This window comes from Elephas maximus, chromosome 7 (genome assembly GCF_024166365.1).
Source record: "Elephas maximus indicus isolate mEleMax1 chromosome 7, mEleMax1 primary haplotype, whole genome shotgun sequence".
Classification (NCBI taxonomy): domain Eukaryota; kingdom Metazoa; phylum Chordata; class Mammalia; order Proboscidea; family Elephantidae; genus Elephas; species Elephas maximus.
The window spans coordinates 123,565,958-123,638,046 of record NC_064825.1 but is presented as its reverse complement, the minus strand read 5'-3'; the positions used below and the strand labels follow the sequence as shown (position 1 = coordinate 123,638,046).

The 72,089-nt window shown below is 39.1% G+C and overlaps 2 protein-coding genes across 2 annotated transcripts; both read right to left on the bottom strand.

The window, feature by feature from the left end:
- Nucleotides 1-16,206: 16,206 nt before the first annotated feature.
- Nucleotides 16,207-31,920, bottom strand: MS4A1 (membrane spanning 4-domains A1). Its single transcript, XM_049892115.1, has 7 exons — nt 31,680-31,920; nt 24,465-24,636; nt 23,861-23,980; nt 22,637-22,693; nt 20,704-20,940; nt 19,664-19,765; nt 16,207-18,517 (listed from the first exon to the last, which is right to left on the bottom strand). Exons 2-7 carry the CDS (start codon nt 24,621-24,623, stop codon nt 18,299-18,301), a joined length of 894 nt encoding a protein of 297 aa, XP_049748072.1. The 5' UTR covers nt 24,624-24,636; nt 31,680-31,920; the 3' UTR covers nt 16,207-18,298.
- Nucleotides 31,921-33,371: 1,451 nt separating this feature from the next.
- MS4A5 (membrane spanning 4-domains A5) lies at nt 33,372-57,605 on the bottom strand. The gene is made up of 5 exons (XM_049891838.1): nt 57,462-57,605; nt 48,612-48,740; nt 40,240-40,296; nt 38,891-39,043; nt 33,372-33,452 (listed from the first exon to the last, which is right to left on the bottom strand). The coding sequence occupies exons 1-5, from the start codon at nt 57,603-57,605 to the stop codon at nt 33,372-33,374; spliced, it is 564 nt and encodes a 187-aa protein (XP_049747795.1).
- Nucleotides 57,606-72,089: the final 14,484 nt, after the last annotated feature.

Sequence of the window (72,089 nt, the reverse complement as noted above, 5' to 3'; positions counted from 1 at the left end):
AAAATTAAAGCTCTTAGAAATGGCCAACCCCACCCTGAGTGTTGGACCAATGGGCTTTCTTCTGACTCTTGTTTTATAATGGATAACAAATTAACATCATCTTTCCAATATTTTTTTAGCATCATTACTGTGAATATCTGAAGGTAATCCTAAAGTTCCCAAAGTGCATTGCCCACGCATTCCCCAGGAATCCAAACAAGAGATTGTCCATGTAAGTTCACTGTCATTTGGAAAGGGATCATCTAAATTAGTATAGTTGGATTTACCACATAAAAACATGTATCTATAAGGAGCACACAAAGTTTGTCTGGAGAAAACAGAAAATATAGAAAAACTTATATGTGACAACCAAGTTTCCATTAGAGAATTCATGAGTAGCAAGATAATACAGACCTCTCCTGTGGGAGGTCTTCAGTTAATCTATCTAAAACATACTAAGTGTTCTCCGTGAGGGCAAGCTGCCCCTCCTTGGTTTTACCTAATAACAGTCATGGGTCACTTTCTCAGAAGCAGAACTGGAACCTAAGAAGAAGTGGAGTTTGAGCCATGAGGTTGATCTCTTCTGAGAACTTGGTTTCCTTAAGATATATAAATTTCTGCATAGTAAGGGGGTGACAGTTTGATTACAAGCATCAGACAAGCATTTCATACAACAATGTCTTGAAGACTGATTAAACCTATTACTGATTTACCCTAAGCAAACTCTTAGTCTGATCTTTGGAGTCAGTTTCACAAAACAGACTGAATTATTCAAAAACAAACAAACAAACAAAAACAAAAAGAAAAAACACAATGCCCAGAGCAAAATGGTCTTACTAGCTTATCTGGACCATTTTTTGACTCAAAGTGGCTTCAGGAAACAGTTTTTTTCTCAAAACTTGAGGTTCAAAAGGACACCCAAAGGCGATGACCTGTGTGGGTTACCCTAACCTCCATGAAATCCAGAAATCTGGATTCCAGGAGAATATGACTGTTTAATCATTCCCTTCTTTGAATCATGATCTTGCTATAGAATATTTGATCGAAAATGCTCAATAAATGGTAATTGGGCACCATCTGGTTTTTAAGATTCCAGGCACCATACAGTGAACTAGGAGGTAGAATAACAGAACCACTAATAATATTAGGCCAATGGACTTAAATAGCCAGTGAAACCATGTCCCTAAGGTTTTGAACCAGGAAACAAACCTCATGAGGTGTTTGTTTATGCATAAGCAGCATCAGTAACTTCTTTTCATGTGCCTCAGCAGCAACTACCTTCAGCAAAACCTCGGCTTGTGTATTAATATAAATACAGCAACATTTATCTCGTAAGGCACAAAGCTGTTCATTGAGAGAGCTAATAGGAAATCTAATTTGTAAAATCATGGCTTGAACTTCAGACACTTACCTGGTTATGATATTTACAACCTTGCTAAGTTTACCAACAAGAACTTCTGATTCAAGAGTTACAATATTTAAACCCATTAGATAATTTGGGAAAAAGGAAAATGATTTCTTATATCCAGAAAGTAAACCTTTAAAACCTCAGCAGCATTCCTACATAAAAATCCATAGTAATCCTTTAGTTTACTCAATCTTATGTAGTTAATTTCTGTTCCATGTGATTCCGGATCAGCAGCAGTCTGTGAACCCATCAGCTTCTGCATAAGTGTCCTGGAAATCTCGACTGAGTCTAGTCACAGTCCTTTTCATAAGTCCAATATAGTCCATCTTTCTTGTTGAGATATTCTGGCCAAACTTTTTCCAAAAATCAGTGAAGTAAAAAGTTATCTGCAGATGACAAAACTTAATATGGCCATGATTAATTCATAAACATAACTGTTAAGAGGGAAACACCTGAAAAATTAATTACCAGCACAACATAAAGGTCAAATAAAATCAGTTAAAAAAAAACTGTAGATAAAAATATTTCTAAATATAACTATTAACCGTATTTTTAAAGAGCTCCAGATATAATACATAATAATCTTGAGACTAATACCATATTGTCAGGATATACTAAGAATATACCAAGATTTTCAAGTCTCTAAATACCTGAATAGTAATAAAAAATAACTTCATAGGTAAATGATGTGAATTCCCCAATCAAACCATTGGCTTTGATGATGTTAGATTAAAAAAAAAGTTGCAACCAAGTTAGAAATTAAAAAAATAAAATTATAACATAATATTATGCATTTGTTGTCTAACATTAGGCAAAAACATAAGAGGAAATATTAACATATAAATTTTAACCCAAAGAGAATCAGGCGTTTTTCTTGATTTTGACATCACTTTCCATGTAATTTACTAAATGAAACTTTTTAGCATTTTTCCTTTATTAAAAAAAAAAAATTGTGGCTTTCCATGAAGTTTCAAACTTGTCACTGTGTTTGTAGGTCACCGTGAAACAATATTTAACCAAAGATCTTAGAGTAAAAACCTGAATTTTTTTTTTCTTTTTTTTTTTACTAAAGCCATGTGGCTTGGTTTTCAGCTCAGGAATCTTACTTCAATGAGAGGCCAAACCTCTGTCTTCAAGGCAGGTTACACAAAGAATAGACTAATTCTTTAACTCAGTAATCAAAGAAAATTTTGTTATTTTGACAACAAGAAACTCCAGTTCTTTGTTTTCTATGCTATTTGTTAAAGCTCCTAAAAATCTCATAAATTAAACCATTAAACTTCAGTCAGACAGATAAAACTTTTAATCATTATCAAATAAATTTATTTTTCAATAAACCTCTTAAATGTTCTCTTTGTTCTATATCTCTTATAGTGTACCCTTTTAATGGCAAAAATGAACACACTCATTAGCAGCCCCAAATACACACATGCACACAGACACACACACACACACACACACACAAACACACACACACACATCCTTTCTCTTGTGGCATAAGAAGCGAAAGTATATAAACTTAAATGATAAATATCTATTAACTCAATGTAACATCAGTAAGTTGCCTGAAAGTTCTTAGAAATATTTTTAAGCCTGTGTACCATAAAACATAACTGTAATTTAAAGAAAGTCTGTTTAAACATTCTAAGTTTTCATTCAACTTTTACTGTTTTTCCCAATCTGATTTTAGCCCTTACAGATTTTATCAACTGGCTTTGGAAATCACAGTCTCTGCTCAACTGACCAATTCATTGATATGGATGTAACCTTAAGTCTCTGGCTACTGTTGGAAATGTTTTTCCAGGCCATTTCAGGTGTGTCTCATTGTGATTTCTATTTTTTGGCTTCTTAAAGTTCCCCTACAATAGTGAGAACTTGTTTATAGTTATTTTATGATTGGGATCCACCCAATTTCTGATAACTATAGCAAAGCAGCAATTTTTCTTATCTTTTGTCTTAAAAGGGTCTACATCTAGTTAGAAAGGGTCTTTCAAAAACTTCCCTGGAGCTATATGACCTTGGAGACTGGGACTGGGCACTGAGGAAACCTCATCTTGCCCCACCCTACCCATCTTCTAACTCCTGGTAGAAGACAAGATTAAAGTCATACCAATTCATTTATGTATGTTTAAGCTGACCTGGACATTTTGCAAGGCAAAAGATAACTCATTTCTTTGACTTTTGTTGTTCTGGAACTGCTCCTTTTACTTTAAGATAAAACTATCCTTTTTCTTTAAATAAAACACATTTCATATAATATCTAGCTTAAGTTATTTAGAAACGTTTTGCTTTTAAGAATGACGTACAGGGCATAAAAATCTTAGTGTACTTTTCAAATAGATTAATTTATATAAGAGTTTCTCTAAGTTGCTACTAAAAATCTGAATCATAAGACAGACAGAAGATGCAGTTTTTCTGGAGGAGTAAGGAACTGAAGTTCTAAGACAGCCTTAAAAAACCAACAATTGTCAGCCATAGCCTCTAACCTGAAACAAGACAGAAACTTAAACACAAAGCTCAAGACCAGAAGCAAGCTCTTAGTACAAAAGGAGACAGGAAGATCCCATGAACTCACCAGACAATACCACACAAAACAAGGATATGGGGATTCTAGCTTCTTAAAGTGTATATAGCAATTTTTGGTAAGATTGACTCAATTCAAAGGAAAAAAACAGGCTCTAGATAAAACTTATTAGCTTGCCAGAGCTTCAGATGGAGGAATATTAGACATTTTGACAGAACCTTGGCATCAAGCACAAGTTCCCTAAAGAGGAAAAGAGCACAAATCAAAGTTCGTTTTTCCGAAGTGGTCGCTAAAATCCTAAATTACTTCTGGTGTATTCAGTTTACAGCATTTTTAAGTATGAACCCCAAACCAGTGTCCTGGTAGTAGGGGGAAATCCAGCCTCATTTATCAAAGATGTTAAGCTCTAAGGTTTGAGCTTTTGGTTGCTTTCTATTTGAAGTTAATTCATTCTGCTGGCTAGAGACCTAGTCTCTTATTTCAGATGTTATAAATATACTGGTTCCTCCAATTCAGAAAGTACTTTAAAGTAGCTACTGATGATTTTAATTTTAACATTGTGATTCTTTATTGAGAAACTGTGTCATAAAACAGGTACAGAACTACCACTTCTCCCTCAAATTTCATGGCATAGATCAGGAGCTGGCACCTCTCCTTAAGAATTTGGCAAAACAGAGCACTATTTTCCAGGTTTTCTCTGAGCCACAAAAGAAACAATGAGGAATACCCGTGGGGTTTGGGCAGTATTTCGCTTAGACCAGTGTGTACCTTCATTGTGTGAGAGTTTGGCTTGTGTGTGTCAGGCAGCGTAATGCTCTAGCCTGTCTCAAGACACCTCATTCTGTCACAGGAGACTTCAGCGCTTGTGACGAGTGCTGGCAACTGCCCTAATAGCTTTTACTGGTCAACCCGTGCCTGAATTTTTGCGGCTTATAGTGACTTAAATCTCTTTGAAAACAGAGTTTCCTCTTTAATGTTTCAAATGTCTGAACCTGGACTTAAACTGCAGTTCACCAAAAGAGTTTCTAAATGTTACTCTTAACCAAATGATCAAGAAAAATCTAAGAAAGATTCTCCTTAATCAACCAACAGGTTTTCAAACAAATATGCCAAACAAAACTTAAGAAAACATAAGGAAAAAAAAAAAAAGAATAAGCAAAGGCTCTTTTTCTGATAGTACTCAGCTCGTCAATGTTGAAGGTACATGGAGTGGGAACAAGTGGGTCTAGAAGATAGGATCTCTTTTTTGACGCCTTCTGCTCTGTAGTCCAGGCCTCTTCAAGTTCGGCTGGATTCGTGGCTTCAGAAATCCCTCGACGACTATGCCATTAACTGTTGTAGGGTAAAAACATCAAAAAGTTTAGTAAAGCAAAAAGAAAGTTTTATTTGGCAAAAGCAGGAAAGTGGGCAAGCATGCTGCCACAGCCATGCCTGCCCGAGTCCAAGGGAGTCACAGAATAAGCAAGAATGGGAAAACCGACAAGCGTGCTGCCACAGCCATGTCTGTCTGAGTCCAGAGAATATTACAGAACAAGCAAGAATAGGAAAACGGACAAGCATGGTGCCACAGCCATGTCTGCCCGAGTCCTCCTTCAAAATTTTTGAAATACTGTCTTTACCATTAAAAATGTATTTCAGAATCTATTTGAAGTGAAACTAGTTACCTAAATTATTTTATCTTAATTATTGGGATTCCATAGAATGAATTTAGAATAATGGTTCTCAAAATGATGAGCATAGGGAAATAATAATAATAAAAAAAAGCCCCGATCCCCAGGCTGAGCCCAGAACAATATTAGAATCTCTGGGGTTGGCAACAAGATTTAAAAAGAAATTCGGCGATTCCAATGTATACCAATTAATAACCAGTGGTTTAAAATGTGTCATGTGTCCATGCTTTATTGAATGCTAAAATACCTGCACAAAAATTCAGCTTAAATCTGCTCCTTTTCCCCCCATTCACTGACATGTCTTTCTCAGAGCTTCCTGGATTTTAAAATTTTCAAGAGGGCTCAGGAAAGAGAATGTGTTTAAAAGAATCGCCCTTCCCATTCCATATTGGCAAATAATGGATCTGTCAATCGCACATCTTAGATACAGCTTATCTTATTATATGGACAAGCACCTTATTCAAGCTTATTTAAAAGAAAAAAAAAAACCTTTTGGGTCTATTTTCTGAAGTCAGTTTTAATAAAGTTTTCTACTGTCTCGTGACTTGGATTGTTCCTATAGTAAACTCAGTTCACTGCAGCTGTTTCCTGCAAATGCAGAAGCATAACTTTACCAAGTTTCATTTCCTGTAAAGATAAAGCATGAGGACCTGTGGAAAGATCTCTGGTTACTGAGAAGGGGATGAAAAGTGGTGCCAGCGTGATTTACACAACAAAAGCTTTCTGACACTTCAGGGCCAGGAATTTCTCTCTCCCTCCACCTCAGCGGAATAATATTCCTCTTGTCATTGATCCTGCAGCCCATAAATTTGTTTCTACTGCACTGGTTGTTGTGGTTGCTGCTATTGAAGCTGAGTAAATATTGTTGTGAAGAGCAAGAACGTCATAAAAGCACATAAAATTGTTAATTGGAACATCAATAATTTTGAAATGATGTGACCGAACCCTAGCTCTTCAGTGAACTTTGCAACCTCCTGTTGAGGACTCATTAGTCAGATGCAGATGAACGCCTCCGAATGATGTAAGCTCCAGAAAAGCAAGGATTTGTGGCTGTGTTGTTCACTGATGTCTCCCTAGCCCTTAGAACAGTACCAAGTACATAGTAGGTGCTCAATAAATATTTGTTGCATTTGTTGAATGAACGTAGCCTTGGACCTACCTGTGCATGCAGGCTTTAGACCATCCACAATTCAGAAGCATTTTATTTCCCTGATTTTCACTCAAACTCTAAATCATCTCTCCCCTTCCCTGTACAACCGGGCACCCCAAAAGCAGAGTCTGATCTCACGGCTTAAATATTTTCATGCCACATTCATCTTTAGTAGATTATAGCCTATCTTCTGTCCTTAATACTTTTCTAAAATTGTTTCCCTTAATGTTATTAATGCTGAGCTGCTGAATCCAGGGCCTCTACTCAATCCTTACGCTTTAAGATTTCTCAACAACACTGCTCTGCTGTGTCCTTATCCTTTGAGATTCTTTCCTTTCCTTGTCTTCTAAGATAGGACACAAGGAGCCCTGGTGGTATAACAGTTAAGTGTTCGGCTGCTAAATCCTCTTGCCAAGAAATTTGAAAGACAGCTACTTGGCCAACTGACTGGAAGCCATCCATATTTGTGTCCGTTCCAAAGAAAGATTATCAACAGAATGTGGATTTTATCAAACAATATAGTTAATATCACATGCAAGTAAAATTTTGCTGAAGATAAGTAAAAAATTGTTGCAGCAGCACATTGACAGGAAACTGCCAGAAATTGAAGCCGGATTCAGAAGAGGATGTGAACAAGGGACATCATTGCTTATGTCAGATGGATCTTGGTTGAAAGCAGAGAATACCAGAAAGATGTTTACCTGTGTTTTAGTGACTATGCAAAGGCATTTGATTGTGTGGATCGTAACAAATTATGGATAACATTTCGAAGAATGGGAATTCAGAACACTTAATTGTGGTCGTGAGGAACCTGTACATAAACAAACAGTCACTGGAACAGAACAAGGGGATACTGTGTGGTTTACAATCAGGAAAAGAGTGCATCAGGGTTGTATCCTTTTACCATACTTATTCAATCTGTATGCTGAGCAAATAATCCTAGAAGCTGGATGATATGAAGAACGTGGCATCAGGATCGGAGGAAGACCCCTTAATAACCTGCAATATGCAGATTACACAATCTTGCTTGCTGAAAGTAAAGAGGACTTGAAGCACTTAACTGATGAAGATTCAAGGCTACAGTCTTCAGTATGGATTACACCTCAACATAGAGAAAACAAAAATCCTCACAACTGGACCAATAACCAACATCATGATAAATGGAGAAAAGATTGAAGTTGTCAGGGATTTCATTTACTTGGATCTACAATCAATGCCCATGGAAGCAGCAGTCAAGAAATCAAACTACACATTGCATTGGGAAATTCTGCTGCCAAAGACCTCTTTAAAGTGTTGAAAAGCAAAGATGTCACTTTGAGGACTAAGGTGGGCCTGACCCAAGCCTTGGTATTTTCAATTGCCTCATATGCATGTGAAAGCTTGACAATAAATAAAGAAAATCGAAGAAGAAGAATTATGGTGTGGCAAAGAATATTGAATATACCATGGACTGCCAGAAGAATGAACATGTTTGTCTTGGAAGAAGTACTCCTTGGAAGCATGCACTTTGGACATGTTATCAGAAGGGACCAGTACCTGGAGAAGGACATCATGATTGGTAACGTAGAGACTCAGCAAAAAAGAGGAAGACTCTCAATGAGATGGATTGACACAGTGGCTGAAACAATGGGCTCAAATGTAGCAATGACTGTGAGGATGGCACAGGACTGGGCAGTGTTTTTTCTGTAGTACATGGGGTCAATAATAGTTGGAAGTGATTCAACGGCACCTAACAACAACAAGTAGAGTGTTTCTGTTTTCATTTTGTATAGGTATTGTTTCCATCAGCTGGAATACTCTTCCCTCTTTTTCTCTTACTGTATAATTTCTACCTATTCTCTAAGATCCAACTCAAATCTCTCTTATTCCATGAGGATTTTTTGAGCCTTCATTGATATTGAGTATACCATGGACTGCCAAAACAAACAAATCTGTTTTGGAAGAAGTATAGCCAGAGTGGTCCTTGGAAGCAAGGATGGCGAGATTTTGTCTTATGTACCTTGGTCATGTTATTAGGAGGGACCACTTCCTGGGGGAGGACATTATACTTGGTAAAGTAGAGAGTCAGCAAGAAAGAGAAAGCCCCTGACAAGATGGATTGACACAGTGGCTACAATGATGTACATAAATGTAGCAAGATTTGTGAGGATGGCACATGACCTGGCCATGTTTCTTTCTGCGGTGCATTGGTTTGCTATGAGTCGGAATTGACTCCATTGTGCCTAACAACAACAACGACAATGATGTCAAACATCTTTTCTTGTGCTTATTGAATACTTTTTTTTTTTTTTTTGGAGAAATGTGTATTCAAATCTTTTGTCAATTTTAAATTGGGTTGTCTTTTTATGGTAGAGAAACCCTGGTGGCATAGTGGTTAAGAGCTTTGGCTGCTAACCAAAAGGTCAGTAGTTCGAATCCACCAGGTGCTCCTTGGAAACCCTACGGGACAGTTCTACTCTTTTCTATATGGTCTTTATGAGTCAGAATTGACCTGATGACAACGGGTTTGGTTTTTTGGTTTTTATTGTAGAATTTTATGATTTCTTTATAAATTCTGGATATTAGACCTTTATCAGATATATTATTTGAAAATATTTTCTCTCTTTTTGTGGATCATATACATATATTTTTTTTGCCATCGTTTTTCTGTTCTTTGTGTGTCTTGTGATTTTTTATTGGGGCATTGGACTCTTTTTTTTTAAATTGTGCTTTAAGTCAAAGTTTACAGAGCAAATTAGTTTCTCAAACAGTTAACACATAAATTATTTTGTGACATTGGTTGCCAACACTGGGATGTGTCAACACTCTCTGCTTCTCTACCCCAGTTTCCCTGTTTCTATTCATTCAGTTTTCCTATCCCTTCCTGCCTTCTCATCTTTGCTTTTGGGATAGTGTGTCCATCTAGTCTCTTATACACAATTTAACTATGAAGCACGTTTCTCAAGTGTGTTATTGTTTGCCCTATAAATCTGTCTAATCTTTGGCTGAAGGGTGAGCCTTGGGAGTGACTTCAGTACTGAGTTAAAACAATGTCCGGGGGCCATACTCTTGGAGTTTATCCAGTCTCTGACACAGCAGCAGGTCTGATTTTTTTGTGTGTGTGAATATGAATTTTGTTCTACATTTTTCTCCAACTGTATCTGGAATCCTCTATTGTGATCCTTGCTAGAGCAGTCGGTGGTGGTAGCCAGGCACCATCTAGTTGTTCTGGCTTAGCCTGGCAGAGGTTGTGATAGTTGTGGTCCATTAGTCCTTTGGACTAATCTTCCCTTGTGTCTTTGGTTTTCTTCATTCTTCTTTGCCGCAGCTGGGATGGGACCAGTAGATTTTTCTTAGACAACTGCTTGAAGGCTTTTAAGACCCCAGACACTACTCACCACAGTTGGATGCAGAACATTTTCCTTATAAAACTATGTTCTGTTAATTGAGCTAGATGTCCTCAGAGACTATCGTCCCCACTCCTCAGCCCAGTATCTCCATCCCTCAGGGGGTTTTGATGTGCGTGTGAAACTTCTATGGCTTTGCCTTGGTCAAGTTTTGCTGACTTACCAGTATGATGTACTGTCTTACCCTTCACCAAAGTTACCACTTATCTACATGTAGTTAGTGTTTTTCCCTCCCCCTTGGTATTTTTACTTTCTTTATAGTTTTCTTTGAAGCACAAAAGTTTGTTTTTAATTTGATGATGTCTAATTTATCTATTTTTTTATTTGGTTGCTTGTGCTATTGGTGTTATGTCTAAGAAATCATTGCCTAATCCAAGGTCATGAGGAGTACACCTATGTTTTCTTCTAAGAGTTTTATAATTTTAGCTCTTACATTTGGGTCTTTGGTCCATTTTGAGTGAATTTTTTTATATGGTATGAGGTTTGCTGTTGTGGACAAGTGCTATGAGTCGGCTCCAGCCCATAATGACCCTATGCACAACAGAATGAAACACTGTCTGGTCCTGAGCCATCCTCATGATCCTTGTTATGCTTGAGCCCATTGTTGCAGGCAGTGTGTCAGTCCATCTCGTTGAGGGTCTTCCTCTTTTTTGCTGACCTCCTACTTTACCAAGCATGATGTTCTTCTCCAAGGACTGGTTCCTCCTGATAGCATGTCCAAAGTATGTGAGATGAAGTCTCACCATCATTGCTTCTTAGGAGAATTCTGGCTGTATTTCTTCCAATACAGATTTGTTGGTTCTTTTGGCAGTCCATGCTATATTCTTTGCCAACACCATAATTCAAAGGCATTAATTCTCCTTCAGTCTTCCTTATTCATTATCCATCTTTCATATGGATATGAGATGATTGAAAACACCACGGCTTGAGTCAGGCCCACCTTAGTCCTCAAAGTGACGTCTTTGCTTTTCAACACTTTTAAGAGATCTTTTGCAGCAAATTTGTCCAGTGCAAAACATTATTTGATGTCTTGACTGCTGGTTCCATGGGCATTGATTGTGGATCCAAGTAAAATGAAATCGTTGACAACTTCATTCTTTTCTCCATTCATCATGATGTTGGTTATTGGTCCAGTTGTGAGGATTTTTGTTTTCTTTATGTTGAGGTGTAATCCATACTGAAGGTTGTAGTCTTTGATCTTCATCAGTAAGTGCTTCAAGTCCTCTTTACTTTCAGCAAACAAGGTTGTGGAGCCCAATTTCATTCTTTTGCCTGAGGCTATTCAGTTGTCACAGCACCATTTGTTGTAAAGACTGTTCCTTCCCCATTGTATTCTATTAGCCCTGTACTTGTTATGTTTTATCATCTTCAATCAGGCACTAGTTTTAAAAAAAAAAAAAGTTTTATTGTCTTAAAATATATAAATAAAATTTGACATTTCAGCTACTTTTAAATGTACAATTCAGTGGCACCAATTACATTCATTGTTGTACAAAGATCACCACTTTTTCCAGAATTTTTTGTCACCCCAAATAGAAATGTGTAAAGCAGTCCAAACTATGGGATGCTTGGCATAACTAAAATGTCTAATTTCAGACCTAAATGAAACTTCATTTTAAGTTAAAGGGCACCCTGACCAAAGTCTCTGCCTCTACTGTTCTGAAGAGGCAATTCAGCTTCTTGAAAAAGTTTAACTGCTTGTAACACAAAAGAAGTAAGGGTCAGAATGTTTTTTAGCTTTTACTAAAAATTGTTTATTAAAAGATATTTCTCAAGAATGTTTATGCAACTTGTCCTAGGGAAAAAGACTTTGGTCAACATGAGGTTAGAAAATAGAATTGGTAATGTTAAGTAAAGATGAAGCCCTGCAGTTGTCTAGTAACTCTGTAACCAAGATGGAATAAAAGCCAATTAACCAAGTCCTAATCTAATTTACTAACTCTCTCAAACCAGACTTTACCCACTCACTGGGTCCCATTTCTACTGGCTTTTTGTAAAATCTGTAATTAAGTAGGAGTATTTCTCTAAGAGGAGAAAGCAAACGTGCAGAAAGGTGACTCAGTTGTTCCCTGGAATGTTAACTAACAGACTTGCTGATGTTAAAAAGAAGGTCTTTGTCAAACAAATTCCAAAACATTAGAGATAAATGTTAAGTTGGAGATTGATGTAAAGAAAGGTTGTAGTTTAATGACCCACTTTGTAACTTTTTTGTCCTCCTTTCTGAAACCCCAGTGTCCGCTAAACTCAAAACCAAGCTCGATGCCGGAGAGTCCGTTCTGACTCATAAGGACCTTACAGGACAGAGTAGAACTGCCCCATAGGGTTCCCAAGGGGTGGCTGGTGGATTCAAACTGTCAGCCTTTTGGTTAGCAGCTGTGGTGCTTAACCACCTCACCACCAGGGCCTCCTAGCCAAAAACCAAACCAAACCCACTGCCATCGAGTCAATTCCAATTCATAGCGACCCTATACCTATAAAAACTTCACTGTTCTTCCTGCAATTTAGAACACTGCATATCATGCCTGGATACTTGTGTGTCTCCCAGTTTCGTGAAACCTTTTGTCCTTCAGTAAAACTTTTTATTTCTGGCAGAGTGTAAGTCTGGTGGCTCATTATGACAAAGCTCCATTAAGCAACAATTCCCCATTTTCTCCTCTCCCCAGCAGTCCCTGGTAATCTCTAATCTACTTTCTGTCTCTGTAGTCTTGCCAACTCTAGATATTTCATACAAATGGAGTCATGCAATATTGTCTTTGTGTGTCTGCCTTGTTTCATTTAACATAATATTTTCAGGAAGTAAGGATTTTTTTTAAAAATAATTTTTATTGAGCTTTAAGTGACGGTTTACAAATCAAGTCAGTCTGTCACATATAAACTTATATACACCTTACTCCATACTCCCACTTATTCTCCCCCTAATGAGTCAGCCCTTCCAGTCTCTCCTTTCATAACAGTTTTGCCAGTTTCTAACCCTCTCTACCCTCCTATCTCCCCTCCAGACAGGAGATGCCAACACAGTCTCAAGTGTCCACCTGTTGGAAGTAAGGATTTTTAGGGCAGGGACTTGTCTTATATTTCTGTACATCTGTGTGTACTTAGGATGCCTTACTCATAGTTGGTATGTGATGGATATTTACTAATGTCTCTCTCCCCAACAGAGTTGCAAGCTCTAAAAGGAGAGGGATGTGTTTCTTTTTGGAGGAATGTATTAATAATTTCCCAATGGTTATTTTGTGTCTTCCTTTGCAATTTTGTTGTCTCTGATAGCAGAATATTAAGGGTCATTTTCTTACTGTAAGTCACCAAGGGAAGAGATGAACAAGGGACAAACATAACTCCATAGGAGATTTCAAACTTAGCTTTGAATTTACCACCAGACAATTCTACCACATTCATTTTTTATTGCTTGGTTCTCCTTAGCACACAACACACAGCCAGGTTTTGAATTGAAAGGAAACACCGTGAAGGATCACAGACATCCTAGGAAGATTTCAGATTTAAACACCCATCATCAGTGTTTTGGAGCCTGTGTGGTACCAGCTGTTTGAGATTGGGTGCTAACCTAAAGGTTGGTGGTTTGAACATACCTGGTGGCTGTTTGAAAGAAAGGCGTGGTGAACTGTTTCTGTAAAGATGACAGCCAGGAAAATTCTATAGAGCAGCTCTTCTCTGTAGCACATGAGATGACCATGAGTTGGGGCAGACTCAGTGGCAGCTAACAACCATCAATATTTTAGGTTATATACAAAGAATTTAAAATAAATCAAATTTCATAAGTGAACTCATACTAAATCAATCGGAAGCCACCATTTCTGTGTGTTGGATCTTTGACTGGTTTCCTTTCAAAGTGAAATAAGAATTCATTGCCTGATTTTTAACTGGTGCCAGTACTTCCTACTGATAGACTTTGACAAAAGAAGTGTGAAGCCACATTTTGAATAATGAGAAGAGGAAATAAGTACCTTGGTCATGGTTTCTGTAACTCCAAAAGTGATTTGAAAAAAAAAAAAAAGTTGGAAATACCCTAAGTACCCAATTATAGAGGAATGTTGAATTAATTTATGTTGATTTCATGAAACGCTAAGTTGCAATTAAAAATTATGCTTATGAAAATTGTATATTAATCAGAAAAATATTTATCATCTAATGTTAAGCAAATTAAGTTATGCAGTAAGTATAACTAGGTAGAATTAGGTATTATTATGAATTAGGATGATCAAACATTCTGGTTTCCTTGGAATAATCCTAGCTTTAGCTCTGCAAGTCCCACATCTCAGGAAATCCCTCAGTCCCAGACAAATGGATGGTTGCTCACCCTACCTTGAGCAAGGATTATAAGAGCACAAGGAAAAATGGTAACAGGTGATGTCAACTTCCTAATAAGTGGGTAAATTGATTTTTTTTAAGTTCATTTCTTTCATAGTTATAAGATTGTTTTTACAAAAATAAGAACTGAGAGGAAAATAATAAAGACCAGAGGATGTATCTTCTACTTCAGTGCAAATCTTGTTTTCTATTGGCCATTGTTATTATGTACTTGATTCTATATTACAAAAAAGAAGCCCCAGTGGCAAAATGGTTAAGGACTCAGTTGCTAACCGAAAGGTTGGCAGTTTGAAGCCAACAGCTGCTCCATGGGAGAAAAGACCTGGTGATCTGGTCCCATAAAGATTTCAGCCTAAGAAATCCAATGGAAGGAGTTCTAATCTGTCCCATTAGGGTCTCTGTGAGTTGGAATCGATTTGAGGGCACACAGCAACAACAACATCTTACTGAAGGGGTATTTAGGGGAGAAGGTCATATCAAGGATTATCATTCTTCTTTCACAGTAGACATTAAAGATGTCTCATATAGCTGAATGGGTGTCCGGGTTCCATACTCTCAGGGTTTCTCCAGTCTCTGTCAGGCCAGCAACCTTCTTTATATTTCAGAAGTGGAGAAAATAAGGTAGAAATAAGATCTTATCTTTTTTGAAGTTTTCCTGGTTTTATTTTTTTTCCTCTTGGACTTACACTGTCACACTTTCTTCCCTCTCTTCAAGTTCAAGGCAGGGATGTGTGAAATGTATTTCAGTTGTGTCCTGGAATGCCGAGAGTGAGGAATGCATTATCGATGACCTATTTTATGAAATTTTCCTTGGGAATGTGTATGTGTAAGAATACACTGACATGAATATTTGATGACCTGGTGTCTCAGATTGGGGTTATGTGAATATGCACTCAAAGCTATAGCAGCCTCCCATGTTCTAGAGACACAAGAGTAAGGAAGACTGGAGGAACACCAATGTTGGAATCATTTGTTGCAGATAAGAACACATATATAGTTTTATTTGTTTAAAGCTTTTTTTTTTTAAAAAAAAATTTATTGTGCTTTAAGTGAAAGTTTACAAATCAAGTCAGTCTCTCATACAAAAACTTATACACACTTTTGCTATGTACTCCTAGCTGCTCTCCCCCTAATGAGACAGCACACTCCTCTCCACCCTGTATTCCCTGTGTCCATTCAACCAGCTCCTGTCTCCCTCTGCCTTCTCATCTCACCTCTAGACAGGAGCTGCCCACAGTCTCATGTGTCTACTTGAGCCAAGGAGCTCACTCCTCACTAGTATCATTTTCTGTCTTATAGTCTAGTCCAATTCCTGTTTGAAGATTTGGCTTGAGGAATGGTTCCAGTCTTGGGCTAACAGAGGGTCTGGGGACCATGACCTCCGGGGTCCCATCAGTCTCAGTCAGACCATTAAGTCTGGTCTTTTTACGAGACTTTGAGGTCTGCATCCCACTGTTCTCCTGCTCCATAAGGGATTCTCTGTTGTGTTCCCTGTCAGAGCAGTCATTGGTGGTAGCCGGGCACCAAATAGTTCTTCTGGTCTCAGGCTGATGCAGCTTCTGGTTTATGTGGCCGTTTCTGTCTCTTGGGCTCATATCTACCCTGTGTCTTTGGTGTTCTTCATTCTCCTTTGCTCCAAGTGGGTTGAGACCAATTGATGCATCTTAGATGGCCGCTTGCTAGCATTGAAGACCCCAGACACCACTCACCAAGGTGGGATGCAGAATGTTTTCTTAATAGATTATATTATGCCAATTGCCCTAGATGTCCCCTTAAACCATGGTCCCCAGACCCCCGTCCCTGCTACTCTGGCCTTGGACGCATTTGGTTGTAGTCAGGAAGCTTATTTGCTTTTTGTTTAGTCCAGTTGTGCTGACCTCCCCTGTATTGTGTGTTGTCTTTCCCTTCACCTAAAATAGTTGTTGTCTAGTATCTAATTAGTGAATACCCTTTTTCCTCCTTACCCACCCTAGTAACCATCAAAGAATATTTTCTTCTGTGTTTAAACTTTTTCTTGAGTTCTTATAATAGCAGTCTCATACAATGTTTGTCCTTTTGCAACTGACTGATTTCACTCAGCATAACGCCTTCCAGATTCTTCCATGTTATGAGCTGTTTCATGGATTCATCATTGTTCTTAATCATTGTGTAGTATTCCATTATGTGAATATACCATAATTTATCCATTCATCTGTTGATGGGCATCTTGGTTGGTTCCATCTTTTTGCTATTGTGAACACTGCTGCGATTGTTTAAAGCCATTTTTGAGGACTATCTATACACAGAGGAATGTTCTGCCTACTTATTTTTCTAATTGCAAGAACTATCTGCCATTGGTAGTCTACATTGTCTGTATGCTTGCCACAACCTGGCAGCACTCGACATGTAAAAAATGATCAAATGTAGTTGATAGATTATAGTGATAGCTTCTTAGGTTAACATTCTTTCTGCGTAAGTATCTCTTTGATACGAACAGGAATTGAGGAGAGGGTGGCTATTTCCCAAGACTTGGCATTTCAGCTAATTATGTTATTTCCAAGCATGATCTTTCTGAGAATGTCTACAGCATTTAGCATCTGCATTAGATCATCTAAAAGCTAATTATATATCGATGTAAGTAGCTTTCCAGATGTTCTAAGTGTCTAAGCCTTTTTATTCCCAAGGGGCAAAACCTAACTTCTGATTCTTCTGTGTCACTCTCCATACTGCTCAGTGCTGGTCAGAGAGTAAAGTGCTTGATAAGACCTGTTGACTTGGCTCTAGTAGATTGAGCATTTGGAGAGGCAATTCAGTTCTTTCTAACATCACAGAATTTGAGTAAGAAAATCTGGTTATGAAACAAGTTACCTTTACTTGATTACAAATTACTTCACTTCTTTGGATCACTTGTAAAATATCAAACCCACTGTCATCGAGTTGATTTTGACTCATAGCGACCTTATAGGACAGAGTAGAACTGCCCCATAGGGTTTCCAAGTCTGTAAATCTTTATGGAAGCAGACTGTCAATTTTTCTTCTATGGAGCAGGCTGGTGTGTTCGAACCACCGACCTTTTGGTTAGTGGTTGAGCACTTTAACCACTGTGCCACCAAGACACACTTGTAAAATAGGGATAATGATTCTTTCTAGATCATGGAAGATCAAATGAAATTATTTGATAAAATACTTTGTGAACTGGAAAGCATGCTATAAATACAGTGCTGATTGTTGTTTGAGGTTTGGGTACTCATTACAACATTTTGCTTTCATTCATTTTTTCTTCTCTTGGGTCAAGGCTAGAAGTAGGTAGGCAATGCAACCAAGAGCCTAGAACAGGAGTTAGGGAAAGTTACAACAGATAGAGACATCTCCATGCATAAGCTATCCTGTTTGTAGACAAAATGGGTTGGGTATAAATAACTTAGAAGTCCCGTAATGGGGTATGGAGGCTCTAAGATTGAGTCGCAGTATCAGCCCATGAAAATATAGATGAAATAGGTTCTGTATTCCACCTATTTATTTTTACGTTCTTTAAAACAATGGTGCAAAAGGAACTCCACCAAACACACTGATGTGGAAGGAATTGAAGATAGTTTAGGAATGGCAAGGAAAAGGCTAGTGGGGGAACACATTCTGCAGCACTTATTCTTCCTTTTTTTAAAATCTAAGACAGTTGCCCAAAACAAGAAAGAAGAAAACACAATTTGCTACAATTGCTACATTCTCTGAATTAGAGACAAAAGAGTGTGGCGGTCACTCCATGCAAAGGCCAGAGAAAGAAATGTGGAGGATATACATGCATGGGGGATAAATGTGTAACTGTCTTCTTAGAAGCCATGAAGGCTAATGCTTAAAAAAAGGAAACAGAAAAATCATTTAAGGGACACTATCATTTTCTATTGGTGAAGATTCTTGATCTTGGGGAGGCTCTGGGAAGTTTATTTCTGTTTCTTCTTCTTCTTCTTCTGTGACTGGAATGATTTCAATTTCTTCTTCGTTCTTTGGTTGGGAAGATATTTCAGTTAGCTCAACCGCTTCTTCTTTTATTTCAATTGTTTGTTCTTTTTTTTCTTCAGCTGATAGGAGAACCACGTCCTAGAACACAAAAATAAACGAATGTTTCTTGATCTTTCTTGATCTTGTTATCATTGGCCTCATTCTCAACAATCTCTATAAATATTTATTGAGTACCTCCTAGTTTTTATTTCCCATCTGCCTCCAGACACAAAGATTTCCTTCCCAGGTGCTCAGATCACCTACTTACCAAAACTCAACTCTGAATAAATCCTCAAGACAAACCGGCATTTGCTACTGTGCCTGGGGGATCGTGCAGTACTGGGGGAAGAACACTGCAATGTTAGAGGAATTTAGATTCTAGTTCTCCTTTACGTTTAGTGAAAATAACCCAGGAAGAGCAATATTCTCCCTCTGATCCGGTTTTCCTCATCTACAAAATAAAGGAGTTGTGATAATTTCTAAATTCTATTCTAACATTATCTGGTTCTGAAACCGTTGATCTATCTCTGGGATATCCACATCTACCAGTTGAAGATGCTTTTGAACCAACTGTCTTGGAAGAGGAATGGGATGAAAAAGGAGGAAGAAGGGGATAATGAAAAATGAAGTTAAAGAGTCAATAGTCTTTAACTTTCAACTGTCCTGCTTTCAAACTCTAAGTATGGAGTTATGAAATCAAGATGGAAACATGACGTCGATCCGAAAAAAAGGTTAGTAAAGGCACACATATTATGAAACTGCATCTTCTGTCTGATGTTTGGACTTATTTCAAATGCGAAGACAGTTTTCCTCATCATTGGTATTTTCTGCTTTCCAGGAATATGCCAAGACTATTTTTCATGAAGCTCCCCAGTCTCAAAGTCTCATCATATTACATTATCCATAAAAGATTCTTTATAGAAGTGATTTTTTTAGAGGGAGGTTGTAGACAGAGTAGCTACTACAGGCAGCCCCAGGTCACGGATGAGATCCGTTCCTAACTGTGTCTTCAAGTGGGATTTGTAGCTAACAGGTGCCTATGGTTCTTACTTAGCATTATTTTAGTGCAATAAAAGCCTTTTCAATGATTTAAAACCTGTACTTTTTGAAAAATTTGTTGCCACTAGGGGTTGGTTCAATCAATCCTTTCAAAGTGAGGGCAAATACACATAACATTAAAGGGCAAGTACCAGTCAGTAAGTCAGAAGTTCGGATGTTTGTAACCCTGGGACTGCCTGTACTTACAGCTTCGGGTCTGGAGCACAGTCTTTTCCAGTCATTCTCGGCAATGCCAGCTGTCATAAGTTTCTGGAAGAAGGAGAAGATCAGCATCACCGCGAAAATGCCCTTAAGCAGAACAGAAGAATGAGGATGAGAATGTAATAGTGGTCCAAAGCACATAGCTGAGGTTTAGTAAATGACTTTTGAACAAAATTAAATGATTGAAGGGCCAATTCCTTAGGTGATTAAGGGCTAGTTGTGACAACTACTACTAGTATAGAAGACCAGAAAAACCAGTTGCTGTTGATTTTGGCTCAAGATGACCCTCTGTGTGTCAGAGTAGAACCTTGCCCCATAGGATTTTCGATGGCTGATTTTTCAGGAACAGATCATGAGGTCTTTCTTCCAAGGTATATCTGGGTAGACTTGAACCTCCAAACTTTCAGTTAGCTGCCAAATGTGTTAACCATTTGCACCACTCGGGGCAGTATCTTTGTAATTCTAACACAGCAAATGGTTAATGTATGTTGCAGGGATAATCATTTGAAAAATCAATTTTACATAGAAGAGGATATTTACTAAACCTCAATTAAATTGTATTTGGTTTTAGTTGTTGTGGTATCATGCCATGGAAGCCTCTCTAGACTTGCCAGGTGCAGTTTTTTGCCCTTTAAACCCTGCATTAAAAACTCCTTGAGGCAAAAGATGTTTGTAACAACTAAATTATTTCCTTCCATCATGCATCCTACTTAATCAATGGTAGTAATATTAACACCATTAATAATAACAATAAATAATAATAGCAAACACATAGCACTTTCTATGTACCACACACAGTTCTAGGTGCTTTGAATATATTAAGTCACTTATTCCTCAAACCAATCCTGTAAGTACTGTTATCATCCCCCTTTTATAGTTGAGCAAATTGAGGCAGTGTGTAGTAAAACTTTGTCCAAGACCACATTGTTAGTAAGTAGTGGATCCAGGTAGTTTGGATCTAAAGCTGATGGTCATAATAAAATGCCATACTTCTTCCCTGGAAAGAAATCCAGTTTCACACTTACCAGGAACACAGATCGTATGCTGTAACAGTATTGTGTAGACAGAGAGTTTTTCTCAGAGGCCATAGCTGGTTCACAGTTGTATATATTAATAAGTGGTTTGTCAGCTTTAATAAAATACAGACTCTCCATTTTAAAAAAATGGGAGAGTGTAATATTAAATATGTCCATGATCAAAAGAATTATTCCAGAAATGGCAGCGAAGAGGCTCAGCGAATTCATTACCATTTTCCCTTTGACCTAAAATGGTGACACAAAGATTTGTTTATTGGGTTTGATTTCCATTTGGAGAATATAAGCTGTGAAGGAATTCCAGATACTATAGTTCTGTCTCACAAAGGTACTATATTAAAATCATACTATGGTTCTTATCTCAGAACCTTGAGCTTGCTCACTTGTTCCTTTCTCAGTCTTCCCTTATTTTATACTACCACCACCTATTTCTCCTTGGAAAATCTATGGGGCAGTTGTACTCTGTCCTATAGGGTCGCTATGAGTCGGAATCGACTTGATGGCACTGGGTTTTTTTTTTTTTTTTGACCACCTATTGAGATTATCAAGTCAAGGTTCTAGGAGTGACCCTTAATTCTTATATCCTGTATCATTGTATTTCCTTCAATGTCACTGCCACCATCCTACTAGGCATTCACTAAATATCCATTGAATAAATGAAGATAAATAGTATCCAGGTTATTTTCTGTCTGCATTAGAAGGTAGAAGGAAGAGAGGAAGGAAGTTCTTCCGCCACACTGAAGTGGGATGATGTTGTGGGTATAGATAGAGAAGGAGCAGATAGAACCTTCTAGGTCTGTACCATCAAATGGAAACAAGCAACACCACCACCACCAAAACCTAACTCTTTCCTGAAATAGGCTGTCAGCCTCAGTCAACCATCTTTCAAGATAAAATTATAGCTGATGTCTCTGGGGAGGACAGATAAGAGAAGGTGGGTGTAGGACTGATAAAATGTTGAAACAGGAAATATATGTAAAGAGTACCATAGTAATTTGTGATCTCTGATGTTTATTTTAGGGCATACATGTTTCACCTCTGACCTACAGAGAGCTAGTCCGTACATCTGGCTGTATTTGGAGAACAGAATAATTTGGTCTTTATAAACAATTTTTTTCCCCCAAAACTGAATTTGTCAGTCTACCTGTAGAGAGGAGCCATCTCAACCCAGCCAGTCCCTCACTTACTTTGAAGGTTACTCAACTTGGTAATGGCTTAGAAGGTATAAGAGAGTGTTAAGGGAGAATTGTCTTCAAATTGTAGTTGGGAGGAGAATGCAGGTGAGGTCCTGACCCAAAAGGGATAGAATCCGGAGCTCTGTGTAACAGCCCATTCCTGGGTGTAAATGAGTCTCAGGGTTATATGAACCAACTGTACTGTGGTAGGATTATATGAACAAACTGCGCTGTGTAGCTCTTCACAGCCTCTAAAGCACTTTCACATATGTGACTACATTTTATCCTCAAGCCAATTTAGCGTGGCAGCAAAGACTGACTTCCATTTTACAGGTAAAAACTCAGAGGTGCAGAGAAGTGAACTGACCTACTCAAGGTTACACCTAAACATTAACTTAGAACTTGAATCAATTACAGTATTGATCAGATGATTTTCCTAAATGGTGGTCTGGGATAAATGACACAGTTTTCAAAAAGATACATTATTCTTACACAGCATTTAACATTCACAAGACTAAAGCATGTTCTTCAGAGATCTGTCTTTAATTCTGTTTCCATGGGCATAGTTCATGTAGATCTCATTTCCAAACTTTTTAATGAATAAAATTACAACAGGATTGTGGAGGATCCTTTTATTTTTAGGGTTGAGAGAGAACTCAATTCTACTGTGATCTTAAGGCTCCCTGTTTTCAACTGAGGGAATAAACATTTCTCTGATGTGTGGGGAAGAAGGACATATAATTACTTGCCAAACTATTCCTGGGATTTTTCTCTGCTGCTATCAGAAGTGATCCAGAAATGATAAACTGCAAAAAAAGAAGGGATGGGTGGAGAAGAGGGTGGGGAGAGAAGGGGAGAGGCAGAGAGGGAGATCACTATTTAACATTGTTTTTTTTTTTTTTTTACTAGTTGTAAAGAAGCCATTCAGACCTTCAGTCATTTTCACTAAACTATCCACCCATTCTTACTGGATCCATTCATTTTTCAGCAGTCGTAATTCTCCTTTATTCAGGCTCAACTACATTTAATCCGTCCCCTTTATTCAACCATCTGGGGGGCTGTGACTAGGAATATTGTAAGGCAATGAGGTAGGACCCACATTTTCACTTCAATTAATACTCACATTGTGAATTTCAAAGGTTTGCTTTTTTTTTTAAATTCATGGAATTGCATTTTAGGGTTCACAATTATGTAAATGACTTTGATGCCCATGAAGAATCAATCAATATAGAAGGAAGTACTTGACCAGAGTGTCATAGGCACTTCATTAAAGTGTTGGTTGCTACAGGAAATAATGATTATTTTTTATCTTCCTTTTCTAATGTTCGAGCTGTTAAATGGAGGAAATTTTTGTTCTATCCCATCTCTCCTTGTTTGGAAAATTTTACTCCCAGACCCAACTTTATAGTGACAACTATAAAACTGTCACAGTGAAAGAACCATCACTGCCCCATATACCAAGACAGGGCTATAAGCTTGGAAAACGTACACAAAACAGCCAAAAGGAGTGCTGCTTTGCTGATAAGCAAAAGGAGATTTTTGTAGGATGGGACTAATTTCACCAAGTGCCATAGTAAGTAATCAGAATTTTAGTGAAGAGGGAGCAGGTAGGAAGAAGCAGAATGTTCCTGCTCCTTCTTCCTTTCTAAACCACCATGCCATACAGTCCAAATGTCTAGCTTCCTGCCCCAAATTGACTTTGGAGAAGTCCTGCATTGAACAATCTTCCTTTCTCGTGTAGATCCATGCAGGGTATCTTTCCCTGAATTCTGATGAAGCATAAGCCTGACTCTCAACCACAGGATGCACGCTTAATGCAGTCAAACCTCTCTTCCCATGAAAGTACTTTAACCTGATATCCTATTTCCTACCCATGTACTTCCCTCAACACAGAAACAATCTGATGTATGTCTGTGGGGCTTTTTCATATTTTGTATGCATCACTCCCCAAATGGTGGTTATTTTCTACTTACCATAGTGCCTCCCCAGAGAGGGTACCAGACAGTCACACAGATGGGTGCGTAGATCCCTATGGGGATCATCAGGAGACCCCCCAGAGCAAAATGGAAGAGCCCATTCATGATCTGGACAGCCTGGGGAGAGAATAGAGACGGTGATGGATGAACTGAAATCATCGTCGAGTTAGAAGGCAAGGTAAGGCTGGAAGTCCTTGCTACTGACTTGGGTCAGTGTAAAATGTCTGAAAGAAGCTACAAAGGTGCCAAGACCTTTGTCTTCTGTTATTCAGACCAGTTTTGCCGATCACCTGGGACATTTCCAAGGAAGCAGACATTCCTGGGATGCTGGACCAAACTGGGATGGGTGGCCCCTAAATACACAAGCCCCAATATCAATGCCAATAACAATCCTAAAAGGGGGCATAAGATCACACTGAGGTGATCTAGGTAATCACTTTCATGATACACCCCAGATTTGGCCCACTGTGTCAGGCATAGAAAATACCTCTGGTTGGATCAAATATCTTCAAGTTGATTAGAATTCTGTGCCTGGCCCACAGCATCAGTTTCAGTAGGCCAGAGAGTTCCTAGGGTATGGAACGGAAGGCAACTGACTTACCCCCAAAGCCTTAGACTCCCTCATGAAGAAGTGTTGTGCAGGGCCCACCACTGAAGGCATCCTCTGAGGATTTATTTTCTGAACAGGGTACATATCAATAGGGCTTTTCATAGGCTCTGCTGGGAGAGTTCCACTCAGTGAATTTCTGGGTGTCGTCATTTCACTCTCAAAGCTTCAAAAAATAAAACAAATGATAAAATGAAGGGAGATACATAAAGACTGTTGGCCATCTTTGATCTTGTGTCATGCATCTGAATACTTTGCATTCCCTCTATGGGTGTCAGTGAAGCATCTTCCTAGTGGCCTGAGATCTGAGGCAAGGTCTACTGCTGAGTCCTGAGAAAGGTTCTGGAGGAGGCAGCTCAGTCAAGGACATATGGTCCCAGTATTATATGTAGAGAACACCATGCTCATAGCCCACATGTCCTGTTTGCCTTTCATCTCTGAATGCTTTTCTTAGGCTTTAATATTGGACAATGTATTTTTTTTATTGACTTTTCCTTGTCTTTTTGTTTATTCCTCTTTGTCCAGTATGGCGGACCAGAGACATCATGACCAAGTATAGTGAGGATTGCCGATGGAATCGGGGAGCTAATTCTAGTCCTCCCTATGCCTCTAACACCAGCTCTCTGTCAGTTTATCATTCTATGGTGGCTTGTGTGTTACTATGATGCTGGAAACTATGCCACAAGTATTTCAAATACCAGTAGGGTCACCTATGGTGGACAACTTTCAGTGGAGCTTCCAGACAAAGACATACTAGGAAGAAAGAGGCCTGGCAATCTACTTCCTAAAATTAGCCAATGAAAACACAATGGATCACAACAGAATACTTTCCAGTGTAGTGCTGGAAGATGAGCCCCCTAGGTTGAAAGTCACTCAAAATACACAGTGGCTGCAACAACGGACTTAAGCATATCTATGATTGTGAAGATGGTACAGGGCCACACAATGTTTCATTCTGTCATACATGGGGTCTCCATTAGTTGGAGCTGACCCAAAAGCAGCTAACAATGACTCAGCCTCTAACTCTGTGACCTTGAGCATACCACTCCAAGAAGGCCTCGTAACGCTCTATGTAGAACTGTGGCCTCCTGAGTCAGATTGTTCAGGTTTAAATCACAGTTCTTCTATTTGCTGTGAGCCTTTGGGCAAGTCCTTTAAATTCTCTGGGCCTTAGGTTTTTCAACTGTACAATCGGAATAGTAATAATTCTTGTTTCATAGGCTGCTATAAGACTTAAGTTGTCTCATGGTCTTTGGATGACTGATTTTTTTTTTTTTTTTTTTAATTCAGGTATAGCTCAAATAAAGATCCCTGGTGGTGCAGTGGTTAAATGTTTGGCTGCTAACCAAAAGGTCGGTGCTTGGAACCCACCGGCTGCTCCACGGGAGAAAGATGTGGCAATTTGCTTCCATAAAGCTCACATCCCTGGAAACCCTATGGGGCAGTCCTGCTCTGTCCTATAGGGTTGCTATGAGTTGGAATTGACCCACTTTTGGTTTTGGTTTGGTAGCTCAAATGCCACCTCTTAAGAGAAGCTTTTCCTGAACCTACAATCCTAGCTTCTCTCTTTCTTAGAGATTTATTTATTTATGCCAACTAAAACCAAACCAAACCAAACCCTGTGCTGTCAAGTTGATTCCAACTCATGGAGACCCCATGTGCTTCAGAGTGGAACTGTGGTCCTTAGGGTTTTTCTGACTGTAATCTTATGAAAGTAGGTCACCAGGCTTTTCTTCTGAGGTGCCACTGGGTGGATTGGAACCTCCAACCGTTTCATTAGTAGGTGAGAACAAACCATTTGCATCACTCATATGAATTTCATTGGATCTTGCCTCTGTTCTGGGGATCTCTCCCTGGAGACACATCTTTGGTCTTGTCTTTACTGAGGGTAAGTCATGTAAGGTGTCTTTGAGACCAAGACAGTCGGCCTAGCTTGCTTATCTCACCAAAGTCGCAAGTGCTAAGTAATGACAGGGATGCCCTAAGACAGGTGGTTGTGAGTCTACAGGTCTCACATGTGCACCCACTTTAGAGTTTACAGGGAGCCCTGATGGCACAGTGGTTAAGAGTTTGGCTGCTAACCAACAGTAACCAAAAGGTCGGTCGGCAATTTGAATCCACCAGCTGCTCCTTGGAAACCCTATGGGGCAGTTTTTTTTTTTTTTTTTGTAAGGTTGTTACGAGTCAGAATCCACTCAACAGCAAGAAGTTTTATAATTTACAGAGAGATTTCACATCTGTCATCTCATTTGCACCTCACAGAGTAGACCAAGTATAAGACATTGCCCCTATTTTGCAGATGAGGAAATAGGCACAGCAAAGTTAAGGAACTTGTTCAAGGTGATATGACAATTACAGATTTAAAACGAGGATTTAGTTCTGTCTAATTAGGGCTGCTCTGATGCTCTTTCCATGGTCTTACCAGACTGCTTTGTTCTCCGTGAGGAATAGGAATTCAGCCTTGTTCTTATGATCACCTCCCTTTTCCTTCAAGTGTATGTGGTATTCTAGTGATTATAAAGCTACCGATTAGTATCTGGAGAAGAACATCATGCTTCGTAAAGTAGAGGGTCAGCGAAAAAGAGGAAGACTCTCAAGCAGATGGATTGATTGACATAGTGGCTGCAACAATGGGCTCAAGCATAACAACAATTGTGAGGATGGTGCAGGACTGGGCAGTGTTTCATTCTGTTGTGCTGAGGGTCACTATGAGTCGGAATCAACTCGAGGACACTAACAACAACAACAAAGCAATTGAAAACAGAATATTTGTCTAGGGCATGGGCTGGAGGGGAGGGAGTACACTGACTGTACTTCTCACTTGATTTTGCCCCAGCCTTAGATTAGCAGTAGTCATGTGGTACTGGGGATTTGCTTTCTACCACAAACCACCCCACAAGACCACCAGCACAAAAGGGAATATGTTAATACAGCCCACTCGAGTTTACAAACTGATTCTGGTCACCAGACAGAATTTTTAGAGCTAGTCAGTTCTCAGAAACTACTCTGGTCATTTGACAAATTAAGAAATTGTAGCCCAGGGATGGGGCGTGTCTTGTTAAAGACCTCACACTTACTGACAAAGCCAAACCAGGAGGCAGTCACACCACGACTTTGAGGTTGATGCTATTTCTGCTGTACCACAATCTAGACTAGATAATTATAGTTGTTTACTGAGCACTTTGCATGGCAGGAATATGGTATATGCTCTTTCCCATTCTCTGAATGCCTTCCTTACTAAGTGGGTATTTTGTCTTCATTTTGTAGATGTGGAGTTGGAGGTTCAGAGAGGACAATTCATTTCCCCAAGATCCCATAGCAAGTTATGGAATGAGCTTGGAGCCAGCACACTCCTCTCCGAAGGGGTCATTTTTGTGAGGACAACTTAAAGAGCAAAGGTCACCGATTGTTTGGATGGAGGGAGGTATTTGGATTATAATTTTTAATTTCACCTTATTCATCAACAGCTTGATTGAGGCTGTGTCTGCATTATTGTGTAAGCAAAATCAAGTTTTTTACACTGGGTGGTGATGGTAATGACCATTGAGGGACAAATATATTATTTCTATTTATTAAAATGGTGTTTCACCATTGACCACTGTATTTCTACAGAGTGTTCAACAAGTATCACTGTGAAATATCAGTGTATAAACACAAATGTGATTGTTTCTCTGTGTTATTTCATTTTTCATATACGCTTTCAACTTTTTTTTTTATAGTAGGGCATTGTACGCTGACAGTATAATGAAAACAATGTCATTCCGTGGGAATATATGAAACTAGACCATGTATATCTAAAAATATTGTAGATTCCTGAAAACTTGCCTGTTTTTTCAGTTGTTCACAATGACTTTAAAATAGTGCCAGACACATAGTTAGAGTCAAAGACTAGTTGGTAGGTTAATGCAGGTTACTTGTCCACATTGATCAAAATATAATAGTATATATCTATTTTTTGCTCAACTATATAAAAAAAATTTTTTTTATATTAAAATTAGAACTCTGTTACACGCTGCCCCATTTTATTACTTGAAGCAACTTCTGCAAAAAAAAAAGAATTTTTTTTTTTTTAAAGGCACCCTTGTTTTGGTGTCTCCTCACTGAAGAAGATCTCACAGCCTTGATGGGAGGTTGTTGGAATAATGACTCTGGGTCCAATAGTCCTACTAAGTTCAAAGCTACCTCACTTTCATTACCTTGACTTCCTCCTTTGCTGCTCAACATAGCTTTTTATCTTTATTCTTTCTGGCCTTCTTTTCACTTATTTCTGAGGAAGAACATTCTTATTTTTCTTCTACTTGTTCTCAGCCCATCACCTCCCACCATGACATCTTCTTTGCATTTTCAGCCTCTCACTCAATTTGTTGTGCTGGTAGCAGAAAGAGCTGCTTCCAACTTCGTTGGTTTATAGGCTTGTGGTCTGACTATAAAACCAGAAAAAAACTCAGCTGCTGTCACTCATGGTGACCCCATGTGTTTCAGAGTAGAACAGCTCTGTAGAGTTTTTATGGCTCCAACCTTTCGGAAGTAGATCACGGGGTCTTCTGAGGCACCCCTGGTTGGGTTCCAGTGGCCAACGTTTTAGTTAGTAGCCCAGCATTTAACCATTTGTGGCATCCAAGATCTCTCCATAAATATACTCTAATATTTGCCTTACCCATTTTATAGTATTGTTTTAAGAATTTGAGATAATTTTCAATTTATAAAGTACTAAACACTCAAAGAATAGTTGTTATTACCAGATCTTTATGAATAACATGTTCTGTGGGGTCTCCCTGTCTCAAAGCTGTGTTCCTTTAGCAATGTCCTCAGCCACTGCCCGTTCTCCCCCTCTTATAACCCCACCTTAAAAGCTTAGCATTCCACTCTCTTCTTCCACTTCCTCACCACCCACTCATTCCTCCATGCTTTGCATCCAGTTTCAGCCAGAGCCACTCAATTGAAACTTCTGGTCCTCTTTAAGGACTGTGCTGCAAAACCAATGACCTCAGCTGGCTTTATTTCTATTTTCCTTCACACCCAGGCTTAAAAGGTTAGAGACATATTTCCCTTCAGCTCCCTCACCTCCCATGTTCAATTCATTGCCAAGTCATGCCATCTCTGCCTCTGCAGCATCTCTTGAGTGTGGATGTTTTTTCCACTTCCAGTGTCACACCATGAGTTTCATTTTCATTTTCTCTCCTGGTCTAGCACAAAAATCTTATTTTTCTGCCTTCAATTTCTTTTTTCTTATTCATCCTGGCCAAGACTACTAGATCGAACTCCCTAAGTCAGTGCTATCCTCATGCACTCCCTGAGCGTAAAGTCTTTCCCTGACCTGCCGTTGCCTCCAGGATAAAACCTTGCTTCACCTAGTCCCTCAGTTCAGCCCTACATAACTTTCTAAGCTCTCTCGCACTACTCCCCCAATTGCTGCTGCTCCGGACATGCCTCTTGCTCTCTTCTCTGAATGTCTCCGAACTTGGAAATCCTCCTCCCTCCATTCCCATCACTTTGAGCGAAACTCCAGTTATACATTCACATCACCCAAGGCCTTATGAAGCTGATCCAGCTCTCCTTACCTGATTGCTAAGATTTCTCCTCTGAAGCTCATAGCTCCTTGCAGTCCTTCTCACCAGCTGTTTTCTTATATACCATAACTTCTCTAAACACCCATTGCCATCGAGTCGATTCTGACTCATAGCGACCCCATAGGACGGAGTAGAACTGCCCCATAGGGTTTCCAAGGAGCGCCTGGAGGATTTGAACTGCTGCCCTTTTGGTTAGTAGCTGTAGCTCTTAATCACTACGTCTTCAGGTTTTCTATAACTTCTCTGATGGAGTATAAATTGCTTAAAGGAACCTCTTCCCTGGAGTACATACTCGGTAAGCATTAGCTCAATGAACATTAAATCATACATTAAATTGGACTACTTCCTCAGGGCAGCTTTGCAAATGCATAGGATGCCAGGTGAAAAGGTGTTTATTTCACTTCACCTGACAATCAGAGACATCAAGCCATTTTATGGAAAGCAGGGAAGGGGAATCATATTATATGCTGGTTTTAGGAAACAGTGGCGCCCTGGTGGCACAGTGGTTAACTGCTGGGCTGCTAATTAAAAGGTTGGCAGTTCCAATCTACCAGCCGCTCCTTGGAAACCCTAAGGGGCAGTTCTAGTCTGTCCTATAGGTCGCTATGAGTCAGAATCGACTTGTCAGCAATGAGTTTTTGATTTTAGGAAACAATTGTGGCCATGGTTAGCACTCATCAAGGAGCCCTGGTAGAGTAGCGGTTAAACACTCAGTGGCTAGCCGAAAGGCCGGCGGTTCTAACCCACTAGCCGCACTGCGGGAGAAAGATGTGGCAGTTTGCTTCTGTAAAGATTAAAACCCACTGCCATTGAGTCGATTCCCACTCATAGATTACAGCCTTGGAAACCTTATGGGGCAGTTCTCCTCTGTCCTAAAGGGTCTCTGTGAGTCGCGGTCGACTCAATGGCAATGGGTTTGGTTTTGTTTGGGTTTCAACATTCATCTTGTTTCCTTCTTTAGAGCTTCTTCTAGTCTCCACTGCCCATTCTCTATGCTTCTCAGGTGATTGGTTTTAGGCAGGATTTTGGCTCAGATTGGTGTCCCTCAACCTCATCCAGAAAATGTTAACCTGTAACACTTAATAAGGCCTAGGGGTATTTATATTCAATGGGATACCATTGGAGACAAAAGCCTTTACTGCAAGAGGAATGGAGTTATTTTCATTATAGCCACGACTGATGGCTTTCTTATTTGGTACCGAGCAATTCTAAGAGCTGCAGGATTTTAGCTCATTTAATCTTCATAAGTATTATCATTGCCTCCATTTTATAGATGAAGAAGCTGAGGCACAGAGAGGTATTGTAATTTGCGCAAAGTTATACATTGCTTGTAAATGGTGGAGCTGAGGTTGGAACCCAGCAGGTTAGAAACCATGTTTTTTAATCTACATGCTGTAACCTACTATCACCCTGGAATGACTCGTAGTTGGTTGCCCAGAGTGATTCTTGAGGGTGCGAGTGGTTAAGAAAGCGGGTAAACAGTGAGCCTTGATATCATCCCTCAAATTCTGAAACCAGCAGAAATCCTGACCAGGGAAACCCTAGGATTACAGTGAGAATTTCCAGGCTCCAAAACTAAACCATGAATCATTTATCATTCCCCGTTTAGATATTTAAATAAAGCAAATTGGTTCCTTACCTTGTCTCCAAGTCCTCAGGGCTCAAGAGCGGATTTAGATAACGTCTGCAAGTTCAGTTTGATGCTGCCAGTTTTTCACAAATGTGGGGAGAGAGGGCAAGTGAGATAGGCCAGGCCTGGGGCTGGGATATCTGATAGATACCAGGTGACGGAAATCAGTAACTTCTGCCACCTTGGGCTTCGCCCCAATTACTTTGGTTTAACACACTCTTACCAGTGTCGAAGGAAGTACAAAAAAGTTTCTGCCTTACCAGGAGGTTTCAGTTCTTGAAAAAGACCCCAGGGGACTGCCTGGTGAGCTTCACACTACCTTAAGTGGAAGAATTTTGCAGCCCCCACCCTGTAAGCAGGTGTGGATGGTGGGTCCCCAAGGACAAGAAGGACTCCAGAAATTCTCCAGAGATGGTTTGGTTGGACTGACATTTACCTTTTTACTTCACTTTTGAGGGTGAGTAAGTGGAGAGGAGGCATCCATGCAGATAAATTCAAGAATCATTGAGTCCACACACTTGGGAGTGTTGAATATAGTGGTCTCCAGATATTTATTTCATTAGAGATGCAGGGGTATAGTTAGGTGATTATTTGCCTAGCTAATCTTAATCTAAAGGGCTTAGATATGATGGTTCTATTTTAACATTAAAACCAGCTGCCATTGCATCAATTCCAACTCATGGTGACCCCATGTGTTTTCAGAGTAGAACTGCACTCCATAGGGTTTTCAGTGGCTATGATCTTTAAGAGGAGCCCTGGCGGTACAGTGGTTAAGTGCTTGGCTACTAACTGAAAGGTCGGCTATTCAAACCTACCAAGTGTATCGTGGGAGAAAGATGTGGCAGTCTGCTTCTGTAAAGATTTGTGGCTTTGAAACCCCATGGGGAAGTTCTATTCTGCCTTATAGGGTCAATTGATTATGAGCCAGAATTGACTCGATGGCAGTGGGTTTGGTTTAGTTTGGTACAATCTTTCAGAAGTAGATCACCAGGGCCACCTTCTTAGTCCATCTTAGTTTGGAAGCTCAGCTGAAAGCTGTTCAGCATCATAGCAATACACAAGCCTTTACTGACAGACAGTGGTGGCTGTGAGTGAGATGCATTGGCTAGGAATTGAACCTGGGTCTTCTGCATGGGAACATAGCATAGTAGTGGCTCCACAATTGCTAACCCTCATTATTCTTACTATTCTAGTTGTTGTAATAAGTGACTCTTGGCATTGATGATCTTACAGCATCGATGTAAAATTTGTGGTCCAAGGCACTGCCAACCAGCTCCTCTTTCCATACAGCAATGTAGTAGGAGCCACTGGGTGGAGCCACTTGGAGAAATCAGCAGGAGATGTCATGAAGCAGAGAATTCGATGACTTGCTATGAGACCCTGGGCTCTGTACAGAGGCAACCCACATTGCTGTTCATTAGTTGAATGAATGCATGACTAACAGAGAAGGTGAATGACCACGTGAATTAAGGAGAGGAGGCGATGGCATTGTATTGAGGAAGGGTGTGTTTCAGCAGCTAAAATGTCGCCAGCCCCCTCACCCCCAACTTTGAATCACTCCCTTTTGCTGCAGAATTCTCAGCCTTAAGATTCTATGCTCCTTTTGGCTTTTCTTCGTGAGCACAATTTATCTCTAAGTAATGTAACACATCTTTATTTTCACAGTGCTATTCAACACCATTCCCCATAATCACAATAGGCTTATTGGCCCCAGAAGATCGAGAAAGACAGAGCAATGACAAATTCAATAATGGTGAAGGTCATCAACATAATCAAAATTCCCTGTAAGAGAAGAAGAAGAAAAATGAAGAAGAGTCATGGTGTTAACACGGTAGTGGTTTTTCTGATTACAGTGAGGTAGCAATGTCCAAGAAAAGGAAGAATACCCCTACTTCACGCTAGAGCATGTACAGCTACTTGGGGCCCAGGAAAAAAAGAGAACCCATGCAGAAAAAGAGACATAAAAGAAGCACAGGCCAATAGTAGCATATTGTGCTTTTATCATCGCAAAAGATCTCTGAAAGTGCTTTGTATTTTGACAACCAAGAGCACACATTAGGATACATGCCATCTTGGTAGCCCAGAGGTTGAACATATTAGCGCTATGTCAGCTAAGATTTGTAATCTTCTGAGAGCTGTATTTTACATTTAAGTTACAAGGATTAATATGGTTGACATTCTGTTATATAACCTAATTGTCTATCATGTTTCAACTATAGGTTGAAGAACTATTTTAGAGCCACATGGGTATTCATGGTCACACAGTATTTAATGCTGTAGTTTGCCATAATTTATTCACTTATCTTGAGTGACAGGAACTTATTTCTATTATTTCTTCTTCTCTTTCTCCTTCTCCCTCTTTTCTCTTTCCTTTTTTTCTCCTCCTTCTCCACCCCTTCTCTTTCTCTTTTTTCTTTTTTCCTTTCACTTCTTCTTTCTTACCACTCTGAATAATGCTGCAATGAGCATTCTTGTGTACATACCTTTATATATCAGTGGTTTAAATGCTGTGAGGATAGATACCTGGGCTAAAAGTTATGCATACCTTTCATATAAATAGATGTTTTCCCCTTTGATTTCCAAAGTGGTATAATAACCTTTGACCTTTCTATCCTATCAAAAGAATGATATGCAAGAACATTCTTGTTACCACGTCTTTGACAGAGGTAAGTGTTAAAGTCTTTAATTTTTGACAGTCTAATGAGTGTAAATGTTAGTCCATTGTTAATTGACATTGCTCTGACTACTAGAGAATTTGAGCATTGTTCTATAAGAGTTTTGTTCTTGACTCTTTCTTGTCAGTTATATGAACATTTTGAATAGAAAATTGTGATTTCTTGTGGATTGACCCTTTGATCATTATGAAAGACCCCTTATCTTATGTCTGGTAATGCTTCCTACCCTAAAGTCTACTTGTTTGTCATTAGAATATGTGTCTCTTGCAAATAGACTACTGTTTTCTTCTTAATTCACTTGGTCAACTTTTGCCTTTTATTTGGAGTAGTTTACATTTAATGAAATTACTGATATATTTAGGTTTAAATCTTTCTTATTATTTGTTTCCTTATTGTCTTGTTTTTTTTTTTTTTAATTAATAAACTATATTACTCCAGTTTTTAACTTCAATAAGCTTACTAATTCTACATTTAAAACAATATTCTTTTAGTGGTGACTATGAGTCGGAATTGACTCGATGGAACTAGTTTTTTTTTTTTTTTTTTCAATAGATATTACTGTGGATATGGATATGTGGATAGAAACGATGTTGGAGATTGCATGATAGAATTTTGTAAGGCCAACGTCTTATTCATTCCAAATATCTTTTTTCAAGAACATAAAAGGTGACTACACACGTGGACCTCACAGGATAGAAAACATAGGAATCAGATCGACTACATCTGTGGAAAAAGACTATGGAAAAGCTCACTACCATCAGCCAGAACAAGGCCAGGGGCTGGCTCATATGCAAGTTCAAGTCGAAGCTGAAGAAAATTAAAACAAGTCCACAAGAGCAAAAATACAACCTTGAGTATATCCCACCTGAATTTGGAACCATCTCAAGAATAGATCTGATGCACTGAACAATAATGACCACAGCTTGTCTCAAGTTGTCAGATGACATCAAGGAGAGAAGACATGAACAAAGCAAAAGGTCATTAAAAAGACGAAAAAGAAAGAAAAGACCAAAATGGATGTCAGAACAGGCTCTGAAAACTTCCTCTTGAATATAGAGTCTCTAAAGCAAATGGAAGAAATGATGAAGTAAAAGAGCTGAACAGAAGATTTCAAAGGGTAGCTTGGGAAGACAAAGCAAAATATTATAATGAAATGTAAAAAGACCTGGAGTTAGAAAACCAAAAGGAAAGAAAATGCTCAGCGTTTCTCAAGCTGAAAGAACTAAAGAAAAAATTCAAGCCTCAACTTGCAATTTTGAAGGACTCTACGGGCAAAATATTGAATGATGCAGGAAGCATCAAAAGAAGATGGAAGGAATACACAGAGTTACTGTACCAAAAAGAATTGGTTTATGTTAATTTCAGGAGCTAGTATATGATCAAAAATCGATGGTGCTAAAGGAAGAAGCCCAAGCTGCACCAAAGGCATTGGTGAAAAACAAGTCTCCAGGAACTGATGGAATATCAGCTGAGATATTTCAACAAATGGATGCAGTGCTGGAGGTGTTCACTCACGTATGTGAAGAAATTTGGAAGACAGCTAGCTACATGGTCAACTGACTGGAAGAGATCAATATTTGCCCCCATTCCAAAGAAAGGTGACCCAACCAAATGGGGGAAATTATCAAACGATATCTTTAATATCACAAGCAAGTAAAATTTTGGTGTAGATCATTCAAAAGTGTTTGCAGTAGTACATCGACAGGGAACTGCCAAAAATTCAAGCTGGGTTCAGAAGAGGACATGGAATAAGGGATATTGTTGCTGATGTCTTGGCTGAAAGTAGAGAATACCAGAAAGATGTTTACCTATGTTTTATTGACTATGCAAAGGCATTAAACTGTGTGGATCATAACAAATTATGGATAACATTGTGAAGAATGAGAATTCCAGAACACTCAATTGTGCTCATGAGGAAACTGTACTTAGACCAAGAGGCAGTTATTCCAACAGAACAAGGTGATATTGTGTGGTTTAAAATCAGGAAAGTTGTGTGTCAGGTTGTATTCTTTCACCATACTTATTCAATCTCTATACTGAGCAAATAATCTGAGAAGCCAGACTATAGGAAGAAGAACAGGGCATCAAGATTGGAGGAAGACTCATTAACAACCTGTGATATACAGATGACACAACCTTGCTTGCTGAAAGTGAAAAGGACTTGAAGCACTTACTGATGAAGATCAAAGACTACAGCCTTCAGTATGGAATACATCTCAACATAAAGAAAACAAAAATCATCACAACTGGACCAATAAGCAACATTATGATAAATAGAGAAAATATTGAAGTTGTCAAGGTTTTCATTTTACTTGGATCCATAATCAAGCCCCATGGAAGCAGCAGTCGAGAAATCAAAAGGCATTGCATTGGGCAAATCTGTCTCAAAAAAACCTCTATAAAGTGTTGAAAAGCAAAGATGTCACTTTGAGGACTGAGGTGCACCTGACCCAAAAAAGCCATGGTATTTTTCAATTGCATCATATGCATGTGAAAGTGGAAAATTAATAAGAAAGACTGAAGAAGAATTGATGTCTTTAGATTATGGTGTTGGCAAAGAATATTGAATATACCATGGATTGCCAAAAGAACAAACAAATCTGTCTTGGAGGAAGTACAGCCAGGATGCCTCTTAGAAGCAAAGATGGTGAAACTTTGTCTCACGTACTTTGGGCATGTTTTTAGGAAGGATCAATCCCTGGAGTAGGAAGTAATGCTTGGTAAAGTAGAGGGTCAGTGAAAAAGAGGAAGACCGTTGATGAGATGAATTGAAACAGTGGCTGCAACAATGGGCTCAAACATAGTGACTGTAAGATGGCACAAGAGACTCAGCAGCGTTTTGTTCTGTTGTACACAGGGTTGCTGTGAATCGGAACCAATTCGATGGCACCTAACAACAATTTAACAACAACATCAGCATTATAACATAACTTATCAACGTCTAAAATTAATTAAACCTTTACCCTCTTCTTAGGTAAAACAAAAGACCTTAGCAAACATTTCAACTCCATTTTCTCCTTTCCTAACTTCTATGTTAATGTTGTCTGGTATTTTAAACACTTTTATTTTTAATTCCAATCGATATTACTATAACCACTGTTTTGCACAAAAAATATTTATATTCGTCCACATATTTATCACACTTTGTTCTTTATTCCTTCTTGTATCTCAGTGAGCTATCATTTCTTTCTGTTTGGAATTCATCCTTTGTTATTCCTTTAATTAAGGTCTGAAGGTGGAAAACTAAATTTTTGTGTATTTGGAGAATTCTTCAGTTCACCTTCGTTCTTATGTTTTCATGGGTAATGATAGGTTACTGTTTGACAGTTTTTTGTTCTTTTTTTCAGGACGTTAAAGATATTAGTCCGTTGTTTTATGGTTTTCGTTGTTACTTTTGAGAAGTTAGCTGTAAGCTGAATTGCTTCTCTTTTTGCCTTTTTGTAGTCTTCATGGCCTTTATTTGTTTTAGTGAAGGTGGCTGAGGATGACTAAGAAATAAAACAGAAACTATGATTTGAAAAACAACTGTACTATGACTAACCAAATTGTTAAAGTTACCAAAGCGCAGTAAGCAAGACAAAACAACTAAGTCTCAGGTTCTAACATAAGGTTCTTCAGAGCTGTATGTTCAAGTTGAGAGCACAGAGAAACTGTTTTGACAGTAATTCCATGTGAATTCATGTATTCCAAAAATAAGACCACTGACTGTCCCAGCAACTCTTCTAGTTTGGAAATTCTAACAAGCTCCATCCCAGGCTACTCTTGTTGTTAGTTGCTGTGGAGTCAATTTTTTATGAGTCTTATTGAATTTTTTTTGTCTTTCCTTGTGAATTCATGCTTTTTTTATTCCTTTTTTTACTCGACTTTTAGTGGTATTTTGGAAAGATTAGCAATAAATGGTTGCATTCAGTCTACCATGCTTTACCAGAAGTCCAGTCTACCAGAAGCCAACCAAAACCATAACAACATTCCACTCATTATTCCAACATCTAGGTTGGTGAGCTGCTATCATACTGCTGTATCTATATTTTTCTTTTAGCATATCATTCTTTTATAATATTTGTCTATATGGTTTACCTTTTGTACCTATCTGTGAATTTCTAAAGATGGGGTTATAATGTGTTTATTTTTCTATTCCACAATGTCTGTAATAATAATGGTTGTAAGTAATACTAATAGTTGTAAATCAACTATTATAGGTTCAGGAAATGTTTGTGAATAAAAGAAAATACATATGTCTACGACAATATCAGTGCCTGGAGGAGGACATCGTTCTTGGTAAAGTAGAGGGTCAGTGAAAAACAGGAAGACCTTCAATGAGGTGGATTGACAGAGTGGCTGCAACAATAGGCTCAAGCATAACAACGATTGTGAGCATGGTGCAGGACGGCAGTGTTTCGTTCTGTTGTACATAAGGTCGCTGTGAGTTGAAACCTGCTCGATGGCACCTAACAATAACAACAATATATAGATAGTGCTGATTGGATTCGGACATCTTTTTGATTAAGCCCATTACTCCTCACCCTAAAGATGCAACATACTTACAACTAACAAGGTGGTAATACTATGACACTGACTATGTTGGTTAGAAAAGCCACAAAGGTAGTGTTGATCTAGTGTGATACCAAATGAGAGGAGAATGATTCCAGCTAATGCTCCCAGGGCGCTAAGAGAATTCATCATTCGGCTCACTATCATCTGAAAGAGAATAAGAACATAATGGAGTCACTAAGGCCCAACTCGTGCAGTAGACAAAACAACAGGCTCGGTGACTGGGGAGCAACACTTTAATCACAACATCGCCAATGTTATTGAATCGATATGTTATCTGGTGTGAGTAACTTTACCTCTTTGGGCTTCAGACTCCTTATCCACAGAATGAGGGGATTCAGTGAAATTTAATAACCTTTCCATCCCTCCCATTCTGTGCCTAATCCAGTTGATGGGGTGGGGTGTACAAGGAACACAAAAGGTGTACTTGGGGGTATAGGAGTAGTCATGTTACATTGCATTTTGATGCTCTAACAAGAGCCATTGTCTCTTTACATTTTTAAGACTCTTGTGTTTAATTAAATACTGAATTCTCCCTGCAATTTTGATTTCTTGCTAAAAGTGCACATTTATGAGAGATGCCCCTTGCTGAAATCAGTTATTGCCTTGTTGATTAAAATCTCATCTCTTTGCTTCTTTAAGAAAAGTAAAAGTATTCTCCTTATATCCACAATTAAATTTCACATTCAAGTATTCTTTATATCTCAGCTCTGTTTATGGCTTAATTAAGATGTCTGCACAGTGTGCCTTTCATATGAGTCAAGCTAGTGCCTGTCAAAATCAGTGGCAAGCAGTTGTTATTAGTTGCCGCCAAGTTGATCTTGACTCATGGTGACCTGTCATGAGTGCAGGCTTTCAAAGCTCTGACCTTTCTGAGGCAGATTGTCAGGCTTGTCTTTGGAGGGGCCTCTGGGTGGGTTCCAAATGCCAACCTTTTGGCTAGTAGTCGAACCCAGGGGCTGTTGGTATGCAGTAGGCATTGAAAACACTTATGGAAGGAATGAATGGGTGAGTAACTGTCATGCTTGAGACCCATTCTACCATTAACTGGCTGAGAACGTTGGACAAGTCATTTAACTATACTGTGCCTCAGTGCCTTAATTTATACAATAAGATTTAAACTGGATAGTCTGGAAAACTCTCTTCTGTTCTCTTTCATAGAGAGACAAACTAATGTTTTATGATACTACGAAATAAAGGAAGCAAATGCAATTGATTGGTCCCAATGCTAACTTGGCAGTTTGGAGAATTATGGTAGCCTAATGATTTTCCAAATTCATCTTCAAGGCTAGAATGAATTATTTCAAAGTTAAAAGTTTTTAAGAAAGCGAAATGCAACTCACCAGAGTTTCTGTGTTTTTCCTTTTTGCTGCTATTAGGAAGGCTCCAGAATTAATGAACTGTTAAAAAGAATCAATATATTAATGGATGTCACGTTAAGCTGGTATTACGGAGCTCTTACAGAATAGATCTCTCCCCTTTTTATTTATATGTTCTCACTGGTTCACACGATTCTCAGTGCAGTAAGGAGGGTAAGATACCTTGTATGACTGTCTGCAAATGAATAGTGGGCAAAATACTGGGCCAGAAATTTGCTTTGTTCTTTAACTATTTATTTTGAACATGAGTTTTTTTTTTTTTAATTTATTTTGAACATGAGTTTTTTTTTTTTTTAACCTTATTTTTTTTTTATGGCTTAAGTTTTCTTACCTCTTTTTGTAGCTACTATGACCTCAGCTTTGGTATCATGACACGTTGGTGTCAAATTAGTTTTAAACAATTAGATCAGATCCCATCATTCCTATAAGAAACATCCCTTCTACCCATTACAATCAAATGCATTATCTTGAATGGGAAAATGTGGTGGATTTGCAGCTAATATGCTGGGAATTCTGCAAAATCCTGGGATTTTCATGGAGGTGAATCGTGTGGTAGCATAACTATCTAATGGAAACTTCAAATCTGATTACATCATATCCACATGAAAGATACTGCTAGCCCCTTAGCCTGGAATATGAGGCTGCATTTCTGCAGCTTCATTCCTCTGCTCCTTGCGCTGAACTCTTCCATATGTTCAGCCTTTTACTCCTGTTTCTTCCTTGGCATGCAACAAGATATTCCCGTTCCTCACATCCAGCCTTTCCCTACCCCCTTCCTCTGTAGGCATCCTTTTCTTTTTTTTTTTTTAATAACTTTTATTAAGCTTCAAGTGAACGTTTACAAATCCAATCAGTCTGTCACATATAAGTTTACATACATCTCACTCCCTACTCCCACTTACTCTCCCCGTCTTGAGTCAGCCCTTTCAGTCTCTCCTTTCTTGACAATTTTGCCGGCTTCCCTCTCTCTCTATCCTCCCATCCCCCCTCCAGACAAGAGTTGCCAACACAATCTCAAGTGTCCACCTGATATAATTAGCTCACTCTTCATCAGCGTCTCTCTCCCACCCGCTAACCAGTCCCTTTCATTTCTGATGAGTTGTCTTCGGGGATGGTTCCTGTCCTGTGTCAACAGAAGGTCTGGCGAGCATGGCCGCCGGGATTCCTCCAGTCTCAGTCAGACCATTAAGTTTGGTCTTTTTATGAGAATTTGGGGTCTGCATCCCACTGATCTCCTGCTCCCTCAGGGGTCCTCTGCTGTGCTCCCTGTCAGGGCAGTCATCGATTGTGGCCGGGCACCAACTAGTTCTTCTGGTCTCAGGATGATGTAGGTCTCTGGTTCATGTGGCCCTTTCTGTCTCTTGGGCTCTTAGTTGTCGTGTGGCCTTGGTGTTCTTCATTTTCCTTTCCTCCAGGTGGGTTGAGACCAATTGCAGCATCTTAGATGGCCGCTTGTTAGCATTTAAGACCCCAGACGCCACATTTCAAAGTGGGATGCAGAATGATTTCATAATAGAATTATTTTGCCAATTGACTTAGAAGTCCCTGCAAACCATGTTCCCCAGACCCCCGCGCTTGCTCCGCTGAGCTTTGAAGCATTCATTTTATCCCGGAAACTTCTTTGCTTTTGGTCCAGTCCAATTGAGCTGACCTTCCATATATTGAGTGTTGTCTTTCCCTTCACCTAAAGCAGTTCTTATCTACTGATTAATCAATAAAAAACCCTCTCCCACCCTCCCTCCCTCCCTGCCTCGTAACCACAAAAGTATGTGTTCTTCTCAGGTTTACTATTTCTCAAGATCTTATAATAGTGGTCTTATACAGTATTTGTCCTTTTGCCTCTGACTAATTTCGCTCAGCATAATGCCTTCCAGGTTCCTCCATGTTATGAAATGTTTCAGAAATTCGTCACTGTTCTTTATCGATGCGTAGTATTCCATTGTGTGAATATACCACAATTTATTTACCCATTCATCCATTGATGGACACCTTGGTTGCTTCCAACTTTTTGCTATTGTAAACAGAGCTGCAATAAACATGGGTGTGCATATATCTGTTTGTATGAAGGCTCTTGTATCTCTAGGGTATATTCCCAGGAGTGGGATTTCTGGGCTGTATGGTAGTTCTATTTCTAACTGTTTAAGATAACGCCAGATAGATTTCCAAAGTGGTTGTACCATTTTACATTCCCACCAGCAGTGTATAAGAGTTTCAATCTCTCCGCAGCCTCTCCAACATTTATTATTTTGTGTTTTTTGGATTAATGCCAGCCTTGCTGGTGTGAGATGGAATCTCATCGTAGTTTTAATTTGCATTTCTCTAATGGCTAATGATCGAGAGCATTTTCTCATGTATCTGTTGGCTGCCTGAATATCTTCTTTAGAGAAATGTGTGTTCATATCCTTTGCCCACTCCTTGATTGGGTTGTTTGTCTTTTTGTGGTTGAGTTTTGACAGATTCATGTAGATTTTAGAGATCAGGCGCTGGTCGGAGATGTCATAGCTGAAAATTCTTTCCCAATCTGTAGGTGGTCTTTTTACTCCTTTGGTGAAGTCTTTAGATGAGCATAGGTGTTTGATTTTTAGGAGCTCCCAGTTATCGGGTTTCTCTTCATCATTTTTGGTAATGTTTTGTATTCTGTTTATACCTTGTATTAGGGCTCCTAGGGTTGTCCCAATTTTTTCTTCCATGATCTTTATTGTTTTAGTCTTTATGTTTAGGTCTTTGATCCACTTGGAGTTAGTTTTTGTGCATGGTGTGAGGTATGGGTCCTGTTTCATTTTTTTGCAAATGGATATCCAGTTATGCCAGCACCATTTGTTAAAAAGGCTATCTTTTCCCCAGTTAATTGACACTGGTCCTTTGTCAAATATCAGCTGCTCATACGTGGATGGATCTATGTCTGGGTTCTCAATTCTGTTCCATTGGTCTATGTGTCTGTTGTTGTACCAGTACCAGGCTGTTTTGACTACTGTGGCTGTATAATAGGTTCTGAAGTCAGGTAAGGTGAGGCCTCCCAATTTCTTCTTCTTTTTCAGTAGTGCTTTGCTTATCCGGGGCTTCTTTCCCTTCCATATGAAATTGGTGATTTGTTTCTCTATCCCCTTAAAATATGACATTGGAATTTGCATCAGAAGTGCATTAAATGTATAGATGGCTTTTGGTAGAATAGACATTTTTACTATGTTAAGTCTTCCTATCCATGAGCAAGGTATGTTTTTCCACTTAAGTATGTCCTTTTGAATTTCTTGTAGTAGAGCTTTGTAGTTTTCTTTGTATAGGTCTTTTACATCCTTGGTAAGATTTATTCCTAAGTATCTTATCTTCTTGGGGGCTACTGTGAATGGTATTGATTTGGTTATTTCCTCTTTGGTGTTCTTTTTGTTGATGTAGAGGAATCCAAGTGATTTTTGTATGTTTATTTTATAACCTGAGACTCTGCCAAACTCTTCTATTAGTTTCAGTAGTTTTCTGGAGGATTCCTTAGGGTTTTCTGTGTATATAATCATGTCATCTGCAAATAGTGATAACTTTACTTCTTCCTTGCCAATCCGGATACCTTTTATTTCTTTGTCCAGCCTAATTGCCCTGGTTAACACTTCCAACACGGTGTTGAATAAGAGCGGTGATAAAGGGCATCCTTGTCTGGTTCCCGTTCTCAAGGGAAATGCTTTCAGGTTCTCTCCATTTAGAGTGATATTGGCTGTTGGCTTTGCATAGATGCCCTTTATTATGTTGAGGAATTTTCCTTCAATTCCTATTTTGGTAAGAGTTTTTATCATGAATGGGTGTTGGACTTTGTCAAATGCCTTTTCTGCATCAATTGATAAGATCATGTGGTTTTTGTCTTTTGTTTTATTTATGTGATGGATTACATTAATGGTTTTTCTGATATTAAACCAGCCTTGCATACCTGGTATAAATCCCACTTGATCAGGGTTAATTATTTTTTTGATGTGTTGTTGGATTCTATTGGCTAGAATTTTGTTGAGGATTTTTGCATCAATGTTCATGAGGGATATAGGTCTATAATTTTCTTTTTTTGTAATGTCTTTACCTGGTTTTGGTATCAGGGAGATGGCGGCTTCATAGAATGAGTTGGGTAGTATTCCGTCATTTTCTATGCTTTGGAATACCTTTAGTAGTAGTGGTGTTAACTCTTCTCTGAAAGTTTGGTAGAACTCTGCAGTGAAGCCGTCCGGGCCAGGGCTTTTTTTTGTTGGGAGTTTTTTGATTACCGTTTCAATCTCTTTTTTTGTTATGGGTCCATTTAGTTGTTCTACTTCTGAATGTGTTAGTTTAGGTAGGTAGTGTTTTTCCAGGAATTCATCCATTTCTTCTAGGTTTTCAAATTTGTTAGAGTACAATTTTTCATAATAATCTGAAATGATTCTTTTAATTTCATTTGGTTCTGTTGTGATGTGGTCCTTCTCATTTCTTATTCGGGTTATTTGTTTCCTTTCCTGTATTTCTTTAGTCAGTCTAGCCAATGGTTTATCAATTTTGTTAATTTTTTCAAAGAACCAGCTTTTGGCTTTGTTAATTCTTTCAATTGTTTTTCTGTTCTCTAATTCATTTAGTTCAGCTCTAATTTTTATGATTTGTTTTCTTCTGGTGCCTGATGGATTCTTTTGTTGCTCACTTTCTATTTGTTCAAGTTGTAGGGACAGTTCTCTGATTTTGGCTCTTTCTTCTTTTTGTATGTGTGCATTTATTGATATAAATTGGGCTCTGAGCACTGCTTTTGCTGTGTCCCAGAGGTTTTGATAGGAAGTATTTTCATTCTCGTTCCATTCTATGAATTTCCTTATTCCCTCCTTGATGTCTTCTATAACCCAGTCTTTTTTCAGGAGGGTATTGTTCATTTTCCAAGTATTTGATTTCTTTTCCCTCCTTTTTCTGTTATTGATCTCTAGTTTTATTGCCTTGTGGTCTGAGAAGATGCTTTGTAATATTTCGATGTTTTGGACTCTGCAAAGGTTTGTTTTATGACCTAATATGTGGTCTATTGTAGAGAATGTTCCATGTGCACTAGAAAAAAAAGTATATTTTGCAGCAGTTGGGTGGAGAGTTCTGTATAAGTCAATGAGGTCAAGTTGGTTGATTGTTGTAATTAGATCTTCCGTGTCTCTATTGAGCTTGTTACTGGATGTCCTGTCCTTCTCCGAAAGTGGTGTGTTGAAGTCTCCTACTATAATTGTGGAGGTATCTATCTCGCTTTTCAATTCTGTTAAAATTTGATTTATGTATCTTGCAGCCCTGTCATTGGGTGCGTAAATATTTAATATGGTTATGTCTTCCTGATAAATTGTCCCTTTTATCATTATATAGTGTCCTTCTTTATCCTTTGTGGTGGATTTAAGTCTAAAGTCTATTTTGTCAGAAATTAATATTGCTACTCCTCTTCTTTTTTGCTTATTGTTTGCTTGATATACTTTTTTCCATCCTTTGAGTTTTAGTTTGTTTGTGTCTCTAAGTCTAAGGTGTGTCTCTTGTAAGCAGCATATAGATGGATCGTGTTTCTTTATCCAGTCTGTGACTCTCTGTCTCTTTATTGGTGCATTTAGTCCATTTACATTCAGGGTAATTATAGATAAATAAGTTTTTAGTGCTGTCATTTTGATGCCTTTTTATGTGTGTTGTTGACAATTTCATTTTTCTACATACTTTTTTGTGCTGAGGCGTTTTTCTTAGTAAATTGTGAGATCCTCATTTTCATAGTGCTTGACTTTATGTTAGTTGAGTCGTTACGTTTTTTTTGGTTTTTATCTTGAGTTATAGAGTTGTTATACCTTTTTGTGGTTACCTTATTATTTACCCCTATTTTTCTAAGTAAAAACCTAACTTGTATTGTTCTATATCGCCTTGTATCACTCTCTATATGGCAGTTCAATGCCTCCTGTATTTAGTCCCTCTTTTTGATTATTGTGATCTTTTACCTATTGACTTCCATGATTCCCTGTTATGTGTATTTTTTTTTTAATTAATCTTAATTTGTTTGTTTTTGTGATTTCCCTATTTGAGTTGATATCAGGACGATCTGTTTTGTGACCTTGTGTTGTGCTGATATCTGATATTATTGGTTCTCTGACCAAACAATATCCTTTAGTATTTCTTGTAGCTTTGGTTTGGTTTTTGCAAATTCTCTAAGCTTGTGTTTGTCTGTAAATATCTTAATTTCGCCTTCATATTTCAGAGAGAGTTTTGCTGGATATATGATCCTTGGTTGGCAGTTTTTCTCCTTCAGTGTTCTGTATATGTCGTCCCATTCCCTTCTTGCCTGCATGGTTTCTTCTGAGTAGTCAGAACATATTCTTATTGATTCTCCCTTGAAGGAAACCTTTCTTTTCTCCCTGGCTGCTTTTAAAATTTTCTGTTTATCTTTGGTTTTGGTGAGTTGGATGATAATATGTCTTGGTGTTTTTCTTTTTGTATCAATCTTAAATGGGGTTCGATGAGCATCTTGGATAGCTATCCTTTCGCCTTTCATGATGTCAGGGAAGTTTTCTGTCAGGAGTTCTTCAACTATTTTCTCTGTGTTTTCTGTCCCCCCTCCCTGTTCTGGGACTCCAATCACCCGCAGGTTATCCTTCTTGATAGAGTCCCACATAATTCTTAGGGTTTCTTCATTTTTTTTAATTCTTTTATCTGATTTTTTTTCAGCTATGTTGGTGTTGATTCCCTGGTCCTCCAGATGTCCCAGTCTGCATTCTAATTGCTCGAGTCTGCTCCTCTGACTTCCTATTGTGTTGTCTAATTCTGTTATTTTATTGTTAATCTTTTGGATTTCTACATGTTGTCTCTCTATGGATTGTTGCAACTTATTAATTTTTCCAGTATGTTCTTGAATAATCTTTTTGAGTTCTTCAACAGTTTTATCAGTGTGTTCCTTGGCTTTTTCTGCAGATATCCTAATTTCATTTGTGATATCATTAAGCATTCTGTAAATTAGTTTTTTATATTCTGTATCTGATAATTCCAAGATTGTATCTTCATTTGGGAAAGATTTTGATTCTTTTGTTTGGGGGGGTTGGAGAAGCTGTCATGGTCTGCTTCTTTAAGTGGTTTGATATGGATTGTTGTCTCCGAGCTATCACTGGGAAACTAGTGTTTCCAGAAAATCCGCTAAAAAAAAACTGCGTGCAGTCCAAATCCCTGCGGGACGGTTCCCCGGCTCGGATGCTGCTCTTTCTGCTCCAAGATCAGTCACTGCCTCCCGGGACTTCTCCTACCGGCTGCGTCCCACGCCACCTGTGGAACCGGCTGGTCCCCCTCCCGGGGTTAGTTAAGGGGGGTGGAGCAGGTCTCTGTGCTTGTGCCGTACCTGACTGGTACGCTGGCTCCAGGCTCTGGAAACAATCGCTGCTTCCCTGTATTAGTTCGTTCTCCGTCTCTAAATCTGTGTTTGTTGTTCAGGGTTCGTAGATTGTTATGTATGTGATCGATTCACTTGTTTTTCTGTGTCTTTGTTGTAAGAGGGATCCGAGGTAGCGTCTGCCTAGTCCGCCATCTTGGCTCCGCCCCTTAGGCATCCTTTTCTGATTAACCACTCATCCTTCCAAACTTGGTGGAGCTGGGAATGTCTCTGGGAAAACTCCTCCCCATTTTGGCAGGGGCTTTACTATAGAGGCAGGCTGTGCGTCCTCTATAACCATTCATCACTCTCTGTGGGAATTGTTGGACCCTCCACTCAACTGCTCATTCTATGGCACTAAAATAGGTGCTAAGTTAATGTTTATTGAGTGTTATTAAACATAATTAAATGAATGCCTCTGTGCAGCTCAGATGTATACCTGAGAAACCTTCCCCCTTCTCCATGTCTCCAGAGGGTAAATTGCTCCTTCCTCTCTGCTTCCAGGAGCACTTTCTACACTTCCGTGATATCATGTATCACACTGCCTTGAAGTTACCTGTTTACCTGCTTTTCTCACTTGCTAGAGTAAGAGCTAATTGTAGGAAGGGCCTCCACATTATTAACCCTCGATTGCCATTGCTTTGCTCTGTGCATCTTGCTCATGACTGAGAGTGACTCATTTTGAATGAATGAATGAACAAATAAACAGCTTTAAGACCCAAAGAAATACACACTAGATGATGGCATATTTGTAATGTTGATGAATCATAAGAGAATAACTTCAACAAGGGTAGATTTCTTTCTTTTATTATTATTTTTACTTTTCAAAGCATATAACAACAAGTATCAGGATCTGTAAACTGAATCTAGCTCATTTCATAACTAAAAATTCCTTAACATCCCTACAGCTGTTCCGTGACATCCCCATCCCCAAGCCCCAACTTGCCATGGATCCAGGTTGGACTCAATTGACTATACTCACCAAAATGGAGCCCCAGAATGGATATCCTGAAATAAATATAAAGGGAAACCGTGGGTATGGTTCTACTAAGGTGAAAAGCATGATCATTCCAAAAGAAAAGTTCATCATTCCAAACACGATCTGGATAGCCTATAAAAAGAGAAAAGGTCATGGTGAGGAAAAAACAAAGTGCTGGGTTCACTTTCCCTTGGCAGATCTCCTTTTGGTTGAAAGGACTTGGCAATCTCTCAGTTTTGTAAACAAGAGAAGGATAGTAGAAGCCCCTTTATCATGGTCCCAGGTATTTTCTTAATCCTTCTGTCTGGTATTGGTGATAGAGAAAATGATCTAAATTAGTGTTCCTAAAAATATGTTCATGGACTAGCAACATCAGCATCACCTGGGAATTAGTTACAAAATGCAAAATATGAGGCCCTATCCCATACTTCAAAGCCCCTGGGTGGTGCTAATGTTTACGTGCTCAACTGCTAACCAAAAGTTGGTGGTTCAGATTTACCCAGAGACACGTAGGAAGAAAGACTTGGTGATCTACTTCCAAAAATCACAGCTGTTGAAAATCTTATGGAGTGGAGTTCTACTCAGACACACATGGGGTCGCCATGAGTTGATGTCAACTCAAAGGTTCATCCCATACTTACTGAATAGAATCTCTAGGTGGAGTTGAGACATTTATGTCTTAATAAGCTCTCTAAGTGATTAATATGAATGCTAAAGTCTGAGAAGTGCTGAATTCTAAGTCATCATACCAGCCTGGTCTCAAGCTGAAAAGAACCATCAGAAAATCCTCCTGGAGATAAATGATACTCTGAACCTGTGGGGGTGTTGCCAATCTCCTGGATTCAGAGCATTCTGCATCTTTTCTTTTTTTTTTTTTTTTGGATATTTTGGTATGTCTTAGGTGAAAGTTTACACAGCAAATTAGATTCCCATTCAACAACTCATACACAAACTATTCCATGACATTGGTTACAATCCCTGCAATATGTCAGCACTCTTACCATTTCCACCCCACCTGCCCTCTTCCCATCCATCCAGTTTCTCTACCCCTCCTTGCCTTCTCATCTTTCCTTTTGGGTAAATGTTGACCATTTGGTTTTGTATAGTTAGTTGTTTAAAGGAGTGCATTCCTTATGGGTGTCCCCATCTTTTCTATGTATTTCTTTTTCCTTCCTGGGCCACTGTAATGCAACACCAAGTAGCAGTGTGAAAAATGTCAAGGAAGATTTATGAGTATTACATAAAGGAACACATAAAATATAACATAAGGTATATAGAATACATAAAAATATTACATAAGAAATGGAAGACCTGTCCTTTGGAAGAATGTCCAAAGAATGTTTTTTAATCTTAGCCCACCTTCTTAGTCTGAGTAATCTCATTTACTCCCATAGCAACTATCATTTTTAACTAGGTAAGTCCTAAATGATATCATTTTTCTCAACTCTAGATTCTCATATCTAGCTCTTGTTAAACATCCCCAACTTGAATGCCCTGCCAACACCTTAGAGTCAACATGTCCAAAAACAAGCTCTCTTTACTCCTTTTAAAACTCATCTTCTTTCTGCTTTCTTTGCCTCTATTTTTGGCACCATAATTTTCTTAGGCTTGAAATCTCAATGTCATTTTCAGTTTCTCTAATTCCTTCAATCCCAACAGTCAAAAAATACCAAAAACTGAAAAACCAAACCCGTTGCTGTTGAGTTGATTCTGACTCTGCACCATAAGGTTTCCAAGGAGGGGCTGGTGGATTTGAACTGCCAACCTTTTGATTAGCAGTCGTAGCTCTTAACTACTGCACCACCAGGGCAAAAAGTACCAACCCATTAAAACCAAACCTGTTGCTCTCGAGTTGATTCTGACTTGTAGTGACCCTATAGGACAGAGTAGAACTGCCCCATAGAGTTTTCAAGGAAAGGCTGGTGGATTTGAACTGCTGACCTTTTGGTTATTTCTACTTGCAAACATAAGTATTTGACTTATTTCTTTTCATTTTCACTGTTGTGGCCAATGTAGGGACACTTACTTTGTACATCCTAAATGTCTCACATGAGAAAAAGAGGAAGACCCTCAATGTGATAGACTGACATGGGGGCTGAAACAATGGGTTCAAGGATAACAACAATTGTGAGGATGGTGCAGGACTGGGCAGTGTTTCGTTCTGTTGTGCATGGGGTCCCTATGAGTCAGAACCGACTCAATGGCACCCATCAAAAACAACAACAAATCTCTCCCATATGTACAGACGTGTGGAGGTACTCTTGGCCTTTCTCCATCTATGACTGATGAGTTTCAAAGAAGGAAGTGGGCAATGAGAGCCTAGCCCCCTTCTCTTTCCTTCTTCTTGGAAGTGAACTCCAACAGGTAGCATACGTTCTCCTTAATTCCCTAAATATCATAGAAAAAACACTGCTTTTGCAGTGAAGAAGCCTGATGTTTTGAGAATAAGTTCACCTCAATAAAAACCAGTTGCTCTCAAGTTGATTCTGACTCATGGAGATCCCATGCATTTCAGAGTAGAACTCTGCTCCATCAAGTTTTCAATGGCTGTGATCTTTCGGGAGTAGATCAGCAGGTCTTTCTTCTGAGGCATTTCTGGGTAAATTTGAACCACCGACCTTTTGGCTGGTAGCCAAGTGCTTACCTGTTTGCAATATTCAGGAACTCCATCTCAATTACCAAAATTGTTTTCTAAGTAGCCTTTCTGCCCCAACCTCCTTTTTCTCTATTTCAATGTTATGTCTGTGCTGAAGTAAGATTCCAAAACTCAAGTCCAATCCAATTGCTCTTCTCAAAATTGTTTGAAAAATGTCTCTCAAATCAGGAGATCTTCAGATTCACCCAGAGAATACAGATTTCTAGTCCCCCCCCCCCCCGGAAAATTGCCATTCAGTAGTTCTGGGATGAGGTCTAGAGACTCGGCATATATTTTATAAAGTTCCTTAGGTCATTTGGGAGTCCCTGAGTGATGCAAATGGTTCACGAGCTCGGCAGCTAATCCAAAGGTTGGCAGTTCCAATTTACCCAGAGGCACCTTAGAAGAAAAGCCTGGAGATCTACTTCCAAAAATTCAGCCATTGAAAACCCTATGGACTTTTCACAGTAGCCAAAGGGTGGGAACAACATAAATGCCCATCAACGGATAATGAATAAACAAAATATAGTTCCATACATACAGTGGAATACTACCCAGCCAATAAGAGAAATGAAGTCTTGATACATGCTATGACATGGATAGAGCTTGAAGACATTATGCCTATTCAAATAAGTCAACCATAAAATGACAATATTTTATGATTTGTATAAAAAGATGTTTCAACAAATGGATGCAATGCTGGAAGTGCTCACTCATCTCTGCCAAGAAATTTGGAAGACAGCTACCTGTCAAACCGACTGGAAGAGATCTACGCTTATGCCTATTCCTAAGAAAGGTGATCCAACTGAACATGGAAATTATTAAACAGTATCATTAATATCACATGCAAGTAAAATTTTGTTGTAGATTGTTCAAAAGCGATTGTAGCAGTATATCACAGGGAACTTCCAGAAATTCAAGCCGGATTCAGAAGGGGATGTGGAATCAGGGATAATATTGCTGATGTCAGATTGATCCTGGCTGAAAGCAGAGAATACCAGAAAGATGTTTACCTGTGTTTTATTGACAATGCAAAGGCATTCAACTGTGTGGATCATAACAAATTATGGAACATTGCAAAGAATAATGTCATAGCTTGAAATGGGTCTTCCCAAAATATGTTTCAACTTGTTTCAGCCATAATTCCCAGTATTGTGTGGTTGTTCTCCATTTTCCGATTTTCCTATGTGTTATAAATCATAATCTCTGCCTGCGGTTAAAGAGAATTAGGTTGGAATGTAACATCCTTGCTCAGGCCACATCCTTGATCCAATGTAAAGGGAGTTTCCTGGGGTGTGGCCTGCATCACCTTTTATCTTACAAGAGATAAAAGGAAAGAGAGGCAAGCAGAGAGCTGGGGACCTCATACCACCAAGAAAGCAATGCCAGGAGCAGAGTGCGTCCTTTGGACCTGGGGTTCCTGCACAGAGAAGCTCCTAGTCCAGGGGAAGATTGATGAGAAGGACCTTCTTCCAGAGCAGACAGAGAGAGAAAGCCTTCCCCTGGAGCTGATGCCTTGAATTTGGACTTCCAGCCTACTTTACTGTGAGGAAATAAATTTCCCTTTGTTAAAGGCATCCACTTGTGGTATTTCTGTTATAGCAGCACTAGATGACTAAGACAAATGAGAATTCCAGAACACTTAATTGTGCTCATGAGAAACCTGTACATAGATCAAGAGGCAGTTGCTCAAACAAAACAAGGGGATACTGTGTGTTTTAAAGTCAGGAAAAGTGTGTGTCATAGTTGTGTCCTTTCACCATACTTATGCAATCTGTATGCTGAACAAATAAACTGAGAAGCTGGACTATATGAAGAAGATTGGGGTATCAGGATTGGAGAAAGACTTATTAACAACATGCAACACATAGATGACACAACTTTGCTGAAAGTGAAGAGGACTTGAAGCACTTACTGATGAAAATCAAAGACTACAGCCTTCAGTATGGATTACACCTCAACATAAAGAAAACAAAATTCCTCACAATTGGACCAATAAGCAACATCATCATAAATGGGGAAAAGATTGAAGTTGTCAAGGGTTTTATTTTATTTGGATCCACAATTAACACCCATGGAAACAGCAATCAAGAAATCAAATGACGCATTGCGTTGGGCAGCTCTGTTGAAAAAGAGCCCTTTTTCAGTGTTGAAAAGCAAAGACGTCATGTTAAGGACTAACGTACACCTAGCCCAAGACATGGTGTTTTCAATTGCCTTATATGCATGGGAAAGCTGGTTGATGAATAAGGAAGACTGAAGAAGAACTTTGAATTATGGTGTTGGTGAAGAATGTTGAACATACCATGGACTTCCAAAAGAATAAACAAATCTGTCTTGGAAAAAGTACAGATGGAGTACTCCTTAGAAGTGAAGATGGCAAGACTTGCTTTTACATACTTTAGGCATGTTATCAAGAGGAACCAGTCCCTAGAGAAGGATATTGTGTTTGGTAAAGTAGAGGGTCAGTGAAGAAGAGGAAGACCCTGAACGAGATGGACTGACACAGTGGCTGCAACAATGGGACCAAACATAGCAACAGTTGTGAGGATGGTGCAGGACCTGGCAGTGTTTCATTCTGTTGTACATAGGGTCGCTACAAGTTAGAACTGGCTTGATAGGACCTAACAACAACAACATGTAAAAAGACAAGAACAGGCAAATATATACAGACAAAAGTTTGTTAGTGTTACCAGGGGCAGGAGGGAGGGGAGAAAGGAGGGGCTGTTGCTTATGGAGTACTGACTTCTGGTTTACAGTGATGGAAAAATTGCATTGACTAACAGAAGGGTTGCACAGCCAATCAGTATAATTGCTGTCAATAAGTTGTATATATGTAAAAAGTTGAGTTGGCAAAAGTTGTGTGACAATGACAGAGAAAAAAAGAAAATAAAGGAAAAAGAGTAGATGCTGAGGCTGCTATGTACAACCAAACACCTCATGGGATTTGGTTCTTTGCTTCGGAGGTTTAGTGTCATGGTTTCATGGGACATCCCAGTTAACTGGCCTCAGAACATATTTAGTGCTTCTATTCTATCTCCTAGCTTGTTGTGTAGTGCCTGGGAGCTTAAAAGCTTGGAAGCAGCCATTCAAGACACAACAATTGGTCTCTATTCACCTGGAACAACAGAAGAAGGAGAGTCAGGAATAGGAGGAAGAAATGGAATGTGTGGCTAATTGCCTCCATGAATAACTGAATCTTTTGGCTTGAGTCCAGGATTGAATGGTTCCTGGCTACCATTACTGAACATTTTGATCAAAGGTTCTATAGAAGAACACTCATCATAAGGAGGAAAATGCAGAACAGAATTTCAGATTCTCATGGAATCCATACTTTCTGGAGCCACAGAGGCTGGATGAATCCCAGAAACTATTGCCCCAAGATGATCTTTAAACCTTAAACCAGAAATATTCCCTGAAGTCTTCCCAAAACCAAACAATAATTTAGTTTAACTAGTAAAGAATGTCTTCCTTGAAGTGCTCTTATAAGGTCTATCTATATGGGGATCAAATTGACAGCAGCAACTCAAAAGAAAGGAAACTTAGGGGGCAGTGATTGTATGTTAACAGGAGATGAACAACTCAGAAAAAGAGGGTGAGAATGGTTGTACAACTCCTAATCAAAGTCACTGAATTGTACATGTAGAAATTGCTGAATTGGTGTATGTTCTGCTGTGTATATTCTCACAACAATAACGAAAGTATAAAAAACAAAACAAAACAACCCCATAGAGTACAGTTCTACATTGACACTTGTGAGCTCGCCATGAGTTGAAGTCAACTTGACCTCAACTGGTTTGTTTTTTTGTCTTTAGTTCATTTTACATATTAAATTTTACATGTTAGAAACCACTTGGTGGCACGGTGGTTAAGAATTCAGCTGCTAACAAAAAGGTCAGCAGATGGAATCCAACAGCTGCTCCTTGGAAACTACATGCAATTCCATTCCATCCTATAGGGTTGCTATAAGTTGGATTCGACTGTACAACAATGGGTTTGTTTTTTGTCTACGTTATAAAAATTAGTAAAGACAGAATATAGTATTCTTGGCAATTAGGGCCCCAACTTACCTTTCTGGTTATTTCTTATTTCTCTTTAAATTTTTTTAATCCTCCTACATCTTCTAAGATGAGTTTATTTTCTCCTAGCTCTCCTTTGCCATTCCCAAAGTATACTACCATGTGCTTTTGTTCATGGTGCTTTCTCCATCTAGCGTATACTGCCTCCATCCGCTCCTTTCATTTCCACTTGTTGAAATTCCACCCTTCTTCAGAGTCCAGTTTAAATGACAAGTTTGCAATGAAGTTGTTGCATTTCCTTTAGCTGGAAATAACTGTTTCCTCTCTGGTTTCCCCCACCCTTTGTCCAGCCCCATCCATTTATGGGTCTTATTAGATGTTATATTGAAATATAGTTCTTAATATTTTCACTTTATTACTTGCAAATTATATATTTATTTTCCCAATGAGAGAGAAGAGGTTGTATTTATTTTTGTAACCCCCACCATGTGTAACCCCTTGCACAGAGTTCAATAAATACTTATTAAAATAGTTATAACTCTTTTAATTACCATAGGTGAAGGGAAGGACAACACACAATATAGGGGAAGTCAGCACCACTGGACTAAACCAAAAGATAAGAAGTTTCCAGAACACAGCCAAACACTTCAAGGGACAGTGTAGCAGGGCCAGGGGTCTGGGGACTATGGTTTCAGGGGATATCTAGGTCAGCTGGCATAACAAAGTTTATTAAGAAAATGTTCTGTATCCCACTTTGGTGAGTGGCGTCTGGGGTCTTAAAAGCTAGCAAGCAGCCATCTAAGACACATCAATTGGTTCCAACCCACCTGCAGCAAAGGAGAATGAAGAACACCAGGACACAAGGAAAATATTAGCCCAAGAGACGAAAGGGCCACATAAGCCAGAGACTCCATCAGCCTGAGACTAGAAGAACTAGATGGTGCCCAGCTACCTGCCCTGACAGGGAACACAACAGAGAGTCCTTGATGGAGCAGGAGAAAGGTGGGGTGCAGACCTGAAATTCTAGTAAAAAGATCAGACTTAGTGGTCTGACTGAGACTGGAGGAACCCCAGAAGACATGGCCCCTGGACTCTCTGTTGACCCAGAACTAAAACCATGCCTGAAGCCAACTCTTCAGGCAAAGAGTAGACTGGACTGTAAGACATAAAATGATACTGGTGAAGAGGGTGGTTTTTAGTTCAAGTAGATAACACGGGGCTAAATAGGCAGCTCCTTTTTGGAAGTGAGGTGAGAAGGCAAAAAGGGACAGGAGCTGGTTGAATGGACATGGAAAATCCGGGGTGGAAAGGAGGAATGTATGGTCATGTCATAGGGATAGCAAATAGGGTTGCATAACAATGTGTGTATAAATTTTTGTATGAGAAACCAGAGCTGTAAACTTTCACCTAAAACACATTTAAGAAAAAATACAACTCTTTAGCAGAAGTTTGGATTCCAGTATATTTCACATGATGCTGAAGTAGTAGACTAATGGCCTACTGCTGCTTGTAAACAGGCCATCTTTCTCTATTTCTATACTTTTTTCTTGAGAAAAACAAAAACACACACGCACATACACACACTCCAACATTAATTTCTATTTTCCGTTCTCAGAGGGTGGGATTTGAAACGAAAAGTGTTTTCTAATTATAGCCTCAAACATACCTGAACCTCCACATTGTCTGAAAGAAAGATTGCTAAATAAAAAACAATTAGTGTTTATGGAATGCATAGATGGATGACTGGAGAAGTGAGTACAGAATTAAGAGGATTTTCTGTGAAAAGCCCATATATAAAATACCACATTATGTTACTCAACTGAATTCTGACTTTTGATTGGGAAAATATGAAACTGAAGAACTCCATAACCCAGGTGGGGAGCTTCCCTATTGACGTCTACTTAATTATTATTGTTTCTATTCCTTTATTTTCTGTGAACTTGACTGGAAAAATCTCATAGATGGTCACTTGGGAGATTTTTTACTTTGTGACCTGCAAGAACCCAAGGACCTTGGTTTATTCATCTTGTATTTTCCTCTTCACAGAACCTTGTACATAGTGTAGAAATGTGATCCCTATTTCCTGAATTGAAAGGAAATAACCATTGGAATTGGTTCTTACCTTAAAACATGTATAACTAGATATTTTTCCCTATCCCCTTTCCCCCTCAGTGTACATTAAGACAAGTCTTTACTTACCCCAAAGATTTTCAGTTTCGAAGCAAGTATTTTTGACAATGGATTTCTAGGCACAAAGAGTGTGGCTGTTTGCTGCAATTTGGGAATAGCGATCTCTGGAGGAAACACCAAAAGCACGGGGTTGTGTGTATTGGTTGAATCCATGATGGTGTAGTTGATATTTTGAAATGAAAGAAAGTTATTTGGTTGGCATTTCAGTCTAGACCATGTTCTTCTCTTGTGCTAAGGCTTCCTGGAGCACTGACATTGTTGTGCTTTGTCTTGGAATTATAGAACCATAGAGTCACAGAGTCATGGAATCTTAGGACTGGTCAAGATCCCAAGATGGCGAGTGGGTTAAAGGTCCCAGCCTGGGAGGGAGAGGACCTGATCAGTAGTCCTGGTTCAATCGAAACTCATTGTATTAACCTTGGGCAAGTCACATCCCCCTCTCTTGGTTTCAGCTTCCTCATGTGTATAATGACCAGAACTAGGAGATCTATTAAAGACATTTTATTTCCAAAATAAACGAGTATGTGTGAACATTTACTTCAGCTCTCATTATTCAGACATGAGAGGAAAAAAATCTCTTTGACCACAGAATTAGCCATTTCTTGAAGCAGACATAGACTACTCAGCCCATCACTTCTTTTTCTTGCCACCTAAATTTATTAGCCTTAGCTGTGTAACAAACCAGCCCAAATCTGGTTGTGTTGTTGCTAAGTGCTGTTGAGTTGGTTCCAACTCATAGTGACCCTACGCGCAACAGAATGAAACACTGCCCAGTCCTGTGCCATCCTCATAATCATTGTTATGCTTGAGCCCATTGTTGCAGCAACTGTGTTAATGCATCTCATTGAAACTCTTCCTCTTTTTTGCTGACCGTCAACTTTACCAAGTATGATGTCCTTCTCTAGGGACTGATCCCTCCTGATAACATGTCCAAAGTATGTAAAATGCAGTCTCGCCATCCTTGCTTCTAAGGAGCATTCTGGTTGTACTTCTTCCAAGACAGATTTGTTTGTTGTTTTGGCAGTCCATGGTATATTTAATATTATTCACCAACACCACAATTCAAAGGCATCAATTCTTCTTAGGTCTTCCTTATTCATCGTCCAGCTTTTGCACACATGTGAGGTGATTGAAAACACCATGTCTTTAGTCAGGTGCACCTTAGTCTTCAAGGTGACGTCTTTGCTTTTCAACACTTTAAAGAGCCTTTTGCAGCAAATTTGCCCAATGCAATGTGTCTTAGTAGCTTCAAACAGCAGCCATTTTATTTTTTTCACAATTCTATGGGTCATTCTCTTAGTTTCCCAGTGGTGCTATAACTGAAATACTGCAAGTGGGTGGCTTTAAGGAACAGAAATTTATTTTCTAACAGTTTAGGAGGCACAGGGCACTGGCTATAGCGGATGGCTCACTCTCTGTAGGCCCTAGGGGGAGATCCATGTCTCAGCTTCTGTAGACCTGGTGTTCCTTCGTTCCTTGGTGATGTTCATGTGGCATCTGTCTTCCCCATTCTGTGCTTGCGTTGGTGTCTTATCTGCTCTTTTTATAATTTAAAAGTGGTTAGGTTTAAGATACAACCTAGGCTAATATGGCCTCATTAACATAACAAAGAAAACCCTACTCCCAGATGGGATTACATCCACGGATATAGGTGTTAGGATTCCAGCACATGTTTTGGGGAGGGGGACACAATTCAATCCATAGCAGTTATGGATGGTTCTTCTGGTCTGGTCCAGCTTAACTGTTCTCTGCCATGTTCTCTGGTGCATCTGTGATTATCTGGTGAGTGGCTGGGCTGAATGATTTAGGATGGCCTAAGTCTTGGCTCTCCCTCTACTCACTGATTGATTCATGAATGCTAATGTTCCGTTACCCTAAGCAAGCTGCGTGACCAATTCAAACTAAAAGGATAGGGAAGGGAACTCCATATCTTCGTGGGAGGAGCTGCAGTGTCAAGTTGCAAGGACATGGATGAAAGGAGGGGAATTTGTGTCCATTTTTCACTCTACCTTGTCACCCTTGCCATTAGTAAGTGTTTCCTTCCAAGATCAGCTTTTCCTAAATTGAGCATCCTGGTCTGACAGCATCCAGTCATCACTTGCCAGTTAAAACATTTTAAGGGGCCACTTCCCTCACAATTTCTTTTCTCTGAATTTAACCTTCTCTCATTCGATTTTCCATGGACATAGAAACCTAATGGTGATCTTCTTTCATGAAAATTCTCTGATGTTGTTAAACCAGAACCAAACCAAACCCATTTCCATCGAGTTGATTCCAAATTATAGCGACCTTTTTTCTATAGGACAGAGTAGAACTGCCCCATAGGGTTTCCAGGGAGCCGCTGCTGAATTCCAACTGCCAACCTTTTGGTTAGCAGCTGAGCTCTTACGCACTGTGCCACCAGGGTTGTTAAAAAAAAACTATCAAATCGATTTTGACTCATAGCAATCTCATATGTTGCAGAGTAGAACTGTGCCATAGAGTTTCCTAGGCTGTAACCTTAGGAAAACTGAAGAATTGATGCCTTTGAATTATGGCATTGACAAAGAATATTGAATATACCACAGACTGCCAGAAGAATGAACAAATCTGTCTTACAAGAAGTACAGCCAGGATGCTCGTTAGAAGTGAGAATGATGAGGCTTCGTCTCATGTACTTTGGACAAGTTTTCAGGAGGGAGAAGTCCCTGGAGAAGGACATCATGCTTGGTAAAGTCAAGGGTTAAAGAAAAAGAGGAAGACCTTCAACCAGTTGGATTTACAGTGGCTGCAACAATGGGCACAAGCATAACAATGATTGTGAAGATGGTGCAGGACCAGGCACTGTTTCACTCTATTGTACATAGGCTCACTATGAGTAGAAATCAATTCGATGGCACCTAACAACAACATGCTTTAATTCATGCAAACCGATTTTGATAATACAGTGGAACACTTAATCTTTGGAGCATAAAAATCTGGAATTAATTCTAAAAGCCTTTCCATTTACTAGTTATGGAGTTTGGGCTGAATTATATATAAATTTACATAATCAGGTTAAGTTAAAAATATTCATAAAAACATTACATTTATCATGCAGAAAATGTAGATGGTAATTGTTACCTTCTATGCTCATTGTGAGTCAATTATAAAGCATCTATCATGTAGTGAACTCTATGTAAACTATGGTAAAAATAAAAATAATATCGATAAGCATTTTTTCTAATATCATTACCATTCTAATCATAGTGGCTACTCTCCATCAGTCAGTTTGTTACAGTGGAGTGACTTGCAAGTTTCTATGATGCTGAAAGCTATGACAGTTATTTTCAAATACTAGCAACATCACCCACGGTGGATAGGTTTTAGCAGTGCCTCCAGACCAAAACAGACTAGGAAGAAAATCCTGGCAATATACTTCTGAAACTTACCCAAAGAAAACCTATGGATCACCACAGAATATTTTTCGACTAGCTTGCTTTGGACATGTCATCAGGAGGGGGTCAATTGCTAGAGGAGGACATCATGTTTGGTGAAGTAGAGGATCAATGGGGGTGAGGGAGACCCTTGCTGAGATGGCTTGGCACAGTAGCTGCAATGATGGACTTAAACATACTGGGGAACATGAGGTTGACAAAGGATCAGGTAATTTTTTTTCTGTTGAACATAGGATTGCCATGAGTTGGATTTTACTCAACAGCAGCTGTCTGTCTAATCATAATGGACAGATGTTTTGTCTTGCTTTATGTTTGCATTATTTCCAAACTTCATTTCAATATGATTGGTTTTTTATCAGCTAAATGTCCTAGGTATTTCTATGAGTTTAGCCATAATAACATTGGAAATATCACACCAAATCAGTCCAGAAGTTTTTTTACGCTCTTTCTCCATATCGTGATGGTTGTGGAACCCCATGATGTCCTGTAAAACCCTTGGGCCCATTCATACGTAGCTGACACGTATCTGTTCACTTGTTTTCTTTCTTCCCATATTCCTAGATTTCTTATTTTTCAATCTAACAAAACCTACTCTTTTAGTAGAAACTACTCTAGCCTTTGATTTTTGGAAGTAGATCAACAGTACTTTCTTCCTAGTCTGTCTTAGTCTGGTAGCTTCCCTGAAATCTGTCTAATATGGGTGACTGCTGTATTTGAAATACTGGTGGTATAGCTTCTAGCATCATAGCAACATGCAAGCTGCCACAGTTCTACAAGCTGCCACATTGTTCAAAACCTTATGGATCACAACAGAATATTGTCCCATACAATGATGAAGATGAATCCACTACTTTGGGAGACACTCAAAATACACAGTGACTGAAAAAATGGTCTTGAGCATATCAATGATTGTGAAGATGGTGCCAGGAATGGGCAATGTTTTGTTTTGCTGGGTATGGGGTCACTATGAGTTGGAGCTTACTCAATGGCAACTAACAGCTCTAGCCTCAAGGGGGTTCATGGAATCCTGTACGACCTCCCTTTCTTCCTTGATATTCCCAAGAACATAGCCTCTTTTTATTTCAAGCTTCTTATTGCTAGGCATTCCAGGTAAGTTATGATGATCCAAGTGACAAGACAAATTCTCTGATAGGCAATGGGATTAGGCTTCTCCTTCTCACAGCCACTCCCTTTGATTCCCTTGCTAGCTAGTTCCAAGAAAACTCTCCGTATTGTTTCTCTTCTTCCTCTCTTCCTGCAGATGAAGCTCAGTTTTCTGTATTATTTAGCTCCTCATCTTTCGGTTACAAAAGCCCCCATCTTAGAAATATCCGTACCCGAACTGTAGAGAGTAAAACGGCAACAACAAAACTCATTGCCGTCAAGTCCATTCTGACTCATCGTGACTCCATGTGTTACAGAATAAAACGGCTCCGTAGGACTTTCTCGACTGTAATCAGATTGCCAGACCTTTCTTCTGCAGCACCTCTGGTTGGGTTCAAACCATCAACCTTTAGGTTAGTAGTCAGGTGCAAATTGTTTGTGCCGTCTAAGGACCTAGAGAGTACAACAGTAGCAGTCAACTGGTGTAACCAGGTGTCCCCTGCCTAGGGATTCCCAAATCTAGTTTTCTCTTGTTCTTTAAATTATAAACAGCAATGGCTCTATATGTTATTCCATGAATGAGAATAAAACTCACTGTCCTTTCCATTGTCTGCAGGTATTTCTTGAAGAGAGCACGTAGACACGGGGATGGGGAGCAGCTAGGGCTTATATTTTGCCTAGTGGCTTTGTGCTCTGATTTCCTGCTTCTGTTGGATTCTTAGTTTCCACTATATATCTGGGGTTCTATGTATGATGAATCTTTTGCTCAATGTGCTATCCTGCTGGTTATCATCCTGATTCTTCACTCCCCCAAAGTAGCACTAACCCAATGTTGCATATGTAACACTCTTTAAAAAATAGCAAACATGTCTATAGTACCTACAAAGGCAGGAAGTGAAATATTCTGATTCTTATTTTTTGCCTTATTCATAGACATTATAGACATTAGCTCTTCCCTTCATTACTTTCCAGGGCTTTTATTCTAAAAAAAAAAAAAAAAAAAAAAATCCCAAAAAACAACAACAAAAAAAACTGAAGATACTTTGTTTCCTGTGGTCAGATGAGCTTATCATCCACTTACTTCTTTCCCCAACTCCCGCAAAATAAGGGAGATAATCTGTATAATTCAGGATAAAGAGAGAGATACTGTCCTTTCCGTCACGATATACAATTGTAGTTTTACATTATTCTTGCAGAATTTTAGAGGTGTACTATCCTTGTCTTCCATCCTGCAAATGTTTTTGGTAAGAAGCCAGCTATATATTTTTTAATTGTTGTTTTAATGATTGTCTTTTTCTCTAGCTTCTTTTATGATTTTCTCTTTTTTGTAAGAAAATTAAAAACCTTTTTATTTAAATTAATTGTAAGATATTTGAGATGAAACTAGAAGGTAATGCTTTTGACAGTTTTCAACAGACCAGTAAATAAAGTCGTTTTACCATGTTGAAATGGACCTACGGTTTGTTGTAGTTGTTGTGTGCTGTCTTGTCGATTCTGACTCATAGCAGCCCCATGTGATGGAGTAGAACTGCTCCATAGGGATTTTCTTGCCTGTAATCTTTTTTTTTTTTTTTTTGCTTTAGATGAAGGTTTTCAGAGCAAACTAGTTTTTTCGTTAAATAATTAATACACATATTGTTTTGTGACATTGGTTGCCAATCCCATGACATGGCAACACTCTCTACTTCTTGACCTTGGGTTCCCCATTACTAACATTCACGTCCCCTTCTGCCTTCTCATCCTTGCCCCTGGGCTACTGTGCCCATTTAGTCTTGTTTTATCGGCCTGTCTAATCTTTGGCTGGAGGATCAATCTCAGGAGTAACTTCAGTACTGAGTTAAAAATGTGTCCACGGGCCATACTCTTCGGGTTTCTCTAGTCTCTGTCAGACCTGTAAGTCTGGTCGTTTTTTGTGAGTTAGAATTTTGTTCTACATTTTTCTCCCATTCTGTCTGGGACCCTCTATTGTGAGCCTGTCAGAGCAGTCAGTGGTGGTAGCCAGGCACCATCTAGTTGTGCTGGACTCAGTCTGGTGGAGGTTGTGGTAGTTGTGGTTCATTAGTCCTTTGGAGTTATCTTTCCTTTGTGTCTTTGGTTTTCTTCATTCTCCCTTGTTCCGGATGAAGTGGGACCAGTAGATGTATCTTAGATGGCCATCACGAGCTTTTATGACCCCAGGTGGTACTCACCAAAGTAGGATGTAGGACGTTTTCTTTACAAACTACATTATGCCAGTTGAGCTAGACATCCCCCAAGACTGTGGTCCTCAGTCCTCAGCCCAGTAATTCGGTCCCTCAGGGAGCTTGGGTGTGTCTATGAAGCTTCCATGACCCTGCCTTGGTCAAGTTGTGCTGACTTCCCCAGTATTGTTTATTGTCTTACCGTTCACCAAAGTTACCACTTGTCTATTGTCTAGTTAGTGTTTTTCCTCCCCATCCCTCCCCTCCCTCGTAACCATCGAAAATTGTTTCTTTTTGGTGTAAAATTTTTCATGAGTTTTTACAGTGGTGGTCTCATACAATATTTGTCCTTTTGTGATTGACTTATTTTACTCAGCATAATGTCCTCCAGATTGATCCATGTTGTGTGATGTTTTGAAGATTCATCATTGTTTTTTATTGTTGCATAGTATTCCATTGTGTGTATGTACCATAGTTTGTTTAGTCCTTTATTTGTTGAGGGGCACCCAGGTTGTTTCCATCTTTTTGCTATTGTAAACAATGCTGCAATGAACATGTGTGTGCGTATGTCTATTTGTGTGACCGGCTCTTATTTCTCTAGGATATATTCCTAGGAGTGGGATTGCTGAATTGTATGGTATTTCTATTTCTAGCCTTTTAAGGAAGCGCCCTATCATTTTCCAAAATGATTGTACCTTTTATATTCCTAGCAGCGGTTCATAAGAGTTCCAATCTCCTCGCAGCCTCTCGAACATTTGTTATTTTCTGCTTTTTTTTTTTTTTTTCATTCATGCCAGGAACATCAGGATGAAATGGTATCTCATTGTAGTTTTGATTTGCATTTTTCTAATTTTAATGGCTAGTGATTGTGAACATTTTCCTCATGTGTCTGCTAGCCTCCTGAATGTCTTCTTTGGTGAAGTGTCTGCTGATATCCTTTGCCCATTCTTTAATTGGATTTTTTGTCTTTTTTTGTAGAGGCATTGGATTTTCCTGTAGATTTTAGAGATTTTAGACCTTTTTTGGATTTGTCATAGCCAAATTTTTTTTTTCCCAGTCTCTAGTTTCTCTTTTTTACTCTTTTGATGAATATAAGTGTTTAAAATTTAGGAGATCCCAGTTATCTATCTTATCTTCTGGTGTTTGTGTATTGTTAGTAATGGTTTGTATCATATTTATGCCTGGAATCTTTTGGTTATCTTCCTAGTTTCTCTTCTATGATCATTATAGTTTTTGGTTTTATATTTAGGTCTTTGATCCATTTTGAATTAGTTTTTCTGTGTGGTGTGATGTATGGGTCCTGTTTCATTTTCTTTAAAGATGGACATCCAGTTTTGCCAGCACCATTTGTTAAAAAGACTGTTTTTCCCCCATTTAATGAACTTTGGGCCTTTGTTGAAGATTAGGTGACCATAGGAAGATGGATTTACATCTGGGTTCTCGATTCCGTTCCATCTTCACATGTCTGTTGTACCAGTATCAGGCTGTTTTGAACTGGAGGTGTAGAGCAATTTCTGAGATCAGGTAGTGCAAGTCCTCCCACTTTATTCTTCTTCTTCAATTTGTTGTTGTTAGGTGCTGTTGAGTCAGTTCTGACACATAGTGACCTTATGTACAGCAGAAAAAAACACAGCCTCGTCCTGCTCCATCCTCACAAACCTCGTTATGCTTGAGCCTATTGTTGCAGTCACCGTGTCAATCTATCTCATTGAGGGTCTTCTTCTTTTTCGCTGACCGTCTACTTTACCAAGTATGATGTCCACCTCCAGGGACTGATCCCTCCTGATAACATGTCCAAGGTATATGGATGTAGTCTCACCATGCTTGCTTCTAAGGAGCTTTCTGGTTGTACTTCTTCCAAGACAGATTTGTTCATTCTTTTAGTAGCCCATGGTATATTCAATATTATTCTCCAAAACCGTAATTCAAAGACGTCAATCTTTCTTCAGTCTTCCTTAATCATTGCCCAGTTTTTCCATGTATATGAAGCAATTAAAAACATTATGGCTTGGGTAAGGTGTACCTTGGTCTTCAAGGTGACATCTTTGCTTTTCAATGCTTTAAAGAAGTCTTTTGCAGCAGATTTGCCCAATGCAATATATCTTTTGATTTCTTGACTGTTGCTTCCATGGATGTTGATTGTGGATCCAAGTAAAATTAAATCCTTGACAACTTCTATCTTTTCTCCATTTATCATGATGTCGCTTATTGGTCCAGTTGTGAGGATTTTTGTTTTCTTTATGTTGAGGTGTAATCCATACTGAAGACTGTGGTCTTTGATCTTCATCAGTAAGCGCTTCAAGTCCTCTTTGCTTTCAGCATAACGGAGGTTGCTAATGAGTCTTCCTCTAATACTGATGCCCTGTTCTTCTTCATATAGTCCAGCTTCTTGGATTATTTGCTCAGCATACAGATTGAATAGGCGTGGTGAAAGGATAGAACCCTGATGTACACCACTCCTGGCTTTAAACCATGCACTATCCCCTTGTTCTGTTCCAACAGCTGCTTCTTGATCTACCTACAGGTCTTCTCATGAACACAATTAAGTGTTCTAGAATTCCCATTCTTTGCAACATTATCCATAATTTGTTATGATCCACACAGTTGAATGCCTTTGGATAGTCAATAAAACACAGGTAAACATCTTTCTGGTATTCTCTGCTTTCAGCCAAGATTCATCTGACATCAGCAATGATATCCCTGGTTCCACATCCTCTTCTGATTCCGGCTTGAATTTCTGGCAGTTCCCTGTCGATACACTGCTGCAGCTGCTTTTGAGTGATCTTCAGCAAAATTTTACTTGTGTGTGATATTAGTGATATTGTTTGATAATTTCCACATTTGGTTGGATCGCCTTTCTTGGGAATAGGCGTAAATATGGATCTCTTCCAGTCAGTTGGCCAGGTAGCTGTCTTCCAAGTTTCTTGACATAGAGGAATGAGCACTTGCAGCGATGCATCATACATGAAGAAAGCAAGAGGTCATTAAAAAGGCAGGAAAGAAAGAGAAGACCAAAATGAATGTCAGAAGAGACTCTGACACTTGCTCCTGAATGTCAAGTAGCTAAAGCAAAAGGAAGAAATGATGAAGTAAAAGAACTGAACAGAAGATTTCAAAGACCGAATCGAGAAGAAAAAGTATTATAATGACATGTGCAAAGAGCTGGAGATAGAAAACCAAAAGGAAAGAACACATTTTGTAATTATTAAAGCCTAAAAAATGACTACTTTGATTGCATGCATGGCAAGACAAATTAGCATTTAAAATAAAAAACAATGCATTAAATAGATTGAATTATTAATTTGATTTTTTTTTTCTTATTCCCTGGGTAGCACAAATAGTTAAGTGCTTGACTACTAATCAAAAAGGTTGATGATTTGAAGCTACTCAGAGACACCTCAAAATAAAGGCCTGACAAGCTACTTCTGAAAGCCCACAGCAATGAAAACCATATGGAGTGCAGGTCTACTCTGAAACACATGGGGTGGCCATTAGTTGGAATTGACTCACTGGCAACTGGTACTGTACTAGTATTACTCATTAGGGGGTATGTTAGGAAGAATTGTGGCTCCAAAGATTATTCCACATCCTACTTCCCAGAACTGAATAAATATGATCAGATACTACAGTCATGAATAAGTTACCTTATGTGGCAAAAGGGACTTTACGAATGTACTTAAGGTTACTAAATAGTTGACTCTAAAGTAGGGAGATTATCCTAGATTTTTTGAGTGGGCCCAATGTAATCACCAAACCAAAAAACCACAACCATTGCTGTCGAGTCGATTCTGACTCAAAGCAACCCTATAGGTCAGAGTAGAACTGCCCCATAGAGTTTCCAAGGAGAGCCTGGTGGATTTGAACTGCCAACCTTTTTGTTAGCAGCTGTAGCACTTAGCCACTACACCATCAGGGTTTCTAATGTAATCACAGGACTGCTTAAAAGCAGATGCAGGAGAGGGAGCCAGAGATTCAAAATCTGAGAAGGACTTGGCATGCCATTGCTTGTTTGAAGATAAAAGTGGCTACATGAGAAGAAATGCAAGTGGCCTGTCAAAGCAGAAAGCAGCCCCCAGCCGACCGCCAGCAAGGAAACAGGAACATCAGACCTACAGCTGGGATTGGATTCTTCCAACAATGAAAGAGGTTGGAAAAGGATCTCCGGCCCCAGAACCACAGCCCCAGCTGATACTTCCAGTACAGCGAGACTCTGAGCTGAGAACCTGGCCACACTGTGCTGGGCTTCTGACCTACAGAACCTGTGAGACAATAAATTTGTGTCGTTTTAAGCAATTGCATTTGTGGTAATTTGTTTCACAGCAATAGATAATACAAGCAAATAAAGCAAGATTTGGCATTTTTTGCCTTAGTGACTTTACCACTTGGAACAGGCTAAACCAAAACAAAACATATCCATTGCTGTCGAGTCAACTGTGACTCCTGGTGAGGTTTTCTTGGCTGTGATCTGTTAGAAGCATATCTCCAGGCCTTTCTTCCATGGAGCCTTGAGATGGGTTTGAACCATCAAACTTTAGATGAGTAGTTGAACGTAAAATTCTTGTACCAGCCAAGGACCTCCACTTAAATGCATGGGGGCTGGGAAATTTAATCTTGCTATGGGATGTTTAATCTAGCAAAAAAGAAAGAATACTGTGAACAACCAGCACATTTTTACCACACAGACTTGGGAGCTGTAGTTATAAGGTAGTCCCATAAACCCATTGCCGTTGAGTAATTCTGTCTCATAGCGACCCTATAGGACAGCACAGAACTGTCCCATAGGGTTTCCAAGGAGCTGCTGGTGGATTCAAACTACTGACCTTTTGTTTAGCAGCCTGAGCTCTTAACCACTGTGCCACGATATAAGGTAGTAGCATCTGGAAATCAACTGTTCCCAATTTTTATAAAACAAACCTAAGAGATTTTAGGGGTAGACATTATGTTTGGCATAAAAACCCAAGGTAGGTTTTATTTTTTATTTTATTGAGCTTCAAGTGAATGTTTACAAATCAAGTCAGACTGTCACATATAAGTTTATATACATCTTACTTCGTACTCCCACTTGCTCTCCCCCTAATGAGTCAGCCCTTCCAGTCTCTCCTTTCGTGACAATTTTGCCAGCTTCCAACTCTCTCTATCCTCCCATCCCCCCTCCAGACAGGAGATGCCAACACAGTCTCAAGTGTCCACCTGATATAATTAGCTCACTCTTCATCAGCATCTCTCTCCCACCCACTGTCCAGTCCCATTCATGTCTGATGAGTTGTCTTTGGGGATGGTTCCTGTCCTGTGCCAACAGAAGGTTTGGGGACCATGACTGCCGGGATTCCTCTAGTCTCAGACCATTAAGTCTGGTCTTTTTGTGAGAATTTGGGGTCTGCATCCCACTGATCTCCTGCTCCCTCAGGGGTTCTCTGTTGTGCTCACTGTCAGGGCAGTCATCAGTTGTGGCCGGGCACCAACTAGTTCTTCTGGTCTCAGGATGATGTAAGTCTCTGGTTCATGTGGCCCTTTCTGTCTCTTGGGCTCTTAGTTGTCGTGTGACCTTGGTGTTCTTTATTCTCCTTTGCTCCAGGTGGGTTGAGACCAATTGATGCATCTTAGATGGCCGCTTGTTAGCATTTAAGACCCCAGACGCCACATTTCAAAGTGGGATGCAGAATGTTTTCATAATAGAATTATTTTGCCAATTGACTTAGAAGTCCCCTTAAACGATGGTCCCCAAACCCCCGCCCTTGCTCTGCTGACCTTTGAAGCATTCGTTTTATCCCGGAAACTGCTTTTGGTCCAGTCCAATTGAGCTGACCTTCCATGTATTGAGTGTTGTCCTTCCCTTCATCTAAAGCAGTTCTTATCTACTAATTAATCAGTAAAAAACCCTCTCCCTCCCTCCCTCCCTCCCCCCCTCGTAACCACAAAAGTATGTGTTCTTCTCAGTTTATACTATTTCTCAAGATCTTATAATAGTGGTCTTATACAATATTTGTCCTTTTGCCTCTGACTAATTTTGCTCAGCATAATGCCTTCCAGGTTCCTCCATGTTATGAAATGTTTCAGAGATTCGTCACTGTTCTTTATCGATGCGTAGCATTCCATTGTGTGAATATACTACAATTTATTTACCCATTCATCCGTTGATGGACACCTTGGTTGCTTCCAGCTTTTTGCTATTGTAAACAGAGCTGCAATAAACATGGGTGTGCACATATCTGTTTGTGTGAAGGCTCTTGTTTCTCTAGGGTACATTCCGAGGAGTGGGATTTCTGGGTTGTATGGTAGTTCTATTTCTAACTGTTTAAGATAATGCCGGATAGATTTCCAAAGTGGTTGTACCATTTGACATTCCCACCAGAAGTGTATAAGAGTTCCAATCTCTCCGCAGCCTCTCCAACATTTATTATTTTGTGTTTTTTGGATTAATGGCAGCCTTGTTGGAGTGAGATGGAATCTCATCGTGGTTTTAATTTGCATTTCTCTAACGGCTAATGATCGAGAACATTTTCTCATGTATCTGTTAGCTGCCTGAATATCTTCTTTAGTGAAGTGTGTGTTCATATCCTTTGCCCACTTCTTGATTGGGTTGTTTGTCTTTTTGTGGTTGAGTTTTGACAGAATCATATAGATTTTAGAGATCAGGCGCTGGTCGGAGATGTCATAGCTGAAAATTCTTTCCCAGTCTGTAGGTGGTCTTTTTACTCTTTTGGTGAAGTCTTTAGATGAGCATAGGTGTTTGATTTTTAGGAGCTCCCAGTTATGTGGTTTCTCTTCGTCATTTTTGGTAATGTTTTGTATTCTGTTTATGCCTTGTATTAGGGCTCCTAAGGTTGTCCCTATTTTTTCTTCCATGATCTTTATCGTTTTAGTCTTTATGTTTAGGTCTTTGATCCACTTGGAGTTAGTTTTCGTGCATGGTGTGAGGTATGGGTCCTGTTTCATTTTTTTGCAAATGGATATCCAGTTATGCCAGCACCATTTGTTAAAAAGACTATCTTTTCCCCAATTAACTGACACTGGGCCTTTGTCAAATATCCGCTGCTCATACGTGGATGGATTTATATCTGGGTTCTCAATTCTGTTCCATTGGTCTATGTGCCTGTTGTTGTACCAGTACCAGGTTGTTTTGACTACTGTGGCTGTATAATAGGTTCTGAAATCAGGTAGAGTGAGGCCTTGCACTTTCTTCTTTTTCAGTAATGCTTTGCTTATCCGAGGCTTCTTTCCCTTCCATATGAAGTTGGTGATTTGTTTCTCTATCACCTTAGAAAATGACATTGGAATTTGGGTCGGAAGTGCATTGTATGTATAGATGGCTTTTGGTAGAATAGACATTTTTACTATGTTAAGTCTTCCTATCCATGAGCAAGGTATGTTTTTCCACTTAAGTATGTCGTTTTTAATTTCTTGTAGTAGAGTTTTGTAGTTTTCTTTGTATAGGTCTTTTACATCCTTGGTAAGATTTATTCCTAAGTATTTCATCTTCTTGGGGGCTACTGTGAATGGTATTGATTTGGTTATTTCCTCTTCGATGTTCTTTTTGTTGATGTAGAGGAATCCAAGTGATTTTTGTATGTTTATCTTATAACCTGAGACTCTGCCAAACTCTTCTATTAGTTTCAGTAGTTTTCTGGAGGATTCCTTAGGGTTTTCTGTGTATAAGATCATGTCATCTGCAAATAGAGATAATTTTACTTCCTCCTTGCCAATCCAGATGCCCTTTATTTCTTTGTCTAGCCTAATTGCCCTGGCTAGGACTTCTAGCACAATGTTGAATAAGAGCGGTGATAGAGGGCATCCTTGTCTGGTTCCCGTTCTCAAGGGAAATGCTTTCAGGTTCTCTCCATTTAGAGTGATGTTGGCTGTTGGCTTTGCATAGATGCCCTTTATTATGTTTAGAAATTTTCCTTCAATTCCTATTTTGGTGAGAGTTTTTATCATAA

What these genes read in the sequence shown, in the direction of transcription:
- MS4A5 (XM_049891838.1), bottom strand. Translation starts at nt 57,605, where the DNA reads ATGGATTCAACCAATACACACAACCCCGTGCTTTTGGTGTTTCCTCCA. An exon ending in CATTCTGGGGCTCCATTTTG is followed by an intron (nt 40,297 to 48,611) that starts GTGAGTATAGTC and finishes TCTTTTTAACAG; the next exon opens with TTCATTAATTCTGGAGCCTT. An exon ending in GGAAAAACACAGAAACTCTG is followed by an intron (nt 39,044 to 40,239) that starts GTGAGTTGCATT and finishes ATTCTCTTTCAG; the next exon opens with ATGATAGTGAGCCGAATGAT.
- MS4A1 (XM_049892115.1), bottom strand. Translation starts at nt 24,623, where the DNA reads ATGACGACACCCAGAAATTCACTGAGTGGAACTCTCCCAGCAGAGCCT. An exon ending in CTCTCTGGGGAGGCACTATG is followed by an intron (nt 22,694 to 23,860) that starts GTAAGTAGAAAA and finishes CTTTTTTTGCAG; the next exon opens with TTTATCATTTCTGGATCACT. An exon ending in AAAATCCCAGGAATAGTTTG is followed by an intron (nt 20,941 to 22,636) that starts GCAAGTAATTAT and finishes TCACCATTTTAG; the next exon opens with GTCAAAGGGAAAATGGTAAT.